The 61011-nt window shown below is 41.6% G+C and overlaps 3 protein-coding genes across 4 annotated transcripts; 2 read left to right on the top strand and 1 right to left on the bottom strand.

Moving 5' to 3' along the window:
• Positions 1–1555: 1555 nt before the first annotated feature.
• On the bottom strand, positions 1556–7450 carry LOC106584177 (glutamine synthetase). Of its 2 annotated transcripts, none has more exons than XM_014169125.2 (7): positions 7181–7450; positions 6380–6568; positions 5587–5748; positions 5198–5344; positions 3982–4109; positions 2563–2762; positions 1556–2352 (listed from the first exon to the last, which is right to left on the bottom strand). In XM_014169125.2, exons 2-7 carry the CDS (start codon positions 6543–6545, stop codon positions 2034–2036), a joined length of 1122 nt encoding a protein of 373 aa, XP_014024600.1. In that variant the 5' UTR covers positions 6546–6568; positions 7181–7450; the 3' UTR covers positions 1556–2033. The 2 variants fall into 2 exon arrangements, with proteins under 2 accessions (XP_014024600.1, XP_014024601.1); XM_014169126.2 differs by having other exon boundaries at positions 6380–6559; positions 7181–7399.
• A 387-nt stretch (positions 7451–7837) lies between these two features.
• LOC123723830 (regulator of G-protein signaling protein-like) lies at positions 7838–17878 on the top strand. The gene is made up of 9 exons (XM_014169124.2): positions 7838–8083; positions 8261–8340; positions 8520–8594; positions 8998–9127; positions 15526–15624; positions 15829–15990; positions 16221–17103; positions 17364–17553; positions 17665–17878. Exons 1-9 carry the CDS (start codon positions 8050–8052, stop codon positions 17758–17760), a joined length of 1749 nt encoding a protein of 582 aa, XP_014024599.2. The 5' UTR covers positions 7838–8049; the 3' UTR covers positions 17761–17878.
• On the top strand, positions 17866–30643 carry LOC106584176 (regulator of G-protein signaling protein-like). The gene is made up of 13 exons (XM_014169123.2): positions 17866–18121; positions 21429–21642; positions 21907–22097; positions 22346–22463; positions 22734–22821; positions 22969–23098; positions 23333–23462; positions 28964–29102; positions 29278–29402; positions 29672–29817; positions 30010–30169; positions 30318–30359; positions 30554–30643. Exons 1-13 carry the CDS (start codon positions 17866–17868, stop codon positions 30606–30608), a joined length of 1794 nt encoding a protein of 597 aa, XP_014024598.2. The 3' UTR covers positions 30609–30643.
• Positions 30644–61011: the final 30368 nt, after the last annotated feature.

The following is a 61011-nucleotide window of genomic DNA, read 5'->3' as shown; positions in this document are numbered from 1 at the left end:
ATATTTACATTTGCAAACATTTCTAAAAACCTGTTTTTGCTTTGTCATTATGCGGTAGTGTGTAGATTGGTGAGAATTGTTATTTAATCAACTTTAGGGCAAGGCTGTAACGTAACCAAATGTGGAAAAAGGGAAGGGGTCAGAATACTTTCTGAATGCACTGTAGGTATCGATGCCGCGTTCAACATAAATAATTTGAACGATCATCCAACTCCGAATTCCAAGTCGGAAACTCGGTTATCTTTCTAGAATTCCAACTTTCCGACCTGAAGATCAGTGACGTCATTATCTGACCTCGATTTCCCAGTTGTCTTATATCAGATGTATGACAAACATATCAACCACCTTCCAGTAGGTATAGTGATAAATAGCATACTGGACATTTTCACATCAGCCCTATGTAATGTCTAAACTTATAAATATGATTAAAACACTTGAACCTGGATAAGTACCTTTAAATCTAAACCAAGGGAGAGACAGTTTGAAAGATGTTTCCACCGTGGCTGTTTTCCAGGTTTCCTTGCCTTGCAGCCTTTAGGGTGGCTCAGGAACAGGCAGTCACCCCTCCTTCCTTTGTGCCTGCAGTCTGCAGAACTAGGCTAAAGGTCCCAAAACAGACGTATTTCCCTTACTTGCCAAGTGTGTCGTCATCTACAAGAGCAGAACGTGATTGGATGGATGTTGGAAGCTCTCTCAGTATACTAATAATTGGTTGTGCAATTCCTTGTGTGGCTATTGTGATTTGTGCCAAAGCTTCTCTAGAAATATGCAAAAACCTGACAAGAATGTGTGGTCAGGCCATTGTCTTCAGATACTTCCTTCCTCACTGAATCTTTGCTATTTTGAAATACAGATATTAAGTTAAATTGTTACCTATTCAAGTGAAAATTAATTCTGGTCTGCCATCATGAGTATTCAGTATGCATCAATCTTATTTCAATTGTTAAACACTCAATATACAAGTTTTCCTACAGTAAGTTAGGCTAATTTAATTCAGTCTCGTGAAACTAGTAAATTCAAGATGCCCTAAAAGATCTGACCAGCTAGGTGAAGAGGACAGGAGGGAAATTATATACTCATACTTTCATCACATTGATTGAGCCAAGGTTATGCTCCTGATTAGTCTATAATTGAGAAGTAGATGTCCTCAGTGTTGATCTGACAAGGTTACCTTTACAGTAAAGTCTTACAGAATATTGCTTGTAAACCAAAATTAATCTCTGTGCCCTCGCTTCTGCTTTGCCTGGTCTTTGGGGGGGGGGAAATCTAGGCCAGGTCACAGTTCAGCAATGTTAAAAGGGCAATCAGCAGTTGCTACAGCTATTTTTGTACTTAATGTCCCCATTGATTATTTAAGATTAACTTAAAAGCCTCATGAGATTAGTTCCAACTGTCGTACCCCATCAGAACCCAAAATAAGCTTGTTTTACTCAGATTGGCCTCAACATTGTTAACTATAATTTTGATATCATGGGTGCAATAACTGGCCATCCATAGCTCAGTTTATAAATGTGATATAAAAATCACATACTATTAAAAAGCCAAACAAGAAAGATTATGGTAAAATTAGAATTTTTTTTATGTTACAAAAAAGACAGAACCTGTCACTTGCAATATAAGTACCATAGCTGGCCACTCAAACAGTATACAAACATCTACAGCATCTTGGTTAGTAAATCATGTTAAACAATATTATGAGTAGCAAATGGATACACATAACTAGACCTATACATACACATTTATCCCTCCAACAGACATCTGTTTGGAATCATTAAGTCCATAGCATCAATTAAAAAGGGCAATGTTGGCAGTGATCAAAAGGTAGGGGTCTACTCTACCCTGAGCACAGACTGCAGAATGTGCCGAAGATTCTCCCATGAAAAGGGTTAAAAGCAAGCCATACATGGATGGTCAAGACTTGTAATATGCAAGGGGTTTACAAAGCCACAGACAAAACAGCACTTGGAATGACACTTGAGATGTAGCTCAATAGGACAGGAGGGGGATTATTTCAGACCAAAAGAGTATCTAGTTCATTTGCTGTATTCTTTAGGTTCCTCCCCCTCTTCACTGAGCAAACATGTGCGTATCAGAGCTTCAGTGACTGCATATGGGTCACAGTTAGCAGATGGGCGGCGGTCCTCGAAGTAGCCCTTCTTGTCCTGACCCACCGAGCGGGGTATGCGGATGCTGGCACCACGGTTCGCCACGCCGGCTGAGAACTCGTGGATGTTGGACGTTTCGTGGTGACCAGTCAAGCGCCGGGCGTTGTCCAGCCCCCCTTTGGGGTCGTAGGCACGGATGTGGTAGCGGTGTCGCCTTCCCAACTTCTCAATCGAATCTTCGATGCCCCTGTGTGGATAGAAGGGGTTAATCCACTGCTAAAAAGACTTGACTTAAAAACCTTACGATACCGGTTTCCCAGGTTGGATTGAGTTTAGTCTTCAACTAAGAAGCATTATCAATGGAGAATTGCCATTTGCCTAGGCTTAATATTTGTTCAGTAAAACCGGCCTTAAAAATAGAGCAGTGGGTTTACAGCACAATTGAATACATGCCTACCTCAATCCACCATCTTCTCTCATCTCCTTGGTGCTAAAGTTTGTATGGCAGCCAGCGCCGTTCCAATTCCCAGGGATGGGCTTGGGGTCGAATGAGGCCACGACGCCAAAGTCTTCACACACCCGGTGGAGGATGAACCGAGCAGCCCAGAGGTGGTCACCCATGTTGATACCTTCACATGGCCCAACCTGGAACTCCCACTGGAAGACAATAAGAGTCAGAGAGATGATGGTTTTGAATATTTACAGAGTTTCATGGACACAGATTTTGCCTAATCCTGCATGAATAATCTAATTCTAGGCCTAATCTGTATATTGAACAAAAATATAAATGCAACATGTAAAGTGTTGGTCACATGTTTCAGGAGCTGAAAATGTATCCAAGAACTCTTCCAATATGCAGAAAAAGCTCATTTCTCGAATTGTGCACATTTGTTTACATCCCTGTTAGTGAGCATTTCTCTTTTGCCAAGATAACACAGGTGTGGCATATTAAGAAGCTGATTAAACAGCATGATGATTACACAGGTGCAACCTTGTGCTGGGGACAAAAGGCCACTAAAATGTGCAGTTCTCACAACAATGCCACAGATGTCAAGTTGTGGGAATGTGCAGTTGGCATGGTAACTGCAGGAATGCCAACCAGAGCTGTTGCCAGATAATTGAAAGTTATTTTCTCTACCATAAGTCACCACCAACATCATTTTAGAGATTTGGCAGTACGTCCAACCGGCCTCACAACCGCATGTATGGCGTCGCGTTGGCGAGCAGTTTGCTGATGTCAACGTTGTGAACAGTGCCCCATGGTGGCAGTGAGGTTATGGTATGGGCAGGCATAAGCTACGAACAATGAACACAATTGCATTTTAGCGATGGAAATTTGAATGCACAGATACCTATCCCAAGGCTCATTCTCATGCCATTCATCCACCACCCCATGTTTCAGCATGATAATGCACACTCCCATGTCGAAAGTATCTGTACACAATTCCTGGAAGCTGAAAATATCCCAATTCTTCCAGGACCTGCATAGTCAGACATGTCACCCATTGAGCGCGTATGAGATGCTATGGATTGAGGTGTACAACAGCGGGTTCCAGTTACCGCCAATATACAGCAACTTCACACAGCCATTGAAGAGGAGTGGGACAACATTCCACAGGCCACAATCAACAGCCTGATCAACTATGCGAAGAAGTGTCGCTCTGCATGAGGCAATATGGTGGTCACAAGATACTGACAGGTTTTTTGATCTACACCTTTTTTATAAAGTTATCTGTATTCCAGGTCATGTGAAATCCATAGATTAGGGCCTTGTTTATTTAAATTGACCGATTTCCTTATATGAACTAACTCAGTAATATCTTTCAAAACATTGCATTTATATTTTTGTTCAGTAGAATAGTCAAGTGGTTCTTACCTGAGCTGGCATGACTTCAGCGTTGGTGCCACAGATCTTAACCCCAGCATAAAGACAAGCTCTATAGTGGGCTTCTACGATATCTCTACCATACGCCTTGTCTGCTCCCACGCCACAGTAGTAGGGCCCTGTTCAAAAACATTGCATCATCAGGCTCAACAGTTTAAAACGCTAAACATTTAATACTCTAGTTGAATATACAGAAAGTTTCCATGGATAAAATCTGCTAATGAATGGCATTTTATATTTAACCTCACTAGGGTAGGGGGCACCACTTTCACCTCTGGATGAAAAGCATGCCAAAAGTAAACTGCCTGCTACTCAGGCCCAGAAGATTGGATATGCATATAATTGGTAGATTTGGATAGAAAACATTAAAGTTCCCAAACTGTTAAAATAATGTATGTGAGTATTACAGAACTGATATGGCAGGCAAAAACCCGAGAAACCCATCCAGGAAGTAGTTTTCTATTTAATGCCATTACAGTATCCATTGACTTCGGACTCAAATTGCACTTCCTATGGCTTCCACTAGATGTCAACAGTCTTTAGAAATAGTTTCAGGTTTGTATTCTGAAAAATGAGGGAGTAAGACCACTTTGAATGAGTGGACACTGCAGTGTCCGAGGTTTTTCATGCGCACGACCGAGAGCACACCTTTCTTGTTTTCCTTTTATATTGATGAAGCCATTGTCCGGTTGAAATGTTATTGATTATTATGACTAAAAACAACCTGAGGATTGATTATAAACATCGTTTGACATGTTTCTACGAACTTCACTGATACTTTTCAGATTTTTCATCTGTGACTGCCTTTGAGCCTGTGGATTACTGAACAAAACAGAGGTTTTTGGATATAAAGAGGGACTTTATCGAACAAAACAAATAATTTGAGTAAATGGGAGTCTTGTGAGTGCAACAATATGAAGATCAAAGGTAAGCGATTCATTTTATCACCATTTCTGACTTGTGTAACTCCTCTACTTGGCTGGTAACTGTTTAATGATTTGTCTACTGGGCGCTGTTCTCAGATAATCGCATGGTATGCATTCGCCGTAAAGCCTTTTTGAAGTCTGACACTGGTTGGATTAACAAGGAGTTAATCTTTAAACTGATGTATAACACCCGTTTTATGAATTTTTAATAATGAGTATTCACTGGATGTTGGCCAGGTAGCGTCCCACACCCCCTAGAGAGCTTAACCTCTCAAACTAACCTTGTGGACCAGGGAAGCCATTGGAAGGCCAGCCAAAGGGATGTCCGTCTGTTCCCAGGATGGTGTACTCCTGTTCCATGCCAAACCACGGCACCTGGTTCTCTACCATCTCCATGATCATCTTACACATCAGCCTGAGGTTAGTTTCTGGAGGGCAACAAACATTGTATTGGTCATTCAAACCATTTCTGCTACACTGAGCCAATGGGGCCTGGGTTCAATAAGATACTTAAGCTGGGCCATGTTCAGCAGGCATGAAATGGAAGAAAACAGGGTGATATTATCCAAATGTATCCAATAAAGCTCATTTTCATTTTCTATTGTAAAAGTTAAAATGTTTGAGCTCCTATGAATATGACACCCAACGTCACTTTACCGCTTAGGCTTACCTGTAGGCTTGCGGTTGTATTTGAGCACTTCACACAGGACCAGTTTGTTGGGATCTTTCCTGAAAGGGTCTCTGAACATGGCAGCAGGGATAAGGTACATATCACTGTTAGAGCCCTCTGACTGGTACGTACTGGAACCATCAAAGTTCCACTCTGGGAGATCTGAAGGAGGGAGGGAACCGTGCGATTAGAGCAACTCAGGGATTCAAATACCCATTAGGTTCTGGGTTATTAGGCAAAGCAACCCATATTTTTTATTTTATTTATGCTGTATTTGAAAAGTAACTGTTGGAGCTCTTTGAGCAATGTGTTACAAGGGTGTGACCAGTCTGTCATCTATATTAACATAGCAAGTTGTTTCCGCCACTCCGACCCCCAAAAAAGTAATTTCTGCCGAGATACGCCTTTAAGATGAGTGCAACAAGTTCCAAATCTTCCTCAGAAAACACCAAGGTAACTAGTCATCTTGTAATCCTGGAAGTGTAGCCAACCCTATTAATAGAAGCATTTAATAATTGTTCAGGTTAATATAGAATTGTCTGGTGATGTCGTTGTGATCAAGAGAAAATGTCCACAATTGTCAGACGAGTTTCAGAAGAGAATATAATAAAATGTTTGTGCATTTGAGAAGTGTCCAAAAGTAAATCAGAAATTAACGTCACACTACACAAAAATACCCCACCCCCCACCACCGCTGAATAAACATTAGGGGAAACACTGGGTGTAGCACAAAAGTTTTTTATTACCCATTTCAACAGGCATAGATCAATGTAAATCAAGTGTCAGATCTTACCATCAATGGTCTTGGGTTCAGAATCCAGAGTTCTGGTCTTGCAACGGAGCCCCTCTCCAGTCCCATCTATCCATATGTACATGGCCTGGACCTTGTCTCCCTGAGGAAGGTCCATATACTGCTGCTTCACAGTTTTACTCAAACTGGCACTCTCTGACGTGGCCATTTTTCAATGAGCGCCTGGAAAACCTTGGAACAAAGAGCAATCAATTGGAATCCACTTGAAGCTTTTGATTCTAAGAATTGATCCATTTGAGGTCCACAACTATTGTATTATGCCCACCCAGTAATTTATAGTAATAGTTGATCTACTCAAACTTACGTAACATAAATATTTTAAAACTGATGTTTTGTAAGTTTGCCTAATTACTATTACACCAACGTGTGATATGAGAACGCAATCAACATCCTGCAATATCGAGTTAAATTCATGAACGTTTTCCACAAGAGAAAACAGTCCGGGTTACAATAAAGCACGTAAACTAGCATGCTGCTATGACAGTGTACAATAGGTTACAATACTGATGCAGTTTTACGCCTGATTACGATTATGGAAAATAAAAGCGCAATGGTTTCTGTCGCCAGGTTATGATAGTCAAACACGTCTGGCACGCACTATCCATACATACCACATTAACAACAATAATATATAACTAATAGAAATGGAATACACCACAATTCGGCTAAGAGGTCCGAAACTATAAAGAGAAACAGCACACCAATTAGTCAATACGATAAAAATACACAATGTAATTGTCGTAGCCGCTCCTAGAACTTTTAAAATAGTTTAGGAATAATGACCTTATATCAAGTAAGGAATTAGGATCAAAAGCCTGGTACAGCCTTCTGTAAATGTTCTGTGTAATTCCAAATGTTTTTCTTTCATTCTCTACCACAAAATGTATCCAAACGGTTGCATTTATAAAAGGGAGATATGACCCCCCCATGCCTCAGATTGGCTAGAAAGGAACGTGATCCCTTCGTGATCAGGTGATGGGGAGCTCATGGTTTGCGTTCATTGGTCGCCCGGAAAAATGTGGAGTTTCATTCAAGCCTTCCAAACAAGTCTTTATTTCAAGACTCTACTCTTTGTTTTCTAAAGGAACGATAACTATCCTTACCAAAATCGCAAATACGTTTCTTTATTTGAACAGTATGATAATTTGTTTAAAAAATATGAAACGGGAAAAAAGATTATGCATGGAATAATTTCTATAATATGGTAATTATTAAGAACGATGATGAAAGTAAAATACGCCCCCTGACGAAATGAAAACGGAATATTCCTAGAATCAATTATGTTGTGGTGCCTCTAAAGAACAAACGTTCCTAAATGATGAAAAATAAGACCATGATGCTCTTTGACTGTTCTTTGCCTTCTATTGGCTAAAATATGGACGTTATGTAATATTTTATTCTGAGATGGACATTTGTTATGAGGAAGAAACGAGAATGAAAAAAATACAGCCTACCGATTTACAAGCCAATTAACCAACAACGTAACGAATTGTAACAATTCATACAGGTTTACGTTACGATTTTGTGATTAAATTATTACGTCATTGGTGATATAGAGCGACTGTATGTGAAACGACATGGCTGAATAAAGGTACAGTCTGCCTGGTAGACAACCTGCTTTTTTTTAGGTATTGTAGAATGAACGAATAAAAATGACCAACAACTCATCAATACTGAAACCATCTGGTATGTTCTGCATAATAATACAGTAGCAAAATACTATAATACCGGTAGACTGCACAATGTCATTCCTTATGAATTATTTGCTGAAACCTAACATGACCCACTTAACATTATAAAATGTAGGCCTATGTTTTTTTTTTCAACAACACCACAACTTGTTCACATTTGTATCTATTTTAGGTGGAGATGATGACCGACTGTCAGATCTTTTGAAAAATGACGTTTTCGTGGATTTCTTTAACACGTTTCTGAACCTACCGGTGAGCACCTTCTGCGATATAAAATAGAACACAGCTCTTTCACATAATATAGAATAGAATATAACTGAACAGAATGGAATAGAATAGGTCTTTCACAGAATGTATACTAGAACATAACTGAGTAGAATAAAATAACTGTCACAGAATGTATGTCACATTTCAATCTGTTTTCTGTCTAGGTGTTTGGTCAAACTCCTCTCTTCTTTCTGTCGGACAATAAATGGTTAACTTGTCCTGAGCTACTTCAAGGCCAGGTAGAGAATCCAAAACCTAACGAATGGCGCTCTCCTGTGGTTCATTTATAAAACAGTACTCGCTGTTCATTCTTTTTAAAATTTGAACCATAGGGTTCAAATAGAGTTCAAAACAGAACTTTTACTCTACATACCCATGAGAAAGACAATACAAATGAATTTCTTCATTTTGAAAAAAAAGAAGTCAGTAGGCCTGGGTATTTTTTATTTAATATTGTAGCGACCTTAACTGAACACCTATCAACCTAAGCAAGAGGTTCAGACCACTTGTCATAAAGGATAAGGTGTTGGCTTAATAGTTGCTAGACCTGTGTTCGAGTCCTGGTCAGGGCTACCCCCTGAATTTGTTATACTTTCTAGAAATTGTATGATTTATATGCTATTCTTATTTTTGACATAACAGGAGGTGAACAGAGGAGGATTTCAGAAGTGGTTGACTGCTCATCGCTTCACCTTGTTCAAGGAAACAGAGTTGTTCCATTACTACACTCTCTGTAAAGAATTCTTGGAGTTCTCAAACCATCATTCAGAAGGTAATCCGATTAGTTATATATATTTTTTTGCAGTATGACAGCGGTACTGTAAAACTAAAGCATAGAGAAACGTGACAGGGAAGGAACCATAGTTTTGGTCAGTGTTTCCCTGTGGACTCTTATTAGTGATGAACATCTAAATGGTATAAAAGTACCCTTTACCTGTTGAAAGTGATAAAGTATGGGGAGGGTTTCTAAGTACAAATATTTGGGTTAAGGGTACAATGAGTGATATACATGGAAAGCTAATGTCATGAATGTTGAAACAAAGTGTAAGAAGGTGGTGAATCTTATGCGCTCGGTCTCTGGTTATGAATGGGGTGCTGACAGACAATCATTGATGGATATTTATAGAGCTCTGCTTAGGAGGACACTTGATTACGGGTGTATAGTTTATCGACGCGGCGAAGACTTGGCTTCAGAGGCTGGACAGAATCCAGTATATAGCTTTAAGGATATGTATTGGTGCATTTAAATCAACATCTGTATGCACATTACTAGTGGAGGCAGGTGAGATGCCTTTGGATAAACGGCGTAAAAAATTGTCATTAGCTTGTTGGATTAGGTTGAAAGAATGTGAGGTTGAGCATCCCACTGCTACTGTTCTAGATGACTGTTGGGAATACTAGTAGGCAGTGGTTTTGGTTGGACAGTTGGAAAGCTTGTTGATGAGTGGTTTGAGGGAGTTGGAGGTTGGCCCTTCTGTGGTGATAGCGGATGTTCCTCCGTGGTTACTCCCAGATCCTGTTGATCTAACTTTGGTAGCAAAAAGGAAAGATTGGTCAGAAGTCAGTGATCTAGGGAAACTGGTTGACAATTACATTGGTAGAAGTTTTTATGCTTTTAATTTTTTTTTTTTGACCACTTTTCACGGTGGATCCAAGGACCCAGATAGTGGGCGCACAGGAGCGGGCGTTTACATCCCTGAATTTGATGTGCAGATATGTAGAAGACTAACAGATGCACTGTCAGTATATTCAGTTGAATTGTTGGTGATAGTAGTTGCCCTCCAGTGGGTGGAGGACATATGTGTTAGAATTATAGTATGCTCAGATTCGCTGTCTGTATTGAATAGTCTACCATCTGGTAAATCGAATAGGAGTGACCTACTATTGGAAGTATTCATGTTATGATGGATAATTGAGAGACGGTGTAGTAGGGAGATTCTAGTGGGTCCCAGCACTTCCGGGTGTGAAAGGGAAGGAAAATGTAGACGAGTTAGCCAAAAGCTTTGAAACAAGATATCATTGATATGATGCCCTCCAAAGAAAGGTTGGTAGACCAAGATTCAAAGGTCAGATCAGGAAGGAAGAGGTGGGGTTTTCTTGATTGCACTTAGGACATTGTACATTGAATTCATCATTATATCTGGTTGGCAAGCATGTGAATGGTTTGTGTCTGGAGTGTATGGTTGATGAAACAGTGGAGCATGTGTTATATTGTTGTAAGTATGTTGAAGAGAGGGAAAGATGGATGTGTAGGGTCATTGGGGTTGGGGGGGTTCAGAAGGGATTTTGGGGATGGGGGCGGGTCTATTGGAAGTTAGTAGGGCTCGTTTTTATTTTCCCAGAAGTACTGAGTTAGGTAGGAGGATTTAGACATTTTGTAAACTGTGATTGACCACACACTCAACCGCAGTAGGTGGCGGCACCGTTAACGTTTGTTTGCTGACCGCCATTATATCATAGAAGAAGAAAGTGATGAAGTATTTGTCCTGAAGGCCCTGTGTGGAGTTTGTTGTTACTGTAGTCTATTTGTGTGAGAGCAACTACTTTGTGACCGTGCAGTTTTGACAATGTTTTTGGGGTGTGGTCAAGAGTTTTCAGGGAAGTTGGTTGCAGGTTATTATTATAAATAAACAGTACCTTCCCGTTGGCATTTTAAGCTTACATTATAAACTCCATAGAAAGAGTAACACATTGATTAACATTCAATTTAACAGCAGTTTACAGTACTTTTCAAACTCAAACTTTTCTTTGTAATTTCCCATGGGCTTCACCCAGATGCCCCATAGTGGCTGGAATACAACTGTATTGAGACGCTTACATTAAAAGGAGAAGTTTACCCAAAATCCAGAAACTCCCGAGTGATTCCATACATTTAAACAAATTCAGTGGAGTTTGCTCTCTTTTCCTCTCTCTCCCTGTAGTGATGTACTGAAACAGCTGTAAAAACAGGTCACGCGACTCGTGACGTTGCTGGATGCAGGCCTCTGCTCTGTTGCCGGTGAATTCATGATTCAGAAATCCGCAAAGTTTTGACAAATTAGTTGTTTTATTGAAAGCGTACGGCCGAATTAGCTATTTTTGTCAAATGTACTATTGGTTTTGATTCAGAAAATGTGTACTTTTCCACCTAAAACATTTGTTATTATTTTATATTATTACTCTGTAGCTGACTGCCACAGCACGAGATAACTGCTCATGTGCGCCCTCTGGGGGACACCCTGCTACATAGAAACGTCATGATATGTCCTTATATGGAGCTTGGCTTGACCTCACGGATTAAAACAAAATTTGTGTGTGTTGGGGGTGGGTTGTGATGATAGAGTTAGGCTCAGGTAAAATTTGTTATGAAAAAGAGATGACAGCAAGTTGGTGTTCGGTCCCTGGCTGCAATATATACAGGAAATCAATGGAAGAAGGCCCCAAATGTAACTGTTTTCTGATAAAAGATAGAGATGCAGAAGATGGTTAGTAGTAATTTGAAATAGTAAATATGATGTAAATTCTCCAGCAGCCAACCTTGCGTCGCTGCATGTGTGTAGCAACCACTTCAGCAACGATGCATATGAGCGAGATATGCAGACGGAACTTATGGGGGCAGAAAACCGAAGAATACTCAAATATACAGCTGTTGCTAATGTGAAGACATAAACCCACTATCTGTCCCGCTCATAGAAGTTTACGATAAGCAATCATTAAATAAAGTAAAGTTTAGCTACTTAACGTTACTCGTTGGATAATTGCCCATTTAGCCCAGCTGGAACAGCGTTGTGTTCTCCAATTCGTTTTTGAAATAAGAAAAAAAAAATCAAGGACACCAGAGTTGGAGGGCAGCAAAAGTAATCTAACTGCACATCATCATCATTGCGTTGATCCATTTTTTAAGAATTGGAGTCACGTATTCAAATTATCTGCAGCACAAACATTCCTCATCTGTCGGTATTGGAGAGCAATTGCCTCAACTGCAGCACCAGACTATGTTGATCCTGGGGATGGGTTGGGGCTGTGGTCTAGCTGTTGCTACAGCTTCGGTGGCTAGAGTGGCCGCAGTGGCCATCTAAAGCTCAATTTTCCTCAATTTTTCGTCCGAATAGGCTCAAATAAATATGTTTAGAAGACACCATCGGTTCCCCTCCAGTAGTGGCGACCCGTCATTCAGTGCAGGTGGGGCTCTGTTTTGAGCCCCACATTTTTAGCAACAAAAACAAATCGAATAAAAATGTATATATATTTTTTTTGGGGGGGGGCTTGCCTATTTTGCATGTTATTTTGGCATTAATACGTGTCACATATAAGTTTGCAAACAACATATATATGTAATTGAGTTAATAAAGCCGCATACAAATATGGCCTCTTTTTTGTTTTCTTGATTAAGGTAGCTCAAAAATGCAGGTGTTTCAGCCTAGCTTAGTGCTTTCTGTGGTGGTGGGGCAAGCCATCAGAAAATAGGAGTACTGCGCCGTGATTGGCTCAGTGTTCTGTCACTCATGGGGACATTACGTCACAGGCCAAGTCTAAGTCCTGAGTAAGGGTAGACATCGAACATTTAAGCCCTTTGGGTCCTGCCATAGAGTTACATTAGAAGAGCCCTTCCAAGAAGGCTTAAGGTCATTGGCCACAGATAAAATGACATCAAATCACGTTATATGTACAGTAGCTTTGATTGGACTGTCATGTCAACATCTTACTTTCAAAATCTTAGCAAGCAGTCATCATCATGAATCAAGTTGACAATCTACTGGCAAATCCTTTTTAATCCTTGTCATATGAAGAGAAATAATGAAGAGAAATTATAGATAAAACATATCGGTGCTCATCGACCATTGGACATAAACATTACATAACAAGTTGGAAATCGCAAATTCAACAATGAGTGATTTGGATGGAATCAGTGGCTAACTGCAAGAATTGCAAAGAAACAACTAGGCTGCTATTCAATGGAGTGGCTGTGTTTTTTCCCCCGAGTTTCCACCATAAATCCAGTGAATGCCAGACTTTGATGACAAAGTTTGAGGACAAAATTTACCCACAATGGACCTCAGCGCCACCTTCCTGTTTAAGTGAGCACAGCACAAGGTGAGTCCAAAAATGTCTTGTAACATTATGCTTCTGCATAAACAATGTAATATGCAAGGGAGATATGTATACTGTAGCAAAGAATGTAGTACTAAGTGTATGTTGTGTAGTAAGCTGTTATGAATTCTGTCGCTGTACATTTCGCTCTGGATAAGAGCGTCTGCTAAATGACTTAAATGTGAAAATGTTAAATGATTTCAAAAATGCTGAACAAATAGCTATATTGACTATGTCCGTCGCTCGCTCATTAATGTCTTAATCGAAATTACGGTTTACCTCTTATCCGCTTGTCGTCTCCTTATGCCATAGTTTGTGCATCTCAATTGTCAGTGGAAAACACATTTGTTAAACAAGTCAGCCAAATCTGCTATGTTTTTTTTTAAAAGGCAGCAATTTTTGTACATTTTTTTTTATTTCACCTTTATTTAACCAGGTAGGCAAGTTGAGAACAAGTTCTCATTTACAACTGCGACCTGGCCAAGATAAAGCAAAGCAGTTCGACACATATAACAACACAGAGTTACACATGGAGTAAAACAAACATACAGTCAATAATACAGTAGAAAAATAAGTCTATATACAATGTGAGCAAATGAGGTGAGATAAGAGAGGTAAAGGCAATAAATAGGCCATGGTGGCGAAGTAAATACAATATAGCAATTAAAACACTGGAATGGTAAATGAGGCTGAATTAACAGTTTTGCTGCTAGACAAGGCTCCGCTGATAGCCAGGTGTAGCAGTGGTAAGGTGTTGAGATTGCTGTTGGGTCTCTGCTGTTGGGACAGCTTTATGTAGGCCCTAACAGTTTGTGGGCACCGTTTGTCACCGTTATAGTGCAGTTAATGTGTTGTGTTGTATAGTGGCTTTGTTGGCATGCATCCCACTTTTTGTTTGTTTGCCCCACCAAGATTTACATGCTAAAATCGCCACTGCCCTCCAGTAGTTTTCTTCATCACTCACAAGTATTTCATCGTCAGACATATTCTTAGGTTGTTGTTTACTTTGTTTAACCAATGTGTAAGGTGGTCTTCACTTCTCTGCCCCAAAAATACCCACATGAAAAAATGGTAGTTTACTATAGAATAAATACTGCAGTACTTACTATAGAATTCTGTATTAAATCGTAGTATACTGTAGAATACTATACTACACACTGTAGTATCCCTCGATCATTTGTAGTACTTACTCAATACATTTGTAGTAAACTGTAGAACACTATAGCAAATACTACAGTATTATCCGCAAAGAAACACTGTAGTAAATACTACAGTAATCTCCACAAAACACTACATAAAAAAAAAAAACTATATATAGCGCACATGCAGTTGTTACCCATCTCCGCTGCTGTGGCAGTCGGCTACATAAAATAAGTATATCAAATTATCGCAAATGTTTTAGGTGGAAAAGTACACATATACTGACTTAAAACCAAGAGTACTTTTTAAAAATGTTTAATAGCTCATTCGGCCATACGCTTTCAATAAAACAACAAATTTGTCCACACTTCACAGATTTCTGAATCATGAATCATGAACTGGCAATGGAGCAGAGTGAGACCTGCATCCAGTAATGTCATGAGTCACGTGACCCATTTTACAGCTGTTTCAGTACAGCACTGCAGGGAGAGAGAGAGGAGAGGGCAAACTCCACTGAATTAGTTTCAATGTATGGAATCACTTGGGAATTCCAGGATTTTGGGTAAACTTTTCTTTTAACCTTTTACAAACAAGAAAACCTGAGTCATTTAATAAACCTTGCTTGTTTTTTTTATATATCTGCCTCCCACCAGGGGTGGACTGGCCATCTGGCATTTCAGGCAAATGCAAGATGGGCTGGTCTATTTTTAGCCAAGTGGGCCTGTCTAACTTGTTTTTTTGTGTGCAAAATGATAATTATCTGGCTAATAATCGGGGCCTCAATGAAACAAATGGGCCAGTGTGGGGGGGACGAGTTCGCTTCCCTGCCCCATCCGCCGTATCTTTATGGCACATGTGTTTACTGTCAATTCCATGAAGGTCTGTGTGAAAACCCTGCTAACAGATTCAGAGTAAGGTCACTACTGTACAATGCTAATTTGAGATTCTTGTTGGTTAAAGTGTTGAAATGGACAACAGCAGACCAGTGGCTACTGAGGAGATGCATTGGGAGCGGGAGAGGGATGAGGCGATTCAGCACATTCATCAAGGGCACTTGTGGTAGGTAACTGATGTTGGTGTGTGTGTGTGTGTGTGTGTGTGTGTGTGTGTGTGTGTGTGTGTGTGTGTGTGTGTGTGTGTGTGTGTGTGTGTGTGTGTGTGTATTCCTGGCCTATGAAGTGACATTACTCATTTATTTTGTATGCTACTGTGTATTTTCCACATGTGGTCATTCATTGACTCATCCTTCCTGTGTGTGTGCAGGGAAGGAGCTGGTGTCGTTCTGTGTGAGAGTGTCCAGGTTGTTCAACCTCGACTGTGAGGATGCAGGTCAGAAACACAGATACCTGGCCCTGCTGACTGTCATCAGAGCCATCCATCTCACAGAGGGATCCAGCATCATGGCTATCTGTCACATACCACGAGGTAAGGAGACTAAAAACTGGTGACAAAGTACATTTCCCTGGGATCGACAAAGTCACCATGAATAAAGATGATTCATTCAAGAGATGACCAGGCCACATCACCGTTACCTGTCCTGAAACTACTCACCTGCCCCTTCTCTGACCTATAGGGCTACATACTCTTTGTGCTGTGTTGATGTATTTTCTTCATTTAAATCCCTTTGTCTATGCTCTCCTGTGTCTGTCTGGTAGATGCAATGATTAGCATTCTATCCAGTGAGCTCCCCGACAGTGCTAGAAAGCAGATCATCGGTCAGATGTATAACAAAGCTTTACATCGGCTGCAGCACTATTGGCTTCCTCAGTTTCTAAGATACTGCAAGGACTCACTCTGGAGAGCTGCAGAGTGCAGCCACATCGTTCAGGAGTACAGCGCCATTGCATCCCGCTCTGCTCCTGAGGACGTGCCTGGTATACCTGCTCGACTGGACCCAGGCCTGGGACAGGTGAAGGAGGCAGAGCTGACTGGGAGTGCAACTGGGAACTACTGCTCCAAAAAAACCAAGAGACTCCTCTGGATGCCCCATGAGGAACCACAGAACAGATCCGTAATGGCAGCCCGGGAGGCTGAGAAGATCCAAGATGGACGTCTCTGTTGCCAGTGGCTTCCTCTTGGGGGTGAAACAGACCAGGAACGGTGCACTAATGTTGTGCATAGCAGTCAAACCAAATACCAGATTGATTCCACAACTGAACAATACCTCAACATGCCTGACAATGCAAAATCACAAACCTGCAGCAAACAAACCAGCAATGTGGATAACCTCAAGTCCAGCCACAGAAGTGGTAACCTTCTCCCAAACATTGATGTTGAAGGGGTCCAGGAGGGAGAAGTACTTATTCCACACACCTGTATGGAGACTCCTGCCTACTACCAGCCGTCTGTCTTACCAGTTCCCGCTGCACCCGCAACTCCAGAGTCCCACCGCTACAACTACCTTCAGCCTGCCCTGTCAGCTGACAGCTTGGCTGGTGGGCCCTTAGCTGCCTTCCTGAGTGCCAGGGGACTGGAGACAGAGCTGCAGCATCTGGGGCTCTGGCAGGACCTGGAGCTGGTCTTTAGCCTGGTGCTCAGGTATGGAGATATTCACAAAATAATGTAAATTATTGAAAAATGAATCACGAACAAATGTGTTGTTGTGAAAATACTGAATGCAACTTTAAAAATGAAAGGTCTGTGAAAAATGCCCAAAGCGAGAAATATCTTTGTAAAATGTGCTGTGTTTAACAGAAATAAACATTGATGTGCTAATAATGATTTGTTTTTGGTATTGATGACTCGTTCACTTTTGTAAACTCTCTTTTATTTGACTGTAATATATCCTCCATACTCAGGGCCCAGGGAGATGACGCCCTCCACAGCCAGAGACAGGCTGTGGCCAGGAGGATCACGCACACCTACCTGGGGGAGAACGCAGAGAGGGTATGCCTCCTAGAGAGTGACACCAGCAGGCAGCTCCGTAGACTCCTGCCCTCTGGAGCAGTCATACCGTGGATATACACAGCCAAACATGAGATCTGTAAGGTAAAGTCAAGCATGTTGACATACAGTTAATGTTTGAATGTTTTTGAAATCTTGTGAATCTTTTAAAATGTCTTGAGTCAATATCTTGGTAATGGGCTTTTTTTTTTGTAGGTGCTTTGTGCATCTTACGATTCTTTTTTGGACGAAGAAGACAAACATTTCTGTTCCTGTCTGGTAACTGATTTGATTTTGTTTTATGCAAATTGATTATACAATATAACTGTATTGGCCATAGTTACAACGGAAATGTGTACCCCCCCTCCTTTTACATGCACGTATCTGTCCATCTCCCCTTTAACTCTGTTGAGGGTTATGTTATCACATTTTCCCTTCTTATTTGACCGCCAGGAGAGTGCCGGTGTGAACTGTGGTCAGAGGTTATCTGCTAGTGGCCAGAACACAAAAGAGCAGCAGGTCAGGAGGATGAGGGAGGCTCTGGCCCTTTGTCAGTCCTGTTGTAGCCATGGAGCCACAGAGCAGCCCTCTGATTGGCAGGAGAACTGGGCCCTGATGGCTCTAGAGGACGTGAAGAGAGGAGGGTCTGTCCACCTGCACTACAAAAAGACTGGTAGGAACGTAACCAAGGGCTAACACAGAGGAGTTAATGAGAATAAGGGGAATGTGCAGATTCAGATGTAGCTAAGGCTACGAGGGAGCAATGCTGATGTTTCTACAGCGTGAACAATGAAAGCTCAATGATAAGTTTAAACTCCATTTATAGTTGCATTGCAACATTTGTATTACAGTTGAAGTCGGAAGTACACCTTAGCCATATACATTTAAACTCAGTTTTTCACAATTCCTGACATTTAATCCTAGTATAAAGTATAGTCTTAGGTCAGTTAGGATCACCACTTTATTTAAAAAATTTGAAATGTCAGAAAAATAGTAGAGAGAATAATTTATTTCAGCTTTTACTTCTTTCATCACATTCCCAGTGGGTCAGAAGTGTACATGCACTCAATTAGTATTTGGTAGCATTGCCTTTAAATTGTTTAATCTCTCTCGGGGAGGTGGGACGCTATCGTCCCACCCACGGTTCACACTATTCAACAGCCAGTGAAAAATCAGAGCGCCAAATTCAAAACCACAAAATGTCATAATTCAAAGTTCAAACATAGGACTATTTTACACCATTTTATAGATACACTTCTCCTGAATCGAACCACGTTGTCCGATTTCAAAAAGGCTTTACAGCGAAAGCAAAACATTAGATTATGTTAGGAGAGTACATAGACACAAATAACCACACAGCCATTTCCCAAGCAACTAGATGCATCACAAATACCCAAAACACAGCTAAATGAAGCACTAACCTTTGACGATCTTCATCAGATGACACTCCTAGGACATCATGTTACACAATACATGTATTTTTTGTTCGATCGAGTTCATATTTATATCCATAAACCCCATTTTACATAGGCGCGTGACATTCAGAAAATATTTTGCCTCCAATACTACCGGTGAATCAGCACAACATTTTACAAAAATACTCGTCATAAACGTTGATAAAATATTCAACTGTCATTCAAAGAATTATAGATGAACATCTCCTTTATGCTAACGCTGTGACAGATTTAAAAAAAAGCTTCAAGAGGAAAGCACACTTTGCAATAATCTGAGTACTGCGCTCAGAAAATACACTAGGCAATACAGATGCCCGCCATTTTGGAGTCATCTAAAATATTAAATAGCATTAGAAATATTCACTTACCTTTGATCTTCATCAGAAGGCACTTCCAGGAATCCCAGGTCCACAATAAATTTTGCTTTGTTCGATAAAGTCCATAATTTATGTCCAAATAGCGCCTTGTTGTTAGCGCGTTCAGTTAGCTACTCCAAGTGTAAGAAGCGCGCGGAAAATCTCACGACGAAAAGTAAAAAAAGTTATATTTACGTTTGTTCAAACATGTCAAACGTTGATGCTATACAATCTTTAGGGCCTTTATAACGTGAAACTTCAATAATATTCCAACCGGACGATTCCATTGTCTTGAAAAACGTTTTGGAACACAGCTACCTCTCACGTTAATGCGCGCCAATGAACTGATGTCCTTCCCTGGGTCACCAACTTCCCCACCTTCTTGTTCGCTCTCTGTTCATCATAGACGCCTCAAACAACTTTCTAAAGACTGTTGACATCTAGTGGAAGCCTTAGGAAGTGCAAAATGAACCCTAAATCACTGTGTGTTCGATTGGCAATGACTTGAAAGGACTACAAGCACCAGAATTCTCACTTCCTGGTTAGGTTTTTCTCAGATTTTTGCCTGCCAAATGAGTTCTGTTATACTCACAAGACATCATTCAAACAGTTTTAGAAATGTCAGAGTGTTTTCTATCCAAATCTACTAATATTCTAGTTCCTGGGCCCGAGTAGTAGGCCGTTTAATTTGGGTACGTTTTTCATCCTGCCGTGAAAATACTGCCCCCTATACCTTAAGAAGTTAACTTGGGTCAAATGTTTCGGGTAGCCTTCCACAACCTCCCCACAATAAGTTGGGTGAATTTTGGCCCATTCCTCCTGACAGGGCTGGTTTAACTGAGTCAGGTTTGTAGGCCTCCTTGCTCGCACACACTTTTTCAGTTCTGCCCACAAATGTTTTATAGGATTGAGGTCAGGGCTTTGTGATGGCCACTCCAATACCTTGACTTTGTTGTCCTTAAGCCATTTTGCCACAACTTTGGAAGTATGCTTGGGGTCATTGTCCATTTGGAAGACCCATTTGCGACCAAGCTTTAACTTCCCGACTAATGTCTTGAGATGTTGCTTCAATATATCTACATAATTTTGCTTCCTCATGATGCCATCTATTTTGTGAAGTGCACCAGTCCCTCCTGCAGCAAAGCACCCCCACAACATGATGCTGCCACCCCCGTGCTTCAAGGTTGGGATTATGTTCTTCGGCTTGCAAGTTTCCCCCTTTTTCTTACAAACACAACGATGGTCATTATTGCCAAACAGTTCTATTTGTGTTTCGTCAGACTAGAGGACATTTCTCCAAAAAGTACGATCTTTGTCCACATTTGCAGTTGCAAACCGTAGTCTGGCTTTTTTATGGCGGCTTTGGAGCAGTTGCTCAGCGTCCTTTCAGGTTATGTCGATATAAGACTCATTTCACTGTGGATATAGATACTTTTGTACCCGTTTCCTCCAGCATATTCACAAGGACCTTTGCTGCTGTTCTGGGATTGATTTGCACTTTTTGCACCAAAGTACATTCATGTCTAGGAGACAGAATGCGTCTCCTTCCTGAGCGGTATGACAGCTGCGTGGTCCCATGGTGTTTATACTTGCGTACTATTGTTTGTACAGATGAACATGGTACCTTCAGATGTTTGGAAATTGCTCCCAAGGATGAACCAGACTTGTGGAGGTCTACAATTGTTTTTCCTGATTTCTTATGATTTTCCCATGATGTCAAGCAAAGAGGCACTGAGTTTGAAGGTAGGCCTTGAAATACATCCACAGGTACACCTCCAATTGACTCATTATGTCAATTAGCCTATCAGAAGCTTCTAAAGCCATGACATCGTGTTCTGGAATTTTCCAAGCTGTTTAAAGGCACAGTCAACTTATTGTTATGTAAACTTCTGACTCACTGGAATTGTGATACAGTGAGGTAAAAGTGAAATAATCTGTCTGTAAACAATTGTTGGAAAAATTACTTGTGTCCATGCACAAAGTATATGTCCTAACCGACTTGCCAAAACTGTAGTTTGTTAACAAGACATTTGTGGAGTGGTTGAAAAACGACTTTTAATGACTCCAACCTAAGTGTATGTAAACTTCCGACTTAAACTGTATGTGGAGAGTAAACTTACATGATAAGGACTCTAGGCCCTGTGAATACTGTCATTGTGTCTGTCTCTAGAGCCACTTGATCTGCCGTTTGACTTGCTGGCGGTGAGGTACCCAAAGCTGGCACTGGAGAATCTGAGTGTTAACTATTTGCTGTATCAGAAGAAGAAGCCTTTCTCAGACGGTGGAAGCTCTAAGCCAGTATCTGCTGGTTCCTTGATGAAGAAAGCCCCTCTGATGTTGAAGAAAGACAACAGTTTCGTTCGCGTGCCGTCTATGAGGCCAAGGTACTGTTGGGACACCACCTTAAATGCGTCCTTGTTCATTGAGTCGTTGTTTATCTAATGAGTGTATCTAATCTAGCATAAGTAAGAATCTCCAGCTACTGCTGATTTTGCAGAAGCCGGCTGTTTTGTAGAAGGTTTTACTTGCAATGATTGTGATTATTCGTTGTTTTAACTACTTTAATTAAATAAGAGCTCCAAGAGCACCTTCTAAATGACTGAAATGTTAATTTGTATATGGCCGTATTGTTTGTCTCTGTACTACAGGTCGTTTGGAGATGTTATCCGGAACCCGGTGAGTCTGGACTACTTCAAGCGCTTTCTGCGTTTCCACTATGCCCAAGGAGCGCTGCTCTTCACACTGGAAGTAGAGAAGCTGAGAGCAATCGACCGGCCCAAACCTCAGAAGATCAAAATCCTCGCCATCGTGAATAAGTTCTTACGCCGGGAGGACCCCAGTACAGTCCTTAAATCCTTATTCATTATTCCTGTCAGATTCTGTCTAGAGTAGGGTCCTTGGTGACCTTTAGCCAAGCTGACATCAATGGTGGCATTATTCACTTTGCTGCTGATAGTTTTAAAGGACTGTTTGTATGACACTGAAAGAGATGTATTGAAGTGAAAAGGCTAACACGACTAGTATCCCTCTACAGTAATATATTGGAGCTACAGTAAAGTTTAAACGCTAACTAGCATCGTCCCACAGTGGGCTACCTGCAGTGCAATGCTGACATCATCTCCCAGGCGACTCAGATGAGAACCGTTTCCTGTGAGGTTCTCTACACCATCCAAGACCTGGTCACCAAGTCACTGGAAGGAACATGGTATTATGATTATTTATCCTTGTGGACATGAGTTGATTTAGCCTGGTCCTATATTTGTTTGTGCTGTAGAGCCAACTCCTATGGTCGTTATTATGCTAAACATGACAATAACCTTAGAAGTTGGCAAGACGGAACAAACAGATCTGGGACCAGGCTATGGATGATAGATGCTACTTGACAGAACTGTGTGATTGATGTGATGTGTGTGTTTGGATGCAGACGAAACAGTGTGTATTAATCTGATGTGTGTGTTTGGATGATTCCTTGCAGGTTCAAGCAGTACCAAGACACGTTCCCACCCTGTCCTGCTGTGGGCTCAGAGTCCTGCCTGAGAGGAGCCATACTGAAGACCAAACTGGTAGGAACAACATCCAGCCTCTCATCCTCTATGTACTGTTAGACACTAGACAATTGTACAATCACTGTATAACCCTCTTGGGCAATGGTATCTAAAATGTTCTCTCATTCATTCACTCACTCACTCCTTATGCACCTCACCCTGAAGAAAAATGTCTGGATGGTGTTTTGCCGATTCATCAAGACAGTCTGTAAGTTTCAAAACGCCATGAAGGATCCTCGCACGAGGACTGAGTTTGAGCTGTACCTGAGAATGAGCTACCGCCACTTCTCCGAATGTAAGCTGTCCTCAGTCCCCTCTCTCAATTCTGTTCCTGGTTCTGGTGCTGAACAAAGTATCGTTTCTCCAGCTGCTACAGAACAAATACATTTGAATTAAAAGGACAAAACTCCAGTACACTCATCTTGAATGTTCCACAAACCAATGTTTCGGTGTTAGACCTTCATCAGGATTTTAAGTCTAGTTCTGGTGCTAGCAGTACACACCACTAAGTTGACCTTGTCTCCTATAGCATGTGACTCCCGTGCCCCTCCTAAAGAAGAGGGGGATACCTCCCACATGAAGAGACGGGTCATTAACGGTAAAGTCATCATCATTGACTTCCTCATCAACGACCTATCGTTTTACCTGGAGAGTGAGAGGTAAGATTGAATCGTCTCACAAGGTCACAAATATGTTTTCCTTCTTACATTACTGACATTCACTTCTATTGACAGTTTCAACTTTAAATGTCCAATATCACATCATTTCTAACAATTAAGTACTTTGCTGTGATTGTTTTCAATCAAAATTAAGACTGTCTGAGTGGGGAAAACTGAAAATGAGCTGTTATTGACAGAGGTTTTGAACTCTCTTTCTTATTGGTCTATAAACAAATTTACTAGCCAAAATTCCATCCCATCAAAACAGGCTGAACTTTCAGGCGGTCTTTTCAAACAGCTCTTACACCAGGGGTTCCCAAACTTTTTTGGCCCTAGACCCCATTTTGACATCTGAAAATTCTCACGACCCCAACCATGTGGAATAAATTATGTAATTAACAGCCAATGTTTACTTTTTATTTGGGGCTATGGCAGTCAATTGAAATTCTAACAGCATTTATGACTGTATTCTCAACTCACCATGACATACTTTCAATGTGGGGCTAATGACAGTCAATTGCAAATGAGTCTGACATAAGATGCATTATCTCAGCACCACTAATGAGATGGGTGTGCTTGATGTCGCATCAGAGATTCTCAAAGTCAGAGGGTGTGGTCGACAGTACACACCTCATCCCTTCTGTCACATCCAACCTGGATCGATATTTGGTTTTAATGAAGACGAGAGCACCGAATCACACAGATATGAGCTGGCGAAGGGTACGATGACTTTTATGGGAGACGGCAGGGTATTCCTTTTGATTCAGGAACCAAAACTCCTCCGTAGTGACCAGTGAATGCATTCGGTCACATGACAGCTCGATCAGCTGTTCGATTTCACATACCTGCATGTCAACTGAGACAGGATCAAAGTCAAACGGATTGGGAAGTAGATCCCAAAGTGCTTCCAAGCGTGTGCTTCCAAGCGTTGGAGGTGAGCAGTCATCACTCGTGTGGGACACTTACTGATGCTGTTGTCTGTTAGAAACATACACACCTGAGGGAAGGGGACATTCCACTGATTCGGTCAGTCATCTGTAGAATGTTTTTGTATTTCCCCTGCATGTTTGCATTCAGTTCGTTCAGATCACAAATATCTCTGTTATATAGGCAAGGAGATAATTTATTTTCATTACACAGAAAGTCAACCAAGTCTTTTTTTTTCTTTTTTTTTCTACATCCATTGTGAATAACAACAGTTCCTCTCTCAATGTGAAAAATCTTTCCAACACTCCCCCTCGATAACCACCAAGCCTCAGTGTGAAATAGAACATTGTCATGCTCTAATTCCATATCTCCACAGAGTTTTGGGAACAGGCATGTGCACAGTGGTTGTGTTTTGATGTAGTTTACAAATGAAGTTACCTGCTGCAGTATATCTCCGAGTTCTGTGCTCAGCTCTTTTGATGCCAGTGTCTCTCGGTGTGTCAAACAATACGCCCATATGGCAGAGGGAGACACATTGATAACTAGAGTGCAGAGGCCCCTGCCCGCTGTCCTGCCATGCTGTAGATGGAGCCCCATCTGTGCAAAAGCCCACCATTTGATCCCATGGAGTCTGTTTTTCATCAATATAGCCTTACACTAAAAGAGCATTATCATAATTTTCACAGTATCATTCCAATCTCATAGTGTGCAAATATATACAGTATGTACACTGAGTGTACAAAACATTGAGAACACCTTCCTAATATTGAGTTACATATCTCACCATTCGATTAGTGTGCAGCCCAAACCGTTTAGACGCTACAGACAGAAGTTGGCACATCGGCAGTACCGACTTCAGATGAGTCCTGTGATGCTTGTGGGGGCTGTAGAGCAAAACGGTGAACACCGTCATGTTCGTGAGAGTCATCTTTTTGTACCCCAAACAGGACGCTACAGACATTTTTGTGAGAAGACGAATTTTCGGGATAGATGCGGTAAAGAGGTCCATGGAACTCGACCCAGACAATGGAAATGCCATTGAAATGCATGGGGAAAAGATCCTGAATCCCCCCCGCAGCAAAATTAACCTACATTTAGGCTATTGCTTATATGTGTATTTAACACTATGTTGAGGTAAAAATCGGGGTATAATGCTTCTTTCCATTCTACTAGTAAACATGCAATCTTTGGACAATAAAATAGATGATCTACGCGGAAGATTAAACTACCAATGGCACATTCAAAACAGTAATATCTTATGCTTCACGGAGACGTGGCTGAACGACGACACTGCACCGGCAGGATAGAACAGCGGCATTTGGTAAGACAAGGGGCGGCAGACTATGTATTTTTGTAAATAACAGCTGGTGCACAATATCTAAGGAAGTCTCCAGCTATTGCTCGCCTGAGGTAGAGTATCTCATGATAAACTGTAGACCACACTATCTACCTAGAGAGCTTTCATCTGTATTTTTCATAGCTGTTTACATACCACCACACTCAGAGGCAGGGACTAAGACAGCATTGAATGAGCTGTATTCCACCATAAGCAAACAAGAAATTGCTCATCCAGAGGCGGCTCTCGTAGTGTCCGGGGACTTTAATGCAGGGAAACTTACACTTACATTTCTATCAGCATGTTAAATGTGCAAACAAAATTTAAACTCTGGAACACCTTTACTCCACACATGGAGACACATGCAAAGCACTCCCTTGCCCTCCATTTGGTAAATCTGACCATAATTATATCCTCCTGATTCCTGATTACAAGCAAAAATTAAAGCAGGAAGCACCAGTGACTAGATCAATAAAAAAGTGGTCAGATGAAGCAGATGCTAACCTACAGGACTGTTTTGCTAGCACAGACTGGAATATGTTTCGGGATTCCTCTGATGGCATTGAGGAGTACACCACATCAGTCATTGGCTTCATCAATGAGTGCATGGATGACGTCGTCTCCACAGTGACCGTATGTACATACCCCAACCAGAAGCCATGGATTACAGGCAACATCTGCACTGAGCTAAAGGCTAGAGCTGCCGCTTTCAAGGAGCAGGACTCTAACCCGGAAGCTTATAAGAAATCCCGCTATGCCCTCCGATGAACCATCAAACAGGCAAAGCGTCAATACAGGACTAAGATCGAATTGTACTACACCGGCTCTGACGCTCGTCAGAGGTGGCAGGACTTGCAAACCATTACAGACTACGAAGGGAAGCACAGCCGAGAGCTGCCCAGTGACATGAGCCTACCAGACGAGCTAAATTACTTCTATACTCGGTTCATGCATGAGAGCACCAGTTGTTCTGGAAGACTGTGTGATCACACTCTCTGCAGCCGAAGTGAGTAAGACCTTAAAACAGGTCAACATTCACAAGGCCACAGGGCCACAGGGCCAGAAGGATTACCAGGACGTGTACTGCGAGCATGCGCTGACCAACTGGCAAGTGTCTTCACTGACATTTTCAACATCTCCCTGTCCGAGTCTGTAATACCAACATGTTTTAAGCAGACCACCATAGTGCCTGTGCCCAAGAACACTAAGGTAACCTGCCGAAAGGACTACCGACCCGTAGCACTCACGTCTGTAGCCATGAAGTGCTTCAAAAGGCTGGTCATGGCTCACATCAACACCATTATCCCAGAAACCCTAGACCCACTCCAATTTGCATAGCTCCCCAACAGATCCACAGATGATGCAATCTCTATTGCACTCCACACTGCCCTTTCCGACCTGGACAAAAGGAACCCCTATGTGAGAAAGCTATTCATTGACTACAGCTCAGCGTTTTAACACCATAGTGCCCTCAAAGCTCATCAATAAGCTAAGGACCATGGGACTAAACACCTCCCTCTGCAACTGGATCCTGGACTTCCTGACGGGCCGCCCCCAGGTGGTAAGGGTAGGTAACAAATATCCGCCACGCTGATTCTCCACACAGGGGACCCTCAGGGATGTGTGCTCAGTCCCCTCCTGTACTCCCTGTTCACTCATGACTACACGTCCAGGCACGATTCCAACACCATCATTAAGTTTGCAGATGACACAACAGTGGTAGGCCTGATCACTGACAACGACAAAACAGCCTGTAGGGAGGAGGTCAGAGACCTGGCCGTGTGGTGCCAGGACAACAACCTCTCCCTCTACGTTATCAAGACAAAGGAGATGATTGTGGACTACAGGAAAAAGAGGACCGAGCACACCCCCATCAACGGGGCTGCAGTGGAGCAGGTTGAGAGCTTCAAGATCCTTGGTGTCCACATCACCAACAAACTAACATGGTCCAAGCACACCAAGACAGTTGTGAAGAGGGCACAACAGCACCTATTCCCCATCAGGAGACTGAAAAGATTTGGCATGGGTCCTCAGATCCTCAAAAGGTTCTACAGCTACACCATCGAGAGTATCCTGACTGGTTGCATCACTGCATGGTATGGCAACTGCTCGGCCTCCGACCGCAAGGCACTACAGAGGGTAATGCGAATGGCCCAGTACATCACTGGGGCCAAGCTTCCTGCCATCCAGGACCTCTATACCAGGCGGTGTCAGGAAGGCCCTAAAAATTGTTAGACTCCAGCCACCCTAGTCATAGACTGTTCTCTCTGCTACCGAACGGCAAGCTGTACCGGAGCACCAAGTCTAGGTCCAAGAGGCTTCTAAACAACTTCTACCCCAAGCCATAAGACTCCTGAACACCTAATCAAATGGCTGCCCAGACTATTTGCATTCCCCCCCCCCTTTTACACATATTACCTCGACTAACCGGTGCCCCACCCACATTGACTCTGTACCGGTACCCCCCTGTATTTAGTCTCTCTATTGTTATTTTACTGCTGCTCTTTAATTACTTGTTACTTTTATTTCTTATTCTTATCCGTTTTTTTTTTTTAAACTGCATTGTTGGTTAGGGGCTCGTAAGTAAGCATTTCACTGTAAGGTCTACACCTGGTGTATTTGGCGCATGTGACTAATAAAATTTGATTTGATTTGTATGGATGTCAACCCCAATCAGTTAAACAACGACTGCTTACCACCGCCGATTTCTGTATGCTATCTATGCTACCAGCTTATACGAACGGGAGTTAGTATTTAGCAGTCACTTCTTCTAAACCTGAAAAGGGACTACTTCTAAATGTTATGCAGCGAAAACAGCCAAATATATCCAAATCGGAGTTTAGTAACCACATAATCAAGCATGACGGATTTGACAAATATACGCTTTAGATCAGATTTGTTGAGTGTGCGCCAATCCGGCAGCTTTCTTCTATCCCCTACGGTCTGCGTTCCATTGACCTCTTTACTGCGCGTATGTCTCCTGATCTGAAAAAACACAGCTGTAGCTCTGCCACTTTCCACCGTAGATGGGGAAGGCTGACATCGGCGGATGTGGTGCATTGAGACACACCCCATGATGTCTCTAGCTTAAAGACAGATTTTTATTGGGATGTTTTTATTATGCCAGTTAGATATCCGCGGGGGCGTGGACATCGACTCTTTAATGTGGGTTTCTGTGCCTGTTGTCCCTGTGTCCTGATACCGCTAACATGTTGTGTTTGTTGTTGTTGTGCTGCAGGTTCAGGAACCTGGCAGATTCAGGCACAGTGATGGCGTCTGCAGGGATGTATGGAGAGAATGACCATGCTATGCTACACCAGAAGGCTGACATGATCATCAAGATTTTCCTCAAGTCAGAGATCTCTCCCAAACTCAGGGTATGACTACTTAGTTCAGATGTCTATACGGTTCTATGGTTTTATATGATATCATGTTGTATATGATACTTCAAAAATAGATATTTTCATCTGCAGTCCCATTGGCTGTCTTTTTATATCCCATATCGTGTTATGGTTAATATCATATGGTAAATCTGTGCTGCTTTGTTTGTAGATAAACATAGCTGAGACCCAGAGGGATGCCATACTGCAGCTGTGCTCCACAGGGAAAGTAGACAGAGGACTGTTCCACCCAGCTATCATAACCATCTTCCCCAACCTTGTCTTCTGCTGGAAAAAGTGACCTATAGCTAGTGTTACTATTACTTTCACTAATGTTGCAATGATATTACAGTACATGCGTGTTACACATTTTGGTATTTAGGGAGACCTCTTTATCTGTGAGTTTATGTAATACAACATTTCACGAGGCAACAGTCTGATATTACTTTCCCCCATAATGGTTGAATTATAGCCTGTATACCAGGCAGTAAGAGAGCAGCAACAGACTGGTACCCAGGCTAGTTGAACGGACCTTGCTGAGTAAACTGATCCCTCCCCTGCTTTAGGTTCTGTAATCAGAAGTTGACGAAGAACCTGGATGGAGTCAAGGCTACTAAGAAGCAGGAGGTCTCCTCCACCCCAGACTACATGGGCCCACTGTTCATAGACAACGACTGGTACAGCAAGGTCAAAACCATCATGTCCATGACAGGTCAGTTCCACTGTCCAAGACAGTTAAAGAGCAGAGTAGGGAATCTTTATAAGCCCAGACGAGCAATATGGTACACAGCTCGGAGTAAATAAATGTACTGTACATATAGATGATACAAGACATGGAGTACAAACAGTTTGGCTAAAGACTCTCCGGTTGGTTGTTTGAGAAGTGACACCTCTCTGTCAACAGAGGACCACACCACTCTGAGGTTTACAGTCCACCATGGACTCAAACTGATCCTGCCTCAAGCCATGCTGGATCTGAAGCGGTCACACAATAATATGCCACTGCCACACAAGGCCCCCAGTCCCCAGAGATCTGTGCCATCCTACAGCGGGCCACACGCTGAGTATGTATTTCTGTTTTTCTGTGTTAAGTGGGGGAAAAAATGTGCTTGATTGATGTCAAACGGTTGTTCCACTATTTGGAGACAGACACCTGTGCATGTACAGTATGTAAATATATACGGGTTATATGTGTGATCTGTCTTTTTCTAGCCACCCAGGGTTGGACGCACATCACAAACCCCTGCGACACAGGTGAGTGCTTTCTTGTTTGTGTTTCATCTTATGCATAGCACCAGGGGATGCAATCGCTCCGCTCACAACCCAGACCTATACCATACATCAGCAGGAGGGAGAAGATTCTTTAGACCTCTAAATGAGTTAGTTGTCTGTTTTTTGTTTTCGAGAATGCCAAAATGATTAGTCAAACTCGTTGCTTGTTGTTGTAGTTTCCACCCACCACCAGCAGAGAGCAGCATAGGCCAAGATGGATCCTCTTTCTGATCAGTGAGGACGAGTAGAGCGGCCAGTTGCGTTGAATAAACAATACTAATTTACTCATGCGTTAGATCTTCTGATTGATTTTTTTTCTACAAAGCTAAAATCACAAAGGTGGCACTTATTTTTTTCTAATTTGTTACACATAATTTTTATGAAGAGAACAACAGAGCAACCAATACAATGTTTCTGTAACCCTTGTAAGATCATAAGTATGTAGTTCTAAAGCTTATTTTTAAAGGCAGAATAAATAACTAGTACATTGTTTGCTCTGCTCTCCTCCTAGGCTGTGTTTCTAAAATATATATATATATTTTGGGCTTAGCTCAAAGCCATTATGTCAGGCACTTAAATGGGAATCGAGTCTCAACATTGGTATTCCTCCCGCTAACAGAAAGGGTACAGTAATTGGCTAATTTCAGCTCTAACGTGTGCCATAAAAGCCCTTACTATCCCTTTTAATTAAGCCTCAGTGAAAAGCCTTGCTTTGCAACATTAAAAACGGTGTCAAATCAGTATGTAGAACAATGCTGTACATATCAGAAAATTGATCTACACAGTAGTTTGAATTAAAAAGTTTCCAACAGGGAATAACTAGGGCAGGCCAGTAGAAAATTGTTATTTTATGGGGTCTGGGCTCGTTGTATATTACCTCCTTTGTTACCTAGGTAGAAAAGCAATTAAAACGGGAGATTTGTGTGTTTCTATTCCTAAAGAAACTGTCAGCTCCGCTGTCTTAATAAATGTTTTTAAAAATCCTCATGCCCACTCTGCTTAAATATTAGGCCTGGCTAATTTACATTGTGGCTTGGAGTGAATGAAGGTCTGAGAGTAGGAAAATGTTCGGCTGAGGGCGAACAAAGGCACTGCCTGCGCTAATTCTTGGCGACGGAAATCCTGTTTCTGCATGTTATTGTGACAGAGAATATGAGTCTATCTGAAACCTTGTCAGAGTTATTAAAAATGACGGTCTGCACAGTGTGAATCTGAATGCTGCCTTAGGCCCTGTTTTTATTATGTATTGTGAAGTTAGTCTTTTCTTTCAACTCCCTCACATTACACTTTCAAGTGGGGCTGCTGCTGCCATTGTTCAGTTTGTTTGTTTGTTTGTTTGTTTGTTTGTTGTTCTCTGCCTAGAATATGAGAGCATTAAAATGTTGAATTTATTTTGATAAATACACTTAACATTTGGAATTGATTAGTGCCACTTGTGGGTTTTAACAGAAAATTTTAAATCATCAAAGGTTAACACTATCATTACACATGTGGACTTAAACCTTAGTAATACTGAAATGTTCGGAATGAGTACACAATACAGTATATTTCTATAAAGATCTCTACACTCATGAGTGGTTCCTGTGCGATCTCTTGCCTCAACTCAGTCAGTCTGCCATGCAACCCCCTTTTATTTCCTCTCCTCTTCTCAGCTAAATGTCAACAGTCTCTAGTTTGTAGTCTTGGTGAGAGGTGGTAGGGAGATGGAGAGTGAGAGAGAAGGAGACCTGCCAGAGGCATTAGACAACGAACGGCTAATTTTCCTAAAACACACTTTTAATTAAACAAATGGCCATGATGAGGGGAGAGGAAAATATAAATGGTGAGAGACTGTCGTAGAATTTCCTGTGTGAGGAGGAGTTCATTAATATTTACAGACCCTGTGGTGTTTCCAGACCTTATTATTGGTGGCGTCCCAAATTGCACTGTGTTCCCTATATAGTGCACTACTTTTGACCAGAGCCATATGAGTCCTGGTCAAAAGTAGTGCACTACAACGGAATAGGGTGCCATTTGGAATGTGGCCATTGTCTGGTTCCACTCACCAGCACTACCAGAAACCAGACTGTTATGGTCTTTAGTACTAACAGTAATGAGGGTGCTGTGGCCTCTGTGTAATGGTTACACAGTAGCAGGGGCTACTTGTATAGCCCTGGTCCCAATTTCGGCCTACTTGACCCTGGTAAATGGCGGTGGTGATGCTGACATGCGCAGGACCAAGAGACTAGGTAGCACCTGTTTCACTCATTCTGTCAGGTTCAGCTATTACCTGATTAGATTGAGTGTCAAATCCAATCTGTTGTGTTTAAAATGTAAGATGTGGCTTTGAGGCTGCCTTGAGTTTGTCTCTCTTCAGACCCAGTCATATGCTTCATTAAACACATTAGGATGCAAGGTGCAGGAGGCACGCTACACACACACGCACGCAAAATGTCTTAATTGTGTTCTGTGGACTAGAGTTACAAGGCAGTAAATACACTTTTATAAAAAAGGGTTCCAAAAAGGTTATTTGTTGAGGGGATAGGGTTCTAACAAGAATTGTTTTCATCCGAAGAACCCTTTTTGGAAGCCACAGTCGTGGCCAAAGGTTTTGAGAATGATACAAATATGAATTTTCACAAAGTCTGCTGCCTCAGTGTCTTTAGATATTTTTGTCAGATGTTATAATGGAATACTGAAGTATAATTACAAGCATTTCATAAGTGTCAAAGGCTTTTATTGACAATTACATGAAGTTGATGCAAAGAGTCAATATTTGCAGTGTTGACCCTTCTTTTTCAAAACCTCTGCAATCCGCCCTGGCATGCTGTCAATTAACTTCTGGGCCACATCCTGACTGATGGCAACCCATTATTGCATAACCAATGCTTGGAGTTTGTCAGAATTTGTGGGTTTTTGTTTGTCCACCTGCCTCTTGAGGATTGACCACAAGTTCTCAATGGGATTGAGGTCTGGGGAGATTCCTGGCCATAGACCCAAAATATCGATGTTTTGTTCCCCGAGCCACTTAGTTATCACTTTTGCCTTATGGCAAGGTGCTCCATCATGCTGGAAAAGGCATTGTTCATCACCAAACTGTTCCTGGATGGTTGGGAGAAGTTGCTCTCGGAGGATGTGTTGGTACCATTCTTTATTCATGGCTGTGTTCTTAGGCAAAATTGGTATACTCAGTGTATGAACATTGTGTGGCAGTCAGTGTGTATATATATTTATTGAAATGTACATAGACCTCACCCTGTAAAGTTCCAACTGAAATTGTCCAAGATGAACTAGCTTGCATAGGTGGTATGTCCATAAGGCTTCCCCCTAAAGTAAATGGAATTAAATTGCCAACGTTATATGGCCTAACAATCTGTAGATAGTTTTAATTGCCTACAGTCGGAAAGGCACGCAAAAATATAAACACAACATGTAAAGTGTTTCTCATGTTTCATGAGCTGAAATAAAAGATCCCAGAAATGTTCCATACACACAAAAAGCTTATCTCTCAAATTTAGTGCACAAATTTGTTTACATCCATGTTAGTGAGCATTTTTCCTTTGCCAAGATAATCCATCCACCTGAAAGGTGTGGCATATCAAGAAGCTGATTAAACAGCATGATCATTACACAGGTGCACCTTGTGCTGGGGACAATAAAAGGCCACTCTAAAATGTGCCGTTTTGTCACTCAACACAATTGCACAGATGTCTCAAGTTAAACCTAATAATTTCTGCACAAACGGTAAAAAAACGTCTCAGGGAAGCTCATCTGCGTGCTTCTCGTCCTCACCAGGGTCTTGAGCTGACTGCAGTTCAGCGTCGAATCCGACTTCAGTGGTCAAATGTTCACCTTCGATGGCCACTGGCATGCTTGAGAAGTGTGCTCTTCACGGATGAATCCCAGTTTCAACTGTATGAGGAAGATGGCAGACAGCGTGTATGGTGTTATGTGGGGAGCGGTTTGCTGACGTCAACGTTGTGAACAGAGTGCCGCATGGTAGCGGTGGGGTTAGTGTATGGGCAGGCATAAGCTACGGACAACAAACACAATTGCATTTTATCAATGAAAATTTGAATACACTGAGTTACTGTGACGAGATCCTGTGTGCCGATTGTAGTGTCATTCAACCGCCGCCATCACCTCATGTTTCAGCATGGTAATGCACGCCCCCATGTCGCAAGGATCTGTACACAATTCCTGGAAGCTGAAAATGTCCCAGTTCTTCCATGGCCTTCATACTTACCACCAGACATGTTTGGGATGCTCTGGATCGACATGTACGGCAGCCTGTTCCAGTTCCCACCAATATCCAGTAACTTCGCATAGCCATTGAAGAGGAGTGGGACAACATTCCACAAGCCACACAGCCTCTACAACTCTATGTGAAGAAGATACAGTGCATTCGGTATGTATTTAGACCCCTTAACTTTTTCCACATTTTGTTAAGTTACAGCCTTATTCTAAAACGGATTTAAAAAAGTATAATTCTCATCAATCTACACACAATACCCCATAATGACAAAGCAAAAACAGGTTTTTAGAAATGTTTGCTAATTCATAAAATAAACTGAAATATTACATTTACATAAGTATTCAGACCCTTTATTCAGTACTTTGTTGAAGCACCTTTGGCAGTGATTACAGCCTCGATTCTTCTTGGGTATGACGCTACATTCTTGGCACATCTGTATTTAGGGAGTTTATCCCATTCTTCTCTGCAGATCCTCTCAAGCTCTGTCAGGTTGGATGGGGAGCGTTGCTGCACAGCTATTTTCAGGTCTCTCCAGAGATGTTCGATCGGGTTCAAGTCCGGGCTCTGGCTGGCCCACTCAAGGACGTTCAGAGACTTGTCCCAAAGCCACTCCTGCGTTGTCTTGGCTGTGTGCTTAGGGTCGTTGTCCTGTTGGAAGGTGGACCTTCGCTCCGGTATGAGCACCTGCTCCAGAGCGCTCAGGACCTCATCAAGGATCTCTCTCTATTTTGCTCCGTTCATCTTTCACTCGATTATGACTAGTCTCCCAGTCCCTGAAACACATCGCAGCATGATGCTGCCCCCACCATGCTTCACCGTAGGGATGGTGCCAGGTTTCCTCCAGATGTGATGCTTGGCATTCAGGCCAAATATTTCAGTCTTGTTTTCATCAGACCAGAAAATCTTGTTTCTTAGGGTCTGAGAGTCCTTTAGGTGCCTTTTGGCAAACTCAAAGCAGGCTGTCATATGCCTTTTACTGAGGAGTGGTTTTCGTCTGGCCACTGTACCATAAAGGCCTGATTGGTGGAGTGCTGCAGAGATGGTTGTCCTTCTTCACAGAGGAACCCTGGAGCTCTGTCAGAGTGACCATCGGGTTCTTGGTCACCTCCCTGACCAAGGCCCTTCTCCCCCGATTTCTCAGTTTGGCCGAGCGGCCAGCTCAAGGAAGAGTCTTGGTGTTTCCAAACTTCTTCAATTTAAGAGTGATGGAGGCCACTGTTCTTGGGGACTTCCAAAGCTGCAGAGATGTTTTGGTACCCTTCCTCAGATCTGTGCCGCGACAAAATCCTGTCTGAGCTCTACGGACAATTCCTTCGACCTCATGGCTTGATTTTTGCTCTGACATGCACTGTCAACTGTGGTACCTTATAGACAGGTGTTTGCCTTTCCAAATCATGTCCAATCAATTTTATTTACTACCGGTGGACTCCAAGTTGTAGGATGATCAATGGAAACAGGATGCACCTGAGCTCTATTTTGAGTCACATAGCAAAGGGTCTGAATACTTATGTAAATAAGGTATTTCTGTTTTTTATAAAAATCTTTATTAAATTAGCAAACATTTAAGTTTTTGCTTTGTCATTGTGGGGTGTTGTGTGTAGATTGCTGAATTATATATATATATATTTTTATTTATTTTTTTTTTAAATCCATTTTAGAATAAGGCTGTAACATTTCAAAATGTGGAAAAGTAAAGGGGTCTGAATACTTTCCAAATGCACTGTATGTTGTGCTGATATACTGACTGGCTTTCTGATCCACGCCCCTACCATTTTTGAGGTATCTGTGACCAACAGATCCATATCTGTATTCCTAGTCATGTGAAATCCATAGATTAGGGCTTAATGAATGTATTTCAATTGACTGATTTCCTTGTATGAACTTTAACTCTTTGAAATTGTTGCATGTTGTATTTATATTTTTGTTCATTGTAGATTGTTGGGTTTAAAAATACAATCGTGGGAAAACAGTTTTGAAACAAATGGCTATTGCTGTATAGAGAAGACAATTAAAATACTGTCTTTTAGTTATCAAAATGATCAACTTAATTTAGTGAACAGTGTAGCCTATCTTATTGGCACCTGCGGAGATCATCGGCCCGGTGAGTGAGTATATTCACTCTTTATCATTGTTGGGTCATTGGCACTTGAAATGTTTGTTTTTGGACAATCATTTCCTCCTCCAAGTTAGATGGATGTCATATTTTATTTGTCTCCCCTTCTCGTACGCCTATTATATGGATCAAACAACATAGTTTTTATTGATATGTTTGTCAGTGTCAGCACTACCCTGTAATAGTTATATTATTCGCCTAAATTATGACTATGCAGGCTACTCATCACCTTAGGAATAGTAGCCTATCTTTAAAAAAAAAACTTCAAATGTGATGATGCTTTATTATAAAACTGCATTCTTATGGTAAAAATGTGCTTCCCCAAACTTGAAACTCACACGCTGCCTTTGCTAGCTGTTTGTAGCTTGATAAAACAGTGCTGACATATCCATTTGGGGTAGCTAGCTAAATGATACAGCCAACATGTTGTCTTTGTTGAAACTGTTACAATAACCCAGCAGTTGGATAAACAGAATTTCCAAAATCAAGAGTTTATCTATGACAGAATTGGATGTTGCATGCAATTTCAATGTCGTTTGAGTTGCTTTGTATATCAGAACATTTGCTTGATATAATCTCACTGCAACACTGCTCACTGCGTGCATGTTACATGACATACAGTAGGTGGATAGTATCATGAGATACTCTACCTCAGGCGAGCAAAACCTCGAGACTTGCTTAGATATTGTGCACCAGCTGTTGTTTACATGTATGCATAGTCCTCCACCCCTTGTCTTCTCAGACGCCGCTGTTCTAAGCTGCCGATACAGCGTATAACCAGCCAGCTGTATGTCGATAATGTCGTTGTTCAGCCACGACTCCGTGAAGCATAAGATATAACAGTTTGTCCCGTTGGTAGTTGAACCTTTCTCGTAGGTTGTCGATTTTATTTTCTAATCATTCCACGTTAGCTAGTAGAACGGAGGGCAGGGGGGTTTATTCCATCGCCTACGAATTCTCAGAAGGCAGCCCAATATCCATCCTATTTTTCTCCGTCGTCTCTTCACGCAAATGATGGGGATTTGGGCCTGTTCCCGGGAAAGCAGTATGTTGTCCACGTCGGGCTCGTCGGACTCGTTAAAGGAAAAAATTGCTTCTGTCAGTTCATGGTGAGTAATTGCAGTTCTGATGTCCAGAAGTTATTTTCGCTCATAAGAGACGGTAACAGCAACATTATGTACAAAATAAGTAAAAAAAATAAGTTAGAAACAAAGCAAAAAAACTAACATAAAAACACAATCGTTTAGGAGCACGTAAAACATCAGCCATCTTGTCTTATTCTTTGCCATGATTTCTGTCTTTCAAATAAGTTTATTTTTTATTTTATTGAGCAGAGAGTAGAAGAATCGAAGGAAGTGTGAGTGAACCTGCAGTGTATTGTATGGTACACAGCCAATTGGCCTGTTTTACCTGTTGATGTTCCAGTGTAACATTTCTAGTGTTCTCTCAGTGGTGTAAAAGAACCCAAGTGTTGTTGTTAATAACCAGAGTTGAGTGTGAGATGATTGGTCCTGTGTGTCTCAGTTGGTAGAGCAAGGCACTTGCAACACCATGTTTGTGGGTTTGATTCCCATGGGAGACCAGTACGAACAATTATGAAACTGTATGCACTCACTACTGTAAGTCACTCTGGACAAGAGCGTTACTAAAATGTTATTTTTTTAATGGTTATCCCATTAATCAATCTTCCCTACTCTGGCAGTCATTCTGAATGCAGGTTGCGGGTGATTAAAGATTCTAATTGTGTATGTTCTCACTCTGCCTGGATTCCAATAGGAATTACACATCACTTTGCTAATCCAGCATAATGTGACTTGCAGGCTTGATGCGGCCTGTAAACCAGGAGTTTCATAACACCACTGTGTTAGGGTATAACTAGGCCTTCTGCTGTAGGTAGAACCATTTCCAAAGGGTTCTTCCTAGCACCAAAAAGGCTTCCCCTATGGTGAAAAACCCTATATGGTTCTACGATGCACCTTTTTTTCTAAGAGTGTACTGCATGTTGAGGCCTTGTGTTACCATCTGAATACTAGGGCCGAAGAATTGTGGGCAGTATCTCCAGTCTGGCATCCATCCTGAACTATTTTCTTACTTTGGATCCAGCTAGGGGCTGTGGAGGCCAGGGGCCAGTGGATGGGTCTCATCCTTACAGCCCTCAGTAGTCAGGTGGCCCTCAGCCATTCCAGTTGTCTGTCGAGTGTCGGCCTCAATCAGTGTCATGCTGGGGCAGGAAGGAAGACCATCGTACAATTTTTAGATACAACATTGCTTTTAATTGCAGGGTAAATTGCATCATACGACAGAGACACTAAGCCAGATTAAGCCTCAACACTTGTGTTGCATATGTAATAAGCACAGTAAAACTCCTAATTAGCTTGTTGTCTTGTTGTCAGTGTGTTGCGGCCGGTCAGGATAGAAGGAAGGAAGGAAGGAGGGAGGGACAGCGGCAGGGCTTAGGCAGATGGCTGCACGTTTCCTCGCAGGCACAATCCAGCCCTGCAGAGGAGGAGAGGGAGGAGGATGGGATGGAGGAGGGAGGAGAGAAGAAAGGAAGGCCATGTCAGATGCTGCTCTGTCAAGCAGGCGACCAACCGCCATCATCCCCCCCTCCTCCCTCACCTCCCCTCGACAGCCACAGGAGCAAAAGTTAAGAATAGAAGAATCTTGTCACATTGCATGTAAATACATCTCATGTTTAGAGGGGTGATATATACAAGGGCAGATTCCCGAAACAAACAACTCCCGCCTTGGATCTGGGATCTGTAATCCAGACTGTGTTTCCTCTAGTTATTAGTCCCTGTTGGTCAGACCCTGTCACATATCTGTACCTCTTAGAGTTGAGCTCGGGGACCCAAGTTGACATCATCCGTTGTGGGCTGTATTTTGGCCCCGTTTATTAAGCTAATTTCATTACAGTGTGAATACGCTACTGGATGATGTGGAACTCTGATATCCTCCTCAAAAGTATTTCAAAATATTTTTTGTGCGGTCAAAACATCACATTCAATTTCTCTTTTATGACCCAAGAGCGTGACCAAAATATACTAATAGAATGAGTAAGAGCTTTGTTCCACTACTGAAGAAAATTTGTGTAGTGTTATACTGTCTTCTCTAGTCTATTCTGAACTGATCTAGGAAATTCCCTAGAAAATATGATTCTGTAGCCTGTCCATTTCCATGTTTGTGTGCCCAGGAGATTAACATGCTTTTAAGATCAGGATTAGGGTTTAACCTGGGCCTAGGAAACTGGCCCTGAGTCTTTAAGTGATCGAGAAATGTAGAAACAGTACAAAAGGCACTACGGTATAAAACCCTGTTTCTAGAGAGGGAAGGAAGGTGTAAAAGGCAGTCTACCTCAAGTGACCACCCCTAAAACTCATCCACTCTATTAGGGCTTAAATATGGCTCTTGTAGAGACTCAGCTTCCCCGAGTCATGGTGTGCATCTCAAATGACACCTTATCCCCTATATAGTACCTATGGGCCCTGGTCAAAATTAGTGCACTGTATAGGAAATAGGGTGCCATTTTGGACATGGATAAGCCCCTCTGATGGAGGGAACAAAAGAGAGCAGCGGGCCAGGGAACTTGTCTCCCCTCCCTCCAGATGTTGAACTTGATTTCAAAAGAAAAGGAGGTATATGCGGGATTTGAGGAGTGTGTGGGTGGGTTGCGTTGCGTTGCAGCTCTGGAACAGGAAGCGGCCAGCTGGAATTTCTGTGTTGCCAAATGGTGAGACATAAATCTGGTGATAATTCCGTGTCTACGTCGACCAAATAATGGAATAAAAAAAAGTATACTGTTTGTCAGATCTTGTTGTGGTTGATGAGACCTTTATGAGAAGGACCCTCTTATTATTTTCTTTAAAAAAAAAATCCTGATCCCTGTCGACGACAGGAAGCTAACAACTAATGTTATTGTTGTGGAACATGTTGGCTTTGTTTGATTCACACTGCTATATCTATGTTGGCTGTAACTCCATATGTACATGGGGTCCACAATTATTGGATCCCTTGATTAAAAATGTGCTAAAAAGACTGTTTAAAATAAATAATACAAATACTGTGCTATATATATATATATATATATATATATATATATATTTGTTTTAATGTTTTATGAGATTGGAGAACACTTTGGTAGGGATCTTAGACCATTCCTCCATACAGAATCTTTCCAGATCATTGATATCCTTTGTCTGCGCTTCTAGACTGAGACATAAGTAGTACTGCTTGGTTTTACACAGACAAATGTTACAAATAACTACATTTTTTTGTAAAGTAATCAAATAAAATTGTATTGGTCATGTAAACAGATTTGCAGATGTTATTGCAGGTGCAGCAAAGTGCTTATGTTTCTAGCTCCAACAGTGCAGTTATATCTAGCAATACAATAACAATACACATATCATTCAAAAAGTAAAACAAATAGAAATTAAGAAATATATGAACAATCAATATCAGAACGAGCAATGTCAGCGTCCGGAATATAAATTTACTGTATATAAATGGTGTGTATAGACAGTATGGACAGTATATGAATAGAAAAGGTGTTTACAGCAGTAGTTATATAGGATGAGCGATGATTAGAATACAGTATATATGTATAAAGTAGGTAAAATGGTATGTAAACATTGTTAATGTGACCAGTGTTCAATGTCTCTATATACATGGGGCAGCAGTCTCTAATGTACCGGGAGCTGGCCGGCTAGTGATGACTGTTCAACAGTCTGATGGCCTGGAGATAGAAGCTGTTTTTCAGTCTCTCGGTCCCGGCTTTGATGAACCTGTACTGTCTCCGTCTGCTAGATGGTAGCAGGGTGAACAGCCCGTGGTTCGGGTGGCTGAGGTCCTTGATGATCTTCTTGGCCTTCCTATGACACCGGGTGCTGTAGTTGTCCTAGAGGGCAAACATTGTGCCCCTGTGATGTGTTGGGCTGACCGCACCACCCTCTGGAGAGCCATGTGGTTGCAGGTGGTGCAGTTACCATACCAGGGTGTGACGCAGCCTGACAGAATGCTCTCGATGGTGCATCTGTAGAAATTCGTGAGGGTCTTAGGGGTCATGCCAAATTTCTTTAGCCTCCTTTTTCATCATGGTGTCGTGTGGTGGGACCATTTCAGGTCCCTGGTGCTGTGCAATGATTTTAGTATTTTATTAGGATCCCATTAGCTATTGCTGAAGCAGCAGCTACTCTTCCTGACATAATACAGAACATCAATAGACAAGTACAGAACTACATAAATGTAAAATAAGAACAATAGAACCAAAAAAGCTCCTACGAACAATTACGAACAATTACAAGCACACAGTACATAAGCAGTTGAAGTCGGAAGTTTACATACACCTTAGCCAAATACATTCAAACTCAGTTTTTCACAATTCCTGATATTTAATCCTAGTAAAAATGCCCTGTCTTAGGTCAGTTAGGATCACCACTTTATGTTAGGAATGTGAAATGTCAGAATAATAGTTGAAAGAATGATTTATTTCAGCGTTTATTTCTTTCATCACATTCCCAGAAGGGTCAGAAGTTTACATAAACTCAATTAGTATTTGGCAGCATTGCCTTTAAATTGTTTAACTTGGGTCAAACATTTCGGGTAGCCTTCCACAAGCTTCCCACAATAAGTTGGGTGAATTTTGGCCCATTCCTCCTGACAGAGCTGGTGAAACTGAGTCAGGTTTGTAGGCCTCCTTGCTCGCACACGCTTTTTCAGTTCTGCCCACACATTTTCTATAGGATTGAGGTCAGGGCTTTTTAATGGCCACTCCAATACCTTGACTTTGTTGTCCTTAAGCCATCTTGCCACAACTTTGGAAGTATGCTTGGGGTCATTGTCCATTTGGAAGACCCATTTGCGACCAAGCTTTAACTTCCGGACTGATGTCTTGAGATGTTGCTTCAATATATCCACAAAATGTTCCCCCCTCATGATGCTATCTATTTTGTGAAGTGCACCAGTCCCTCCTGCAGCAAAGCACCCCCACAACATGATGCTGCCACCCCCGTGGTTCACGGTTGGGATGGTGTTCTTCGGCTTGCAAGCTTCCCCCTTTTTCCTCCAAACATAACGATGGTCATTATGGCCAAACAGTTCTATTTTTGTTTCATCAGACCAGAGAACATTTCTCCAAAAAGTACGATCTTTGTCCCCATGTGCAGTTGCAAACCGTAGTCTGGCTTTTTTTATGGCGGTTTCAGGTTATGTCGATACAGGACCCGTTTTACTGTGGATATAGATACTTTGTACCTATTTCCTCCGGCATCTTCACAAGGTCCTTTGCTGTTGTTCTGGGATTGATTTGCACTTTTCATACCAAAGTACGTTTATGTCTAGGAGACAGAACGCATGTCCTTCCTGAGCGGTATGACGGCTGCGTGGTCCCATGGTGTTTATACTTGCGTACTATTGTTTGTACAGATGAACGTGGTACCTTCAGGCATTTGGAAATTGCTCCCAAGGATGAACCAGACTTGTGGAGGTCTACAATTTCTTTTTCTGAGGTCTTGGCTGATTTCTTATGATTTTCCCATGATGTCAAGCAAAGAGGCACTGAATTTGAAGGTAGGCCTTGAAATACATCCACAGGTACACCTCCAATTGACTCAAATGATGTCAATTAGCCTATCAGAAACTTCTAAAGCCATGACATAATTTTCGGGAATTTTCCAAGCTGTATAAAGGCACAGTCAACTTAGTGTATGTAAACTTCTGACCCACTGGAATTATGTGAAAGTGAATTAGAAGTGAAATAATCTGTCTGTAAACAATTGTTGGAAGAATTACTTGTGTCATGCACAAAGTAGATGTCCGAACCGACTTGCCAAAACTGTAGTTTGTTAACAAGAAATGTGTGGAGTGGTTGAAAAACGAGTTTTAATGACTCCAACCCAACTGTACATAAGCATTTTTTGTTAATTAGGTCAGTTAGGGGAGAGGTGCTGTGCTGTTAGGTGTTGTTTTATTTGTGTTTTTCTTAAAGCTGTTTGAGTAATTTGAGATTGAAGGCAGTTCTTTTTAAACTAATTTTATTTCACCTTTATTTAACCAGGTAGGCTAGTTGAGAACAAGTTGTCATTTACAACTGCAACCTGGCCAAGATAAAGCAAAGCAGTGCGACACAAACAACAACACAGAGTTACACATGGAATAAACAAGCGTACAGTCAATAGAAAAAAAGAAAGTCTATATACAGTGTGTGCAAATGGACTGAGGAGGTAAGGTAATAAATAGGCCATAGTAGAGAAGTAATTACAATTTAGCAAGTTAACACTGCAGTGATAGATGAACAGATGATGATGTGCAAGTAGAAATACTGGTGTGCAAAAGAGCAGAAAAGTAAATAAAAACAATATGGAGATGAGGTAGGTAGATTGGATGGGCTATTTACAGATGGGCTGTGTACAGCTGCAGCGATCGGTTAGCTGATGTTTAAAGTTAGTGAGGGAGATATAAGTCTCCAGCTTCAGCGATTTTTGCAATTCGTTCCAGTCATTGGCAGCAGTCATTGGCAGTTCCATGTGATCATGGCTCTATATAATACTGTGCGTTGCCTTGAATTGATTCTGGATTTGGGGACTGTGATGAGACACCTGATGGCATGTCTGGTGGGGTAAGTATGTCTGTCAGAGCTTGATTATTGATTATACAGTTGATTATACAGACAATTTGGAATTTTCAACACAGTAATAAAAAATTTAAAAAATGGCATGCAGTCAATCTCTCCTCTACTTTGAGCCAAGAGAGAGTCACATGCATACTGTTGACATTAGCCCCCTGTGTACATTAAAATGCTAGACATGCTGCTCTGTTCTGGGCCAGCAGCAGCTATTCTAGATCCTTCTTTGCAGCACTTGACCATATCACTGGACAGTAGTCAAGATTCAATAAAACTAGAGCCTGCAGGACTTGTTTGGTCGACTGTGGTGTTAAAAATGCTGAGCTTCTCGTTATCACACACAGACCTCTCCCCATCTTTACAATTTAATTAATATGCATTGACCATGACAATTTACAATCTAAGGTGACACCAAGAAGTTTAGTCTCCTCAACTTGTTCACACTCAAAAAAAAGTGTGGGTTAAAAACAAACCAATTTTAGTTATTTGATAACCCAGCACTTGGTAAATATTGGACAGAACACATGCTGGATTATTTTGACCCAGCCAGTTGGGTTGTGTGAATAACCCAACATGTTGGGTTGTTGGGATTACCCAAACGGGTTAATTTACCATCAATTGGTTATTTTCTATTTTCATGCTGGGTTGACCCAGCAGCTGGGTCTTTTTTAATGTAATCATTTCCAGGACGTGTGGCTTATTAGGGGTGTGGCTTCCAGGTAGGTCTTATTGGCCACCCGTGAGAGTAAATGTCATCCCTGTTCTTCATGTTAAGTTTACATACTGCAAAAAAAAATAAATCCTTAACATTTATAGCATTTTACACATTCTTCCAGAACAGGGATCATCAACTAGATTTAGCCGCAAGCCTGATTTAAAAAAAATAAAAACATATTTTTTCTTATTTTCTTTTTCTTGAGCAGATGGTCAGGTGGCTGGAACATAATTACAAATCATTTGTAGACTGCAAATTGACTGCAAGAAGCCCAAACAGATATAATATTTGACTAAAACATGATAATTTCAAACCTTGCTTATATTTGTATGCAATCACGTCTCTCTATCATGCGTGGGAATACTTGGGAGCAGATTTCCAAAGTTAAAATCACTTGGAACTGATTTCCTGGTGTTTTTACAATCTTTGATGTCCAACAATGAAAATTAGTTGGACAAGGTGTGAAAAGCGTTCCACAGGGATGCTGGCCTATGTTGACTCCAATGCTTCAAGTTGTGTCAAGTTGGCTGGATCTCCTTTGGGTGGTGGACCATTCTTGATATACAAATTAAACTGTTGTGCGGTAACAATCCAGCAGTGTTGCAGTTCTTGACACACACCGTACTACCATACCTGTTCAAAGGCATTTAAATATTTTGTCTTGCCCCTTCACCCTCTGAATGGCATACATACACAATCCATGTCTCAATTGTCTCAAGGCTTAAAAATATTTATTTAATCTGTCTCCTCCCCTTCATCTACACTGATTGAAGTGGATTTAACAAGTGACATCAATAAGGGATCGTAGCTTTCACCTGGTCAGTCTATGTCATGGAACGAGCATGTGTTTTGTATACACAGTGTATACAGGATATGGACATTCCATTCCAGCTAAACAATGTATACTAATATACTGTATAACATTTAGCAAAAAAAAACAATTTTTCATACATATCTAAAATCGATGAATTAAAAATCTGAGAACAGTAATATTTTACACACATGAAGGTACCCATAAGTAATCATTTCTGATGAAACAAACAAATGTGAAGAAATTGTGGATACAGTGTTTTCGAAATTAACTCTTCAAGTATTCAAGTTATTTCTCTCCTAAATATTATTATCAGTAATAATAATAAAACTAACAATAATAATAATGTAGCTTATATTGAATTGTCAGTTTGTCAACGTTACAGAGATTGTCAATGTCACAGCCTAACTGAGAAGGTCGTGTTAATGGGGTCGTTCCATATCATTTCAGCAAGCCATGACACCCACCAATTTGGCCAATTTGGATGCAATCAATTGGATTAATTTCTCAGAGATCTGATTATATTTCAACAAATATAATGTTGCAATATTTGTAACAACACAAACGATTTCAGAACAATCTGAGATGGTAGGTGTCAAAATCCTCTTTCTTGTTATTTTTAAAGTGGAACAACCCAATGGTGCAGAGCTGTTCTTTACTCTGAAAAGATCTGATTCTAAGACCAGCATAGTTAGAAAATCGTTTAACACACAGTGATAGAAAAAAAAGATATACTTTCAATTAACGAAGCATTATTGCAAAAAGGTCATTTCAAAAACTGTGTTTCCTATTACAAATTCAATTACCGGCCTCAGAAAATAAATTACGAGAAAGGGAGGTTTCATTGAATATAATTCTTAATGATAGACTCCGGAATGTAATAACTCTGCCAATTAACCATTTTTATTTGATTTAGGTATATTTTATGATCTTCTTTCACAATATCAATTACATGAAATGGCTTGTATGGCCGATGTTAATAATAGGGGAGCTATGAGGGAAGAATCCTTGACTAGGCTAATTAATGTATCGTTATAACCATTTAATTTAAATGGAATCACTAAAACGCGTTTGTAGGTCATGACTCATGAGACCATAGCATAATGTAGCCTACAAAGAAAACACATGAACATATTGATTGTGTGACATTAAACTTATTAATTTGGTTATAGAAAACAGTTACTTAATAATAATGGGATTATCCATAACAGTAACTTTTTCATATAAAATATAACATATTTCACTTTTAGAAAAATATAACAAATCTAGTGCATTCATGGTAATAAAAGCACTCAGAAATGCAGAACTTTATCTTATCAGGTGTGCCCGAACCATAATCGTCCGTTTGACAGGTGAGACTTCGTTCTGTCTGTCTGGGTCCTTACACTTGTTATAGAGATATCAATCAATCAGTGACGGTCAGATATATATCCAGCGGAGCAGCAGTTGAGGTCAGCTTTTTTAATTTGCTCACACTGCGTTCTGAAACCGGAATATTCAGCAGTTTGATAGAGTTTTGCTGTTTGTGCACATTGCAAAGATTAATGCTGGCGTTTTAAAACATTCCCAGAGATAGACCCACCAGAATATTCACTCCACAAATTGCAAGGAAGCTGAAGGTGTGTGTGTGTCAAATCCAGATAATACAAATGTTTATGTTTCTAAACATTTGCAAGCTGAAGTATTGATCGACGTTATAATAGTACACTTTATAAATTACAATTACATGTTCTTCTTAGTTTTATAGTCTTGCACTAACTTAATCTGTCGACGTTCATTTTCGCTTTCATTCCGCCAGGGGGCAGTATAACCGAGCGAGGTGATCAGTGGCTCTCCCTCCACGTCTTGAACCACATCGCCTTGGACAGGGGACATAAACAGAGGAACAGCAGGCCAAGTTCTTCAGGTGACGTTTTTTTTTGTTTCCCCCAAAACCAATAATACCTTCTACATGATCTCAATACTGCAAAAAAAGTAAAACTAGGTTGACATCTTTTGAAAAAAAGGTTCTCTCTCTGAAGCTGTCAATTTTGCACATCAGGATTTATTTTTTCATTTGGTGCGTGCTTGCTTTTACGTTATTGTGATTTAGAATCAAATATTCATTTGATATCAAATTTGATTACAATTACAAAGGCATTGACTATTACCAGATTTATAAACATGAATGTATTATCCTGAGAGTGAGCACAAAACGATGATAAGCATAGGCTATAATAAACAAACTAAATGTAATATTTCCATTTCCCTGATGTTGTATCTGAATTCATTTATTCATTTTAATTAATAATGGATGAGGTATGTGCAGACATTTTAACACATACATCTGAATCAAGTTGCAAAGTAGAATTGTTCTCTCACATCCATGAGTTCAGGAGACGTTATAATCTAACACACTGGCACTGTCTTATTATCACTGCATATTGTGCATAAGGCTTTATTTTCACCTCTGTCAGGTGGTAGAAAAGCCTTCACAGAATTATAAGGGATTTTGGTTTATATTTAGGTAAACAAAAAAAGGAGATAGTGTTAACTATCTTATTGTTATTCCTGTAGTATGTAGCCCTATAGGACATGTACTTTACTGTGTGCTTTTATATTTAGGTACAGTATCCAGATGTGGGTTGACTGAATACACTCACATTAAGATCACAAATGCAATGGTGAGCTGGCAACTGAAAACAAAACAAGTTATTGAACAAGCCATTGTCAATTATGCTTGACACTATTGATTTCATATGTTGCTCCCTCTATTTCCCCCTCCTATCTCTTTCCTTTACTCTTTCTTTTCTCTCTCTCTCTCTCTCTCTCTCTCTCTCTCTCTCTTCCTCTCTTTCCTTTTCTCTCCCTTCCTCTTGTCTCTCTCTCTGCATGGAGTGTCTATCAGAGTTCAGCCGTTGAAAGGGGATTAAGACTAGCCATGTGTGTTTTGTGTGTGTGTGTGTGTGTGTGTGTGTGTGTGTGTGTGTGTGTGTGTGTGTGTGTGTGTGTGTGTGTGTGTGTGTACAGTTTACGTACATGTGTGCTTGTGTGACTGTGCATCTCTGTGTGTGTGTGCATTAGCAGCAGCTGGTCCAGGCTGTTTTTCTGTGCTCTGCCTTTGCCCAATCTCAGCACCAGCCCAAACTCAGCCCCCAGCCCTAACCCACAGCTCCCAGCCCCCACCTCAGCCCAGTCCAGCTGTGATTGATGCGCTCCTGTAGCTGACGGTGCTGAGGCCGGAGCACTGGGACCCTACCATCCAGACTGATGTTTATTTGTGGTCAGAAACCGACTCCCTCGCGTCGTTGGTCACGGCAAGCAGGGCTCCCTGCTAGCTAGTCAAACATCTTAATCCTCACAAACCGACCAACGCAGCTCACAGAAGAAGCTCAGAAAGGACAGGCTGGGGTTGCTTTTTATTGTCAGCTACTATGGTGAACAAATCTCTTCATGCTTTTGCTGTTTTAGAAGCGTTTTCAAAGAACGGTGGAAAATGATGTTCATCGATAACAATAGAATGCATTTTTTACAAACTAATAGAGCACATGTAGCTAGTCTAGAGATACGAAAGAGGTTGTCTCTGGCTTGGCTTTGATTTATGCCAGAAAAAAATTATGAAATGTAATTAAGAAAATAAGCATTTGTTAGCCATGGACAATTAAGTAAAGAGTGAGTTAAACATTAGCATAGTGTATGCTTGATGAACAGGTAATTGGTTTAGAGAGGCTATATGTTTAGTTTTTCTTTATTAGTTTAATATGGTAGGCTGGGCAGGCCATGCAGTCCAAACAAAATGTACAAATATTTTTTTCCCCCCTCCAATGATTCAAAGATGAATGATGACATTCTAGCTGGGAAGTTGGGGAGAGTGACAAGATCATTCCTCTTTGATCGCGGTTCGACTTGGGGTTCTTAACAGAGTGCTAAGTGAAAACTAGTTTTGTACTGCTCTGGCAAGACGAACAGAAACCTCCTCAAATGTGACATTCTGCAGAGGTTCAAGGAAATGATCGGGCAAAGTGCAATCAACAGGCTGAGCCAAAGCCCCATGGCTAACTCCCTGTGGGGCTATAAGGTTTATACCACTGGGTTCTGTACTGCAGTCGGACTGCTTCCCAAATGGCTCCCTATGGGGGCCTCGTCAAAAGTAGTGCACTATAGTAAATATTATGGTGCTGTTTGGGACACAGTCAGGGCAGGCGCTCTGGGGAAGAGCTGGGTTGTGGAGCTCACGGGTGGAGACGAGTTAGGGTAGTAGTTTGTTTATGTTTCAGATGGAACCAAGAAGCATGTTATGTTCACATTCACATGGAGGGGAGCTGATATTGCAATTATCTTTTTTAAACTGTCATTTTCTGCGGAGATTATGTAATTATAGTACCCTCCTATACGTATATAGTGGAGCAACAGGGCCAAAAGCAAGACCTCAACAGCAACCAACTACTGTAACTTTGTACGAACATGTAAAAAGGGAAAAATGTATACTTTCAATTCTCAGTTAGTTTTAGTAAATCCAGTTACTTGGATTTTCTCTCTCTCTCTCTCTCTCCACATCGTCTGCTTACGTTTGTTTTATATCGGCTTGCCATCACCACTTCATCGCTTCACCTCACCCCAGGTTAACGGTGGACTTGTAAAATTAACGACCCTTAAAGATATACAAGTTCTCAATGTTAGAGCCATGATATATGATTTAATGTAGTAATTGCTGTTAGCCGAACTGCTTCCATGCTCTTATTCCCACAGGCCAAAATAAAAATGGAGGCTTTTGTTTTGGTAGGGTTGTGTAACGGGGTGTGCTGTGCTGGTTAAATCAGCATAGAGTGAAGGTGCTGACTGTGCTGTGGTTGGTTTATTTTCTCATGGTTCAGAAAGGTTCAGAATGGATGAAGCCAACACCTGTGTAAATCTGGATTTTTTACGTTTTCTTCATTTTCTTAATCGATTCACAACTCTGTCAGATGGCTTGGCCCTGCAGTGCTTTGTTATATTAAAATAGAATTACATTCAAATTGTCTAGTAATGCAAGTTGTAAATCTTATCTGTAGGTCTCATCTGCTCCTGAATATGTTTGCGCTAATTTAGGATACTTGTACTGCAGATCAGAGGAGGCTGGTGAGGGGAGGTCGGCTCATAATGATGAATAGAATGGAGTGAATGGCGATGTATCAAACACATACTATGAGCCCGTCCTCCCCATTTGAAGTGCCACCAGGCACCACTGCGGTAGATCCAAGAAACAACATTGCATGGAGATCAACTGGACTGGTCTAGGCTTGGACAGGATCCCTCAGGATCCATCACATACTACATGCACTCACTCCAAGGAAACCACAACTGAGATAGCCGGGTACCAATCTCTCCATTCCACTGTGTCTAAAACGTTGACTGAATCTCCGCCAGGCATAATAAGAGCAGCATCACCAAGCCACTCTACACCGACAGGCTACCAGGGGCCTATCTGATGCAGGAATAGAGATGAGAGAGGCGAGATTGATCTCCCATAATGCTTGGTCTTGATGAGACAATGAAAAATGACCCCCGCCAGTGGCTTGTCAATATCAGGGCCGGAGATGCACCGACGGTCGTAGGCTCTTATTTAATCCGGTTTTCCTTAAGATGATAGCTCTTGTTACATTTTTACTGCCTGTCTGTCAGCTTGACATGGCAATATTCCCCCGTCCTCACTTTCCTGGTCGGTTTCATTTATTTCCAAACACTATTTCACACCCGGGTGGCTTTAACTAGCATTATATAGTATTGAGGCAGACTCAGGGAGATAGAATTGTGACAGATACAACACTTTCTGCGTGTAAATACAGAATATTGTAAATGGTAGACAGTCAATAAAGATGGTGCGCTCAGGGTGAAAAACTGCCCTTATATGTTCCAGTGTTGCTTGGTTTCCAGGTAAACTTCTGCCTGTGGAAATTATTCAAAATGTCCCATTTTCTACGGTGCGCTCTTTCGTTCATTTTCACCAATTATTTATTTGTCAGTTGCGCCAATCAAGTTATTAACATGCAAATGCGATTTAATTTATGGGCATTTATGGAGCATTTCAAATAAATAAAGGACCATAAATGAAATGGCATTTGCATGTTAACTTAAGATTTTTTTTTTATGGAGAAAAATAAATCTCTCTCTCTCTCTCTCTCTGCTCCACGAAGCAGGCAGGCAGCAGCAGCTCTCCTGGTGGAACCACAGTGTGTAGTGGCTGACATATCAGTGATGTTTATTAAGAGACGAGTCTATCAGGTTTCATAAGCCCGTTCTCGCAGACGCCACATCTTTTGTTTCTTCCGGAGGGTGTCATCAATCTTAATGCAGCGGGAGGCTGCTGCTTCGCTCTCCTGAGCGGTTGATGGGAGATCACAAATCCCTCCCTCCCTCCTTTCCTCCCTCCCATCTGAGTTGACTAGCCCAGCTCGACTCAGTGGTAAAGTCAGGTAGCTAACAGACAGCAGGGTAGAAAGAAGACTATACACTCCGGTGATTACCCCAATGATTGAGAGGCAGGATGGGTGCTACTACAGTATATACTGTATGTAGACATGACACCCGCATTCACCCTCAATCACTAAAAGGATTGTACTTGGCAAAATGAACGTTGTGTGCTTCTATGTATATCACATTTATGGGGTGATGTATCAGTGCATTCGGAAAGTATTCAGACCCCTTCACTCTTTCCACATTTTGTTACGTTACAGCCTCATTCTAAAATTGATTAAATTGTTTTCTCTCATCAATCTACACACAATACCCCATAACGAGAAAGCAAAAATAGACATTTTTGCAAATGTATTAAAAATAAAAAAATTAAATATTACATTTACAACAGTATTCAGACCCTTTACTCAGTACTTTGTTGAAACACCTTTGGCAGCGATTACAGCCTCAAGTCTTCTTGGGTATGACGCTACAAGCTTGGTACACCTGTATTTGGGGAGTTTCTCCCATTCTACTCTACAGATCCTCTCAAGCTCTGTCAAGTTGGATGGGGAGTGTTGCTGAACAGCTATTTTCAGGTCTCTTTAGAGATATTCGATTGGGTTCAAGTCTGGGCTCTGGCTGGGCCACTCAAGAATATTCAGAGACTTGTCCCGAAGCCACTCCAGCGTTGTCTTGGCTATGTGCTTAGGGTCGTTATCCTGTTGGAAGGTGAACCTTCAACCCAGTCTGAGGTCTTGAGCGCTCTGGAGCAGGTTTTCATCAAGGATCTCTCTGTACTTTGCTCCGTTCATCTTTGCCTTGATCCTGACTTGTCTCCCAGTCCCTGCCGCAGAAAAACATCCCCACAGCACGATGCTGTCACCACCATGCTTCACCGTATGATCAAATCAAATCAAGGTTTATTTGTCACATGCACCAAATACAACAGGTGTAGACCTTACAGTGAAATGCTTACTTACAGGACCTAACCAACAGTGCACTTTTGAAGTAAAAAATAGGTATTAGGTGAACAATAGATAAGTAAAGAATTAAAAAACAACATTAAAAAGACAGTGAATAAAACAGTAGCTAGGCTATATACAGTAGCTAGGCTATAACAGTAGCGAGGCTATACACAGGCACCGGTTAGTTCGGCTAATTGAGGTAGTATGTACATGTAGGTATGGATGGTGCCAGGTTTCCTCCAGACGTGAAGCTTGGCATTCAGGCCAAAGAGTTCAATCTTGGTTTCATCAGACCAGAGAATCCTGTTTCTCATGGTCTGAGAGTCCTCTACCATACAGGCCTGATTGGTGGAATGCTGCAGAGATGGTTGTCCTTCTGGAAGGTTCTCCCATCTCCACAGAGGAACTCTGGAGCTCTGTCAGAGTGACCATTGGGTTCTTAGTCACCTCCCTGACCAAGGCCCTTCTCAGTTTGGTCCTGCGGCCAGCTCTAGGAAGAGTCTTGGTGCTTCCAAACTTCTTCCATTTAAGAATGATGGAGGCCACTGTGTTCTTGGGGACCTTCAATGCTGCATTTTTTGGTACCCTTCCCCAGATCTGTGCCTCAACACAATCCTGTCTCGTCGGAGCTCTACGGACAATTCCTTCGACCTCATGGCTTGGTTTTTGCTCTGACATGCACTGTCAACTCTGGGACCTTATATAGACAGGTGTATGCCTTTCCAAATCATGTCTAATTAATTAAATTAATCACAGGTGGACTCCAATCAAGTTGTAGAAACATCTCAAGGATGATCAATGGAAACAGGAGGGACTTGAGCTCAATTTCGAGTCTCATAGCAAAGGGTCTAAATACTTATGCAAATAAGGATTTCAAAAAATATATATTATAAATTTGCAAAGACTTCTAAAAACCTGTTATGGGGTATTGTGTGTAGATTGATAAGGATTTTTTTTAAATTTAATACACTACCATTCAAAATGTCCTTGTTTTTGAAAAAAAAGCACATTTTTTGTCCATTAAAATAACATCAACTTGATCAGAAAAACAGTGTAGACATTGTTAATGTTGTAAATGACTATTGTAGCTGGAAATGGCAGATTTTTTTAATGGAATATCTACATTATCAGCAACCATCACTCCTGTGTTCCAATGGCACATTGTGTTAGCTAATCCAAGTCATCCGCTGGCAGCTTCATTAAATAGTACCCACAAAACACCAGTCTCAATGTCAACAGTGAAAAGGCGACTCTGGGATGCTGGCCTTCTAGGCAGAGTTCCTCTGTCCAGTGTCTGTGTTCTTTTGCCCATCTTAATAATTTATTTTTATTGGCCAGTCTGAGATATGGCTTTTTCTTAGCATCTCTGCCTCGAAGGCCAGCATCCCGGAGTCACCTCTTCACTGTTGACGTTGAGACTGGTGTTTTGCGGGTACTATTTAATGAAGCTTCCAGTTGAGGACTTGTGAGGCGCCTGTTTCTCAATCTAGAGACACTAATGTATTGTCCTCTTGCTCAGTTGTGCACCGGGGCCTCCCACTCCTCTTTCTATTCTGGTTAGACCCAGTTTGCGCTGTTCTGTGAAGGGAGTAGTACACAGCGTTGTACCAGATCTTCAGTTTCTTGGCAATTTCTCGCATGGAATAGCCTTCATTTCTCAGAACAAGAATAGACTGACGAGTTTCAGAAGAAAGGTCTTTGTTTCTGCCCATTTTGAGCTTGTAATCGAACCCACAAATGCTGATGCACCAGATACTCGACTAGTCTAAAGAAGGCCAGTTTTATTGCTTCTTTAATCAGAACAACAGTTTTCAGCTGTGCTAACATAATTGCAAAAGGGTTTTCTAATGATCAATTATCTTTTTAAAATGATGAACTTGGATGAGCTAACACAACGTGCCATTGGAACACAGGAGGGATGGTTGCTGATAATGGGCCTCTGTACGCCTATGTAGATATTCCATTAAAAATCAGCCGTTTCCAGCTACAATAGTCATTAACAATGTCAACACTGCATTTCTGATCAATTTGATGTTATTTTAATGGACAAAAAAATTGCTTTTCTTTCAAAAACAAGGAAATTTGTAAGTGTCCCCAAACTTTTGAACGGTAGTGTACATTTTAGAATAAGGCTGTAACGCAACAAAATGTTGAAAAAGTGAAGGGGGTTGAATACTTTCCGAATGCACTGTATGATGTATTATTCAGTATAGCTACCAGCTCTGGTAGGCCATAACCCACAGACATTGGGATACAGAACCAGTCTGTAGCAAAGGGACAAAAATGCATCTACTGTACTTCTGGTTCTTATGTTCTCCTTTAGACATTTTCACAGATCTACAAAAATTTGTATTTTCGGGTGGTGCAAGTGCTATCAAAAAGGGTTAATTTAATATCTACTAATCAGGCTTCTTCCCTTTAGATCATATTGGAGAAAATATATCAACATAAACGGTTATTGCTGTATTGAGAGAAGGTAAATATCCATTTAAATGTTTTCATGGTGTGTCTCCACTGTAATATGAAATTGATGTACTTGGCCTGTAGCACTAGCATGGATAAAAAAGTGCCCTCTGAGTCAGCCGAAATAAAATGAAAGTAGATAACGGCATCGACTCAGAGGCTTCTGAAGTGTGATAACTTGTATGTAAATCTCTGGCTGGAGCGGAGGCCTTCATTAACTGCGCTTTGGGTAGATTTATTGACTGATCTGTGCAGAAGTCGTTTGTAGTAAGACATTGTGGCTGTATCCCAAATGGCACCCGATTCACTACATAGTGCATTACTTTACAGCAGACCCCTATGGGCCCGGGTCAAAATAAATGCATTATATAGGGTCTAGGGTGCCATTTCGGACCCAAGCACAATAACACGGTAGAACCTGGACATGATGTATATACTCCACTTAGCTCGAGCTTTCTCTGGCTGGACCGCTGAATGGACCGATGTCATACTGCACTTTCTACACCAGTGTTTCTCTCAACCGTTTTTTATACCAGGCAGGGACCAGCAAGCTATGGTCCCTTTTGTGTCAGGGACTGGCATGCTATTCTCTCCTGTTTATTCCATGTTCATTGTCTCACTGTAGAGTACCTTGGCGCACACATCACGGACAAACTGAAATGGTCCACCCACACAGACAGCATGGTGAAGAAGGCGCAACAGCGCCTCTTGTATGTAAATAAAAGAGTATGCGCCTCTTCAACCTCAGGAGGCTGAAGAAATTTGTCACCTAAAACCCTCACAAACTTCTACAGATGCACAATTGAGAGCATCCTTCCGGGCTGTATCACCGCCTGGTACGGCAACTGCACCGCCCTCAACCGCAATGCTCTCCAGAAGGTAGTGCGGTCTGCACAATGCATCACCGGGGGCAAACTACCTGCCCTCCAGGACACCTACAGCACCCGATGTCACAGGAAGGCCAAAAAGTTTATCAGGGGCAACAACCACCCGAGCCACTGCCTGTTCACCCCACTACCATCCAGAAGGCGAGGTCAGTACAGATGCATCAAAGCTTGGACTGAAAGACTGAAAAACAGCTTCTATCTCAAGGCCATCAGACTTCAACAGCCATCACTCTAACATAGAGAGGCTGCTGCCAACATACAGACTCAAATCAATGGCCACTTTAATAAATGGATTTAATAATGGTATCACAAGTTACTTTAAATAAGGCCACTTTAATAATGTTTACATGTCCTACATTACTCATCTCATATGTATATATTGTATTTAATACCATCTATTACATCTTGCCTATGCCACACGGCCATCGCGCATCCGTATATTTCTATGTACATATTCTTATTCCATCCCCTTACGTTGTGTGTATAAGGTAGTCATTGTGAATTTGTTATATTACTTGTTAGATATTATTGCACTGTCGGACTAGAAGCACAAGCATTTCGCTACACTCACATTAACATCTGCTAACCATGTGTATGTGACCAATACAATTTGATTTGTAGTGTAGGTACACCACACTGACCTTTTCAGAAGACATGCAAGCCCTTGTCACTCACTCTTGTAAAGGGAACCTGTTTCTTCCCATTTTCCTAGGACTCTTAGGGTACTACTACAACTAGTATTACCATCACAACTACAACTAGTATTACCATCACAACTACTACTAGTATTACCATCACAACTACTACTAGTATTACCATCACAACTACTACTAGTATTACCATCACAACTACTACTAGTATTACCATCACAACTACTACTAGTATTACCATCACAACTACTACTAGTATTACCATCACAACTACTACTAGTATTACCATCACAACTACTACTAGTATTACCATCACAACTACTACGTCTATAATTGTTTCTGTCATCAAAAATAATTGTTATATGGAATAGCAGTAAGCAATTGGCTCGTTTGAAATACCGATTACAGATATTCTTATTGTCTAGTCTGAGGTGATTGTACTCCAAAAAGAGGTTTGTTTGGTATCCCTCCTGGCTTCTACACCCTCTCTATTAAGATGGTAATGAATCAAAGCGATCATTTCATACTAATTGCTTTTCCAGGATGACAATCCAAGCAATAAATTACAGAGAGGCTCTGCTTGTCTGAGGGGAAATAAAGCCAAACAAAATAAACGAGAGAGAAAGAGGAGGAAATGTGAATCAATATTTCCTATTAGAGACGCTGTTACTTAAACCAACAATGGCCCTAGCTGAATGTGGTCCAATGCATTGTGTGTACAGGTGTGTGGGGTAATTGAATTCTCTATTGAAAAAGTTATCCTGATTTAGAACTGCATAATAAGAGGGAAAATTCAATCAAAGCTGACACAGTACAGTATGTGTGTGCCAGGTGGTGTATTGTGTTAATAGATAGAGATCAGTAAGGAAATGGCACTCCCTTCCAGCCCAGTGTTGACACCAGCACCACCTCAGCTCCATCTGTCAAGCTGTCCTCCCTGTGACCTTTCACCCCCTGATCCCTGTCTCCCGCTCTCTCTACACTAAGGGAAAACAGACCAGGCCAGAACAACACTCCTGGAGCAATATGGAGACTAGTTTACAAATGATACACAAATGCTTTAAACACACATACACATACGCGTGCAAGCACACATACACACACACATACATGCACGCACAACCCTCTCAGTCCACTACATTCAGAGCAGCATCTGAGAGTATATTATCCAGGTGGCCAAAGAGAAACTAGAAGTGAAGCACGGGTTTTCTTGTCTTCAATGTGCTTCCTGTTTTGTCTGGTGGTATCCTGTAACAGGGACATGACGTGGATAGTTGGTGTACCTGCTTCATAAAAAAAACACGTTACACAACACCACAAAACTGTATTGTATCTGATTTAAAAACAAGTAGCCCTTATGTTTCACATAGAATGACATGGTACTATAAAACTTTATAACTTTCAAAAATGAAGCTCGATAGCTTTTGTCAGCCACACATGTAAACATAATTTTGGTCTGTTTTCCTGTTTGACTTTCAAAGTATTAATTTGATAATCACGGCTCCCATGTGTCCCCATGGATACCAGTGGCCTATCAGCTTCGATTGAATGTTCTGTGAGAAAGTGCTTGTGCAGGAGAAAGGTGTTAATCAGTGGCTCTGCTGATTACTTTTTAGTCTGTGGTTGTGTCCCAAATGGCACTTTATTTCCTATATAGTACACTACTTTTTACAAGGGCCCATAGGGTATGCAGTATGTAGAGAATAGGATGCGATTTGGGAAGCAGGCTGTGTGTCAGATAGTAATCTGTTCGAAACTTTCAGTTGTGTCTTATCCTCTCCTGGTAATCCACCTGCCCAACGTCGCTGTCTCTCTGGCTTCTCATCCAGTTTGTCTTTTGTTAAGAGAGTGAGTGAGTGGACAGACAGACATCTGGAGTGGTGAAGGAGAACTCTCTTTCTTTTTAAAGCTCCAATCTGATAGGACAAGACACAAAAGAAGCCAATCAGAGTTGTGCTGAAGTCAGTATATTGGAGACACATACATCACTGACCCAACAGTCACCGTTCGGAGAGAGGGAGAGACAGAGAAGAAATTGGAAGGAGGGGTATAAATGGAGAAACTGGAATGAGAGAGATTGGATGGAGAGAGAGAGACGGAAAGAGAGAGAACAGAGAGAGATTGATTGGTAACCCTTCCTATATATTTCTCTGCCTCTTCTCCCACTGCAAACTCAAAGTGATGAGTGGTTAGTATTTCATCATCGTGCTCATCCTAATCTATAGCCCTGATGGGCCACTGAACGAGATAAATCATTAGAAATTAGTTATTTTCCCTGTGATGATAACAGGGACACAATATCAATGTTTGTGATATTATGTGTTATTGTGTTGTCAGATTTCAGACCGATGCCTCTAGTAGTGTACCTGGAATACATGAGACGAATACCTGATGACGATGACTGGCAAGAAGCTGGATTTGTCTTTTTAGATAAGCCTTCCACACTGTGATGGATTTTAAAACTCTAAAATGCATCCATTGTGACAGTTGTTCCTACACAGTTGGGCAACATTTACGCACAGCACAGTCATGCTCATGATCCTTCTAGGAGAACATATTAGGCAGAACATCCCAGGCGGATGAAGTTATTTGATTATTCCAGGGACCAAACACAAGGGCTGGGAGAGGAGGAGGCAGAGGAAAGGAGAAGAGCTGGATGGTGATGAGGGAGGCAGGGGAGTGGCAGGGTTGAAGGAAGGGAAGAGGAGGAGGCAGGGGAGAGGAGGAGGCAGGGGAGAGGAGAGGGTAGGGGAGAGGAGGGGGCATGGGAGAGGAGAAGGCAGGGGAGAGGAGAGGGCAGGGGAGAGGAGGAGGCATGGGAGAGGAGTGGGGAAGGGAGAGGAGGAGGCAGGGGAGAGGAGAGGGGAGGGGAAGGGAGAGGAGAGGGCAGGGCAGGGGAGAGGAGGCGGCAAGTGAAAGGAGGCAGGGAAGAACAGGCATGCTGTGGAGAGGAGAGACGGGGTAGAGAAGGAAGTCAGGGGAGAGGAGTTTGCTGACAACACGGTTGTAGGCCTGATAACCAACAATGACGAGTCAGTCTATAGGAAGGAAGTAAGTGAACTGGCATTGTGATGTCATGACAACAACCCCTCCCTCAACGTTAGCACAACAAAGGAGTTGATTGTTGACTTCAGGAAGCAGAGGAGGGAACACATCAACGGGACTGCAGTACAGTGTCACGAGTTATAAGTTCCTCGGTGTCCACATCACCGAGAACTTATCATGGACCCACAATACCACCTCTCTTCTCTACTTCCTAAGACGGCTGAAGAAATTTCGGCGTGATGACGCCGGTCCTCTCCAAATACTACCACCGCACCATCGAGAGCGTCATGACTGGCTGCATCACAGCCTGGTACGGGAATTGCTCCGTCCACTACCGGAAGGCCCTCCTGTGGGTAGTGAAGACGGCCCAGTACATCACTGAGACCGTGCTCCCACCCATCCAGAATATCTACTTGAAACGGTGCCCGAGGAAGGCTCGCAGCATCATCAAGGACCTCACACACCCCAGCTACGAGCGGTTCTCTCCCTTACTGTCGGGCAGACGGTATGGGAGCATGAGATCTGATACCAACAGGCTCAGAGACAGTTTCTATCTACAAGCAATTAAATCAAATCAAATTTTATTAGTCACATACACATATTTAGCAGATGTTATTGCGGGTGTAGCGAAATGCTTGTGTTCCTAGCACCAACAGTGCAGGAGTATCTAACAATTCAAAGGCTGAACATTTGAACAGGACTGACCACCTGCTCTG

This window comes from Salmo salar, chromosome ssa23 (genome assembly GCF_905237065.1).
Source record: "Salmo salar chromosome ssa23, Ssal_v3.1, whole genome shotgun sequence".
NCBI lineage: Eukaryota > Metazoa > Chordata > Actinopteri > Salmoniformes > Salmonidae > Salmo > Salmo salar.
Note: the sequence above shows the minus strand (reverse complement) of the source record. Positions and strands in the feature narration are given on the sequence as shown.

What these genes read in the sequence shown, in the direction of transcription:
- LOC106584177 (XM_014169125.2), bottom strand. Translation starts at nt 6,545, where the DNA reads ATGGCCACGTCAGAGAGTGCCAGTTTGAGTAAAACTGTGAAGCAGCAG. An exon ending in ATACAACCGCAAGCCTACAG is followed by an intron (nt 5,345 to 5,586) that starts GTAAGCCTAAGC and finishes GTTGCCCTCCAG; the next exon opens with AAACTAACCTCAGGCTGATG. An exon ending in CTGAAGTCATGCCAGCTCAG is followed by an intron (nt 2,763 to 3,981) that starts GTAAGAACCACT and finishes ATTGTCTTCCAG; the next exon opens with TGGGAGTTCCAGGTTGGGCC.
- LOC123723830 (XM_014169124.2), top strand. Translation starts at nt 8,050, where the DNA reads ATGACCAACAACTCATCAATACTGAAACCATCTG. An exon ending in CTCAAACCATCATTCAGAAG is followed by an intron (nt 9,128 to 15,525) that starts GTAATCCGATTA and finishes TGTTGGTTAAAG; the next exon opens with TGTTGAAATGGACAACAGCA. An exon ending in TATCTGTCACATACCACGAG is followed by an intron (nt 15,991 to 16,220) that starts GTAAGGAGACTA and finishes TCTGTCTGGTAG; the next exon opens with ATGCAATGATTAGCATTCTA.
- LOC106584176 (XM_014169123.2), top strand. Translation starts at nt 17,866, where the DNA reads ATGTTATCACATTTTCCCTTCTTATTTGACCGCCAGGAGAGTGCCGGT. An exon ending in TTTTACCTGGAGAGTGAGAG is followed by an intron (nt 23,463 to 28,963) that starts GTAAGATTGAAT and finishes GTTGTGCTGCAG; the next exon opens with GTTCAGGAACCTGGCAGATT. An exon ending in AGATCTCTCCCAAACTCAGG is followed by an intron (nt 29,103 to 29,277) that starts GTATGACTACTT and finishes CTTTGTTTGTAG; the next exon opens with ATAAACATAGCTGAGACCCA.